General features: G+C 37.2%; 3 protein-coding genes, 1 non-coding gene and 1 pseudogene across 5 annotated transcripts in view; 2 read left to right on the top strand and 3 right to left on the bottom strand.

Annotated features, from left to right (window-relative positions):
- Positions 1–47,519: 47,519 nt before the first annotated feature.
- Positions 47,520–53,499, top strand: LOC107772028 (polyadenylate-binding protein-interacting protein 11). The gene is made up of 11 exons (XM_016591513.2): positions 47,520–47,802; positions 47,959–48,486; positions 48,805–48,915; positions 49,001–49,045; positions 49,158–49,230; positions 49,317–49,429; positions 49,545–49,604; positions 49,694–49,741; positions 49,833–49,901; positions 52,989–53,050; positions 53,143–53,499. The coding sequence occupies exons 2-11, from the start codon at positions 48,055–48,057 to the stop codon at positions 53,195–53,197; spliced, it is 1,068 nt and encodes a 355-aa protein (XP_016446999.1). The 5' UTR covers positions 47,520–47,802; positions 47,959–48,054; the 3' UTR covers positions 53,198–53,499.
- A 1,532-nt stretch (positions 53,500–55,031) lies between these two features.
- On the top strand, positions 55,032–60,176 carry LOC107772016 (polyadenylate-binding protein-interacting protein 11). Of its 2 annotated transcripts, none has more exons than XR_001644962.2 (11): positions 55,032–55,210; positions 55,345–55,894; positions 56,180–56,290; positions 56,385–56,429; positions 56,536–56,608; positions 56,697–56,809; positions 56,927–56,986; positions 57,077–57,124; positions 57,209–57,277; positions 59,672–59,755; positions 59,847–60,176. XR_001644962.2 is itself a non-coding variant. In XM_016591503.2 (11 exons), exons 2-11 carry the CDS (start codon positions 55,433–55,435, stop codon positions 59,902–59,904), a joined length of 1,101 nt encoding a protein of 366 aa, XP_016446989.1. In that variant the 5' UTR covers positions 55,032–55,210; positions 55,345–55,432; the 3' UTR covers positions 59,905–60,176. The 2 variants fall into 2 exon arrangements, 1 of the variants encoding a protein (XP_016446989.1); XM_016591503.2 differs by having other exon boundaries at positions 59,694–59,755.
- Positions 60,177–60,647: 471 nt separating this feature from the next.
- On the bottom strand, positions 60,648–62,116 carry LOC107772046 (small heat shock protein, chloroplastic-like; annotated as a pseudogene).
- A 360-nt stretch (positions 62,117–62,476) lies between these two features.
- Positions 62,477–62,557, bottom strand: TRNAL-AAG (transfer RNA leucine (anticodon AAG)). The gene has a single exon. It is a non-coding gene; the product is annotated as a tRNA-Leu (tRNA).
- Positions 62,558–71,335: 8,778 nt separating this feature from the next.
- The window catches only part of LOC107772002 (growth-regulating factor 8-like), a 2,899-nt gene continuing 2,145 nt past the window's right edge, over positions 71,336–72,089 (bottom strand). Inside the window, exon 4 of the mRNA XM_075255601.1 lies at positions 71,336–72,089. This exon is cut by the window's right edge and continues 159 nt beyond it. Within this exon, the coding sequence (XP_075111702.1) occupies positions 71,516–72,089 (574 nt within the window). The 3' untranslated portion in view covers positions 71,336–71,515.

Raw genomic sequence — 72,089 nt, 5'->3', positions numbered from 1 at the left:
TAACACACACAAAAAACTATCTGAATATACTGGCTTACTTGTTTTCTTCTGATTATATCATTGCTAGTAAAATTACTTTCTTCTATACTTTCTTTGATTATCAGTAACCCGAGTTCTTCTAAATTATCGCTTTGACCGAAATCCCACTTTTTGGTTAAACAAATTGGTTCCATTACCGGGAATCTGATAATCTAACCTCTTTTAGCTTAACTTTCCTTATTGCATCAACCATGTCGAACAACAATGACAACATTCAAGGAAACCAACAACTTCAGGGAAATCCACATGGTAATCAAACCCCGCCCCCTTCTCCACGAGGCTCTCCTCGGCGGTCTCGTGAAGGCTCTTTTGATGGATCTCATACAAATGGAAACTCTCAATTTGAAAATGTTGAAGCTATCGATGAAGCTTTGCATAAATTAATTGTTGTACAGGTCAATAAAGCTCTTGAGGCTTTTGCTAGCCAGTTACCTGCAAATAACAACACTTTGGAGAACCCTCGTTCCAAGCTTGTTAATTCTGGTACCGGTGGAACCCCCAACGAATCACAGGAGGGAGAACCAAGTAACTTAGTCAATTCTGATTTACAAAATTTAGTACTAACATTGCAGAAACAGCTCAAGGAGCAAAGTGACCGCATAGAGCAAATACCCGGGGTGCCGCCCGTAATCAAAGAGATAGATACGGATAAATATTCGCAACAACCCTGGAAGCCAAGTTCTGCTCCCCTCCTAATTCCAAAGAAATTCAAAATGCCTGATATTCCTAAATATGATGGAACAACAGACCCACGAGACCACGTGACTGCTTTCACAACAGGCGTCAAAGGCAACGACTTGACCAAGCAGGAGATTGAATCAGTATTAGTCAAAAAATTTGGTGAAACACTCACCAAGGGTGCATTGACATGGTATTCTCTTTTGCCCGAAAATTCTATAAATTCTTTTGCTGAGCTTGCAGATTCTTTCATCAAAGCACACTCGGGAGCTCAAAAAGTCGAAAAAAGGAAGATATTTTCAAGATCAAGCAAGGGGACTCAGAATTGCTTAGGGAGTTCGTTGACATATTCCAATGTGAAAGAATGACATTACCATGTGTACATGATAATTGGGCAGCTTTAGCTTTCACAAGTAACTTGAATGAAAAGAGCTCAGAAGCTACGAGGCGACTCAAGGAAAGTCTTCGTGAATTCCCAGCTACAACATGGAATGACGTTTACAACAGGTATAGCACGAAGCTAAGGAGAGAAGAAGATATTGTTCCACGATTCCAAAAAGAAGAAAAAGTAAGTTCGAGACGGGCGAAAACCGAAAAAAGGTTCGGTAAAAATAGGTACGAGCCATACATGGGACATGCGGGAAAAGATTCACGGTCAACACAAGATAATCAAAGGTATGATCACATATCAAGAAATAGAGAGTCACGCTCTTCATCAAGATTTAGGAATGATCGAAACACCCATAAGTCACGAGATGATGATAGAAATTTGAAGGCGAGATTTGGCGGTTACAATTTCAATGTGAGCACTTCCGAGCTCGTAGCTGTTTTGAGAAGCATGGGTGACAAGGTACGGTGGCCAAAAGAGATGAGATCGAATCCAAACAGGTGCAACCCTGATCATTGGTGTGAGTTTCATAATGATCACGGGCATAAAACAGCAGACTGTAGATTTTTACAAAGTGAAGTTGATCATTTATTAAAACAAGGGTATCTCACCGAGTTATTCAGTGAGAAAGGTAAGCAAGCTTACATGAAGAATAGGTAGGAACCCCTTAAACCACCTTCTCCCAAAAGGACCGTCAACATTATAAGCGGAGGTGAAGACATCAATGGCGTAACGTACATTGCAGCTAATAAAATTTCCAAAGTCACAATTACCTAAGGGAAACGGGTGCGACATGTATTAGAGGAAGACAATATTACATTTGATGATGTTGATGCGGATAGCGTATTATCTCCTCATAACGATGCCCTGGTAATATCTTTGATTGTACATGATACTAATGTGAGACGAGTTTTGATTGATCCAGGCAGTTCCGTGAACATTATTTTGCTAAGAGTATTATGAGAGATGCAAGCTGAGGATAAATTAATACTGAAAGCGCATACTTTATCTGGAATTGACAATTCTAGTGTTGTGACGAAAGGAGAGGTAACACTCACCACATTCGCAGAAGGAGTTGTCAAAGATACAAAGTTTCAAGTAGTAGAGATGGAGATGGCTTACAATATGATCCTTGGGAGACCATGGATCCATGAAATGGATGTCGTTCCTTCAACCTTACACCAAGTTATTAAATTTCCATCACCATGGGGAACATGTCAAATCCGTGGAGATCAACATACATCCAGGAGCATCAACTCTGTAGCAAATTCAAGTACGAAAAAAGAAGAAAAATAGCAATCACAGAAGACAGTTGAGGGCACCACTGCACAAACCTCAACTGAACAAGGGCAGACAGATGTGGATTCAAGGCCTGATACCATTCAAGAACCAGAAGAAAACGAAAATATCAAAACAACAATTGAAGAACTGGAGTCTGTGATATTATTTGCACAATGGCCTGATAAGAAAGTCTATGTAGGGGCCAATCTAAGCCAAAGCATGAGAGGTAAGTTAATTGAATTTTTAAAAACCAACGTGGACTGTTTTGCTTGGTCCCACTCTGACATGACAGGAATACCCCCAGAGGTAATGACTCACAAATTGAATGAAGACCCAACGTACCTTCTTATCAAACAGAAGAAAAGAAAGCAAGGAACTTTCAAGTAGGGGTGGGCAAAAAATCCGAAAAACCGAATTCCGAACCGAACCAAATTAATTTGGTATTTCGGTTTCGGTTTTTTCGGTTTTTCGGTCTAATTCGGTAATGAAATTTCGGTATTTCGGTTCGGTTTTCGGTTTTATAATTTTACAAATTTGGTAAACCGAAATACCGAAATAATCTAAACGACTAAGCCCAATTACCTATTTTATAGGCCCATGCGGCCAGGCCATGCCCCATCCCAGCGTCCCACTCCCACCCAGGCCCAGCTCCCCCAACTCCCAACCCAAGCCCAATCCCAATCAATAACCAAGTACCCAACCGGCCAACCCAAGACCCAAGTCTTGAATCAAATTAGGCATTTCATTAGGACTTGCTTACTGCTTCAGAGTCTTCGCTCTTCAGTGCTTAGCCATTTCATCGAGAAGGAGACGAGAATCGACTGCGAGTCTAGGATATCACTTATCAGTCTGCGATTCTAGACGAGAATTGACTACTTAGGATATCAGTCTACGTCTCTACGAGTTACGACCAGTCGACATTCGAGCTCGAGTCTCATCTCATCTTCACCGGTTAACTTCACTACTTTTGTAAGTTTTATAAGTCTCATCTCATTCTCATGATCTCATCCTAGTACTCGACTACTCTCTGAGGTTTTGTTTGAGTTTTTACATTTTTAAGTTTTGAACTTTTTGAGTTCAGAGTTCAGACGCATAAATTTTTTAATTTCTGATTTTCTGCATCAAACTAATTTAGGGTTATAGGAGACGATTTCCAGCTTGATTCGATTCCTCACTCCTCAATTTCAGAGGTTTGTTGTTTCGCTTTCTTTTGGTTGTACTGCTGATTGAATGAACTGCTGTTCCGAGCTTTTCCCTTTAGTAGGAAAATATCATCTATATTCTGTAATCTGTATCACGTTCATGGCTTCATGCTGTTTAATTCATTTGCTTGTATAATAATAGTTGTGAGTACACGACTATGTGTTAGGCTTACCATATGATTACTTTGTTTATGTCTGATTTTTAGATCTTTACCATATGAGCAGAGCAACTAACAATAGCAGAATGCTCTCTTTAGTTGAACACTCTATTCTTTTAGTCGCCCCGGTTGAAATTTGCCTAACAACAGACACTTGGACTCTATTCTTTTGGTTGAAATCATATTTCAGGACATGATTTATATGCTGTAAACCTGTCTTTTTTTTTATTATCGTTATGTGCTTATAAAATTGAATGTGGAAAAACACACCTCAATATGGACATCAATGGCTTAGGATTGGATGCATTGTTGCTGATTGATGTTCTTACACATTGGCTTCAAAAAAAAACAAATGCTACAAATTTCATTTGACAAGTCTTAGTGTTGTTGTTGTTGTTTCAGGCCATTGAATGATGATGAGCAAAGGATTAATGTTCCAAAGGCCATGACATGTAATGAAAGTAAAAGAGAAGTTTCTGTTTTACAAAATGTAGCTAACAAGCAAGTAGACAAAATATTCACTTTTGACAAGGTATAATTCTTTGTTTTATAGCAGCATTTTGTTCATTAAATGGATGGATGACATGTTAAGAATGTTAGCATTAGGAGCTGTCTTAAAGATATGCTATTTACCAGGTTTTTGGCCCAAAAGCACAACATAGATTAACCCTGGAATGGTTTATATGCGTCTTCTGGAATGGTGGTAACAAGTCTTGTATGGATTAACCCTGATAAAGCGAATCCAACTTACAACAACTATATCTGTTTGAATTCAGGCTCGTGCAAGAGAAGCGGCAGAAATCAATAAGAGTTTGCTTACTCTTGGTCGTGTTATAACAGATTTGGTTGAACACTCTATTCACATAGCTTAGGTTCAAGTGCAATCATGCCCCGTGCTACTGCTCAACGCCCTGTGAGGCCGTGCTACTGCTCAAGACTGTTTGTTGAGGGATGCCCTCTCTGTTTTTTGTTGCACTATGTTTAACTGTTTAAGTGTTAAGACTGTGCAGACTTGCAGTTGGCCAGTTGCAGTGTTGCACTATGTTTAAGTGTTAATACTTAAGGGTTAAGACTGTTTTTGTTGGACTGTGTTTAACTTGTTTAACTGTGTTTAAGTTGTTGGACTTGTTGGACTGTGTTAAGTGTTTAACTGTGTTTAAGACTTTAAGTTGTTTAATATAGTTGTGTAATCAGTAATGTGCATTGTGCAGTTGGCCAGCTTTTGCCAACTACAGTATACGCCAGATTCATTGCAAATTTGCAAGTTTGTATGACATACAATATTGACATTGAGTTCAGTATACTGGCGTGCAAGGTTGCCTTTGCAAGTTGCAACTGCAGATGTTATTCTTGTTTCAGGCTTTCAGCCATGTGCACATTGTGGTTGTGCAGTTGTGCACTGTTAGTGTTAATATGTTATAGTGTTATATATCAAAAAACATATTCTTTTAGAGTGAAAATTTCAATTGTCCATGTGCACTGTTAGCACTTAGCATTGATTGTTAAACCGAAACCGTACCAAACCAAAATAAGAAATACCGAACTGTACCAAAATAGTTTGGTACGGTATTTGGTATACACAATCGATAAACCGAATACCGAAATACCGAACCGAAATTCTTAAATACCAAACCGAAATACCGAACGCCCACCCCTACTTTCAAGAATCAGGTGATTCAAGAAGAGGTTCAAAAATTGCTAAAGATTGGATCCATCCGCGAGGTAAAATATCCTAATTGGTTAGCCAATACTGTTGTAGTTCCAAAGAAGAATGGTAAGTGGCGAGTTTGTGTGGATTACACAGACCTTAATAAAGCTTGTCCTAAAGATTCTTTTCCGCTACCACATATAGATCAGCTAATTGATGCTACTGCAGGGCATGAACTACAAAGTTTTTTAGATGCATATTCAGGGTACAATCAGATCAAAATGGATCCGGTAGATGAAGAAAAAACTTCATTCATAACAGACAGGGGGACTTACTATTATAAAGTAATACCTTTTGGTCTAAAAAATGTTGGTGCAACATATCAAAGGCTGGTTACTAAAATATTTCAAGAACATCTGGGAAAAACCATGGAGGTTTATATAGACGATATGCTCGTTAAAACTCAGCATTCGAGAGATCATATATCACACTTGTCTAATACATTTCAGATTTTACGCAAATTTAATATGAAATTAAATCTAGAGAAATGTGCTTCGGTGTCGCGTCAGGTAAGTTTTGGGGTTTTCTTATTTCTAACCGTGGTAATGAAGTGAATCTCGCATAGATTAAGACCATTGAGGAAATTCCTGATATGCTTTCAAGCAAAAAAGAAGTGCAGAGGTTGACATGAAGAATTGCAGCCTTGGGAAGATTCATTTCTAAATCATTAGAAAAGTGCCTTAAATTCTTTTCAGCTCTTAAAAAGCAAGATCACTTTGAATGGAACGAGGAATGTCAGCAGGCACTCAAAAATTTGAAGTTATATTTATCAAATCCATCGTTGCTCGCAAAACCTAAGGTTGGGGAAAGACTGCTCATCTACCTTACTGTTTCAGAAGTAGCGGTAAGTGTTGTTTTAGTCCGTGAGGACCAAGGTAAACAATCTCCGATCTATTATGTTAGCAAATCTTTGTTAGATGCAGAGACACGGTACCCTCAGTTGGAAAAGCTTGCACTTGCATTAATCATGCCATCTAGAAAATTAAGGCCTTATTTTCAATGTCATCCTATTGCTGTAGTAACTGCTTATCCATTACGCAATATATTACATAAGCATGAATTGTCAGGTAGGTTAGCTAAATGGGCTATAGAATTAAGTGAATATGATATCACCTACCAACCTAGAACTGCTATAAAATCTCAAGTGTTAGCTGATTTTGTCGCTAATTTTAGCCAAGGGATGCAACTAGAAATAGAAAAAGAGTTGCAGTGTTCAATGGAGCTAACCCGGGAAGTTGGAACTTATTTACTGATGGTTCATCTAACGTAAAGAGTGTTGGTTTAGGGATTGTTTTGGTACCACCTACGGGTGAAACCATTCGACAAGCCATAAAATGTCATTCTATAATTAACAATGAGGCAGAGTATGAAGCTGTGATTGCAGGTTTAGAACTGGCACGAGAACTTGGCATAAATCAGATTATAATCAAAAGCGATTCACAGCTCGTAGTTAATCAAATGCTGGGAACTTATACGGCCAGGGAAGCAAGGATGCAGCAATACTTAGCGAAGGTACGAGATTTGATAAAGCAATTCAAACTTGGAAAATAACACTAATACCAAGGGATGAAAATGTTGAAGCCGGCGCCTTAGCTAATCTTGCATCTGCGGCAGATGTGGCAAGCAATGAAAATGCTTCAGTTATTCATTTATTTCATTCAGTTCTCGACCCCTATAAGAATGAGGTAATGTTTAATAACTTAACTTGGGATTGGAGGAACGAGATTGTTGCTTTTTTGCAGTATGGTACCGTCCCTAAAGATAAGAAAAAAGTTCATGTGCTTCGAAAAAGGCTGCTTGGTATTGCTTAAAGCAATGCAATCTTTACCGAAAAATGTTCGGTGGTCCCTTAGCAAGATGCCTCGGACCTTCTCAGACAGAATACGTAATGAGAGAAATACACGAGGGGCATTGTGGAAATCACACAGGAAGAAGATCATTGGTAAGAACCTTAATTAGGGCAGGTTATTATTGGCCCAAAATTGAAGAAGAAGCGAAAAGTTTCGTGGCTAAATGTGATAAATGCCAAAGGTACGGTAATAATATGCATAGGCCTGCGGAGTTACTACATCCGGTCATTGCATCATGGCCATTTATGAAGTGGGGGATAGATATCATGGGTCCATTACCACAAGCAAAAGGTCAGGTAAAATTTTTGCTCGTACTCACTAATTATTTTACTAAATGGGTGGAGGCGGGAGCATTCAAACAGGTGCGAGAAAAGGAAGTTAGAGATTTCATTTGGCGGAATATCATATGCCGATTTGGTGTGCCAAAGAAAATCGTGTGTGATAATGGCCCTCAGTTTATAGGCACTCAAATCATAGAGTTCTTTCAAAGTTGGCAAATCAAAAGGATTACATCCACATCTTATCATCTGGTGGGTAATGGGCAAGCTGAGTCAACAAACAAAGTCATTATCAACAATTTATAGAAACTGTCACACCTCCTTTTTCCGCGCCCGAGGGGCGCAGGGGGAGTTTTTTCCAATTAAAGGACAATCGAAATGGGATTGGTTTAATTATTTCAGAGTCGCCACTTGGGAGATTTAGGGTGTCCCAAGTCACCAATTTTAATCCCGAATCGAGGAAAATAATGACTCTATATTATAGTCTGCGTACCAGAAATCCGGATAAGGAATTCTGTTAACCCGGGAGAAGGTGTTAGGCATTCCCGAGTTCCGTGGTTCTAGCACGGTCGCTCAATTGTTATATTCGGCTTGATTATCTGATTTTATACAAGTATGAACTTATGTGCAAATTTTATCTTTTAACCGCTTTATTATTATTATTTTTAAAAGAAATGTGAACATCGCTTAAAACATGTCTTTGGACTGCGTCACATGAAATGCACCCACAATCCGGAACACGTTTTATTTGATGTTTTGGGATTTGGATTCGGGTCGCATGAAATGCACACCCAGGCTTAAGAAAGTAAAATATTAAACACGCGCCTAAAGAGACTATCGTGTTATTATTTTGGGAAGACCGTGAAATTCGCTAAAACGGTCCTTCCGAATTCTAATTAGACCATACATTTTGTGAGGGCCCCGCAATCTGTATGTTTTATTTGGCGAGGCTCGTCTCATTTTTTTTATTTTTAAGGATAAACCTACCATGACTATATTTTCTATTAAGTTCGTCTCTAAAATAAAAGAAAATCTCTTAATTATTTACATGCTGAAAAACGTAAACTTATTATTAGTTATTAGTTTACGGCTAATGCGAATGGAAAATTGCGATCGAGCTTGTACAAAGAAAAACTGCTTTCATTTTATATTCTGTTATTCGATAATACTAAAGCATGAGATTGACCATAATAATATCAAAACAGATTAACTATTCTTTGATTAGTTTAAACTAACACTATTAGATGAAGAAGTTATACATATGCGACATCATTGCTCATTTAATCAATCAACTACATTTTTACACCAAGAGAGGGAAATTAATATTCAAACACAAATCCAAACAAAAGAATTCAACAGAAATAGGAGCCTGATTAATATTTCATTTTTTGCTTCGAACCAAAAGTGTACAAATGTGTACCTGGAAACAGCAATACAAGAACAAAAGAAGTAGGAGTCAGCAACAGTAATAACACAGCAACAACAGGTTCAACAACACCGCGAAACCAGTAACAACCAGTAGAAAGACCCAGTAACAGATTGAAAACTCAGCAGTGCAAAAGTACAATCGCAGTCAAAGCAGAAGAGAGAAAAGATACGAGATGCAGCAGCTTCGGATTTTTGAATAACACTCGAAGAAAAGCAAACAGAATTGTTTGAGTGAAAGTTCAAATTGTCTTTCTCTTTTACTATCACAAACTCTCTCCCGTATAAAAGTATGCCAACTCTCAAGTGTAAAAGTCTCTCAACAATAATCTCTCAATAATGTTCAACCTTTTTTCTTCTCTCTAAAAATCCTCTCAATCTCCAAGTCCTTCCTCAATGTCAAGAATAGTCCTCTATATATAGCAAGACAAGTCTTCCATTCCCAACCCCAAAATTATTCCCCCAATGGCATGCTTTGGCCTACTATTAAATGTCTTCTTTATTTTAAATTTTGTCCCCCATGCCTACATTAAACAACTAACACATTCCCAACCCATTACAATTTGTCCCCCATGCCTATATTAAAAAAGTACAAGATTCCTCCCCATTATGTTTTGTCTTGTCCCCCATTATATTAAACAAGTACATCAAAAAACCCACCCCATTATATTTGTCCCCCATGCTTAACATAAAGAATCAAAATAATGTTCAATTACCAAACTACCCCTCCGACCTTATTGCAATTACAAATCTACCCCCGAATGCAATGCAATTTACCAAATTAACCCTCTGCTCTAAACAATCAATTAATCATAACTCAACCAAAATATAGTCAAGATGACCAATTTCTCAACAATCTTCAACAACAATTATATGAACACGAAGAACAACACAACTCAAAATTAATGGAATGAATTAACCATATCGGGAACCAATCCTGGTTAATTTAGACCATGAATGTATGAGCAAGAACACAACAATACAAACAACAATATACATGATTCAAATTAAATCAAGCGAATCACAAACAAACATAAACTCACATTAAATCACTGAATTTACACATTAACTTCAAACAAAGATGAACATGAATTAAATCTATTTTTAGCAACAAACATGACGGATTCTAACGATTCAAACAACATTAATATTTTCTGAAAAATGCATAACACATGAAACAAATTGAAGAAATAATTAATTAAATTTCAATTTGAATCTAACAAACATCAAACCAACAAATATTCACTTAAACAACAATACAAACATGACATAAACATGAAAAATAACTAATTAACTTCCATTTGAAATCTGAAAATTAATTCAACAAAAAACACATGAACATGAACAAAACAAAACAATCAAATATCTAAACATAGACATGAACAAAACACACATTTGCCGATTTTAGATTCGAAAATATCAAAACAAAATGCGGACAAAAAATAAAACTCAAAAAAACTACTAACCGGATTCGATTGTATGAACTGTTTCGACGAACCTTAGATGGGAATAAATCTCCCCGGACTCAACGACGAACTCAACGACGAACTCGACTTCCTTGTAAACTTGGCGAACTCAAAACTACGCTCGACGACCTCGACTAAAACTCAACTGAACGAAATGGTGGCAGCAACTCAACTGAACGAAATGGTGGACGATGAAGCAGCATCGCGAGCTTGAAGCGGACGACGAAGATGGTGGAAGTGAGGCAGCAACAACGCAGCCAAAATGACTGGTTGACGATCTTGGCCATGGAAACGACTGGGCGTAACGGTGGTGACGACAGGGAGGCATTCGACGCAGCAACAATGGTCGACGAGGTCTGTTTGGAGGTGAAGAAGCAGCAGCTGGGGGGGGACTGGACGTCGGGCAGTGACGACGAAGGCTAAGCAGCAGCGTTCGACGGATTTAATGGAGGATCGTTTGGGCAGTGACGACGGGACGACGAGGCTGATGGCTGGGACAGAGGGACGATGAAGCAGAAAGCAGCGCAGTAGCAATGGCGTATGTTTGGACGTGAAACAGAAAAGGCTATTCCGACGAAAGCAAAGCACGGAACGGGCAGCCATGGTCGCCGGAGGTGAAGGATGTCGCGAAGAAGATGGGGCAGTAGCGACGGGGCTGGACGATGGTGGTGGTTGTGAGCCGGAGGAGACGGAAGTGCTGCCATGGATGCTTGGTGTGTTTGGTATCTTGGAGAAGAAGAAGAGAGGGTGGGGGCGGATAGTTTAGTTTAGGTTTTTAGGGTTTTTTGTTTGTGTTTTGTTTTGTTTTGTGTTAGGACAAAAATGAAAAGTGGGTCTTGGATTAATGGGTTAATGGGGCGGACCGGGTCGACCCGGTCTGAAGTGGACTGGGTCATGGAGAAGATTGTGCAAATTTTTGGGCCTTTGGCTTATAATTGAAGAAGTGGCCCAATCCGATTTTTCTTTGTATTTTTGTTCTCTTTTCTTCTTTTATTTTCTAAAACTAAATTATAAAAGTACTTAAATTATTATTAAGAACTAAACTAAGTTATAAGAGTGCAAATTAACTCCAATAACAATTAACGCACAATTAAGTAATAATTAAGCATAAAATTGTTCATTTGGACATTAAATGCTAAAAATGCAAAAGATGCCTATTTTTTGTAATTTTTAATTTTTTGTAAAAACTAATTTAATTACTAACAATTATAGAATTAAATCCTACATGCAAATGCGACATATTTTTGTATTTTTTATTAATTTAACAAATAAGCAAACACAGACAAATACAAATAATTATCCAAAAATATCACAAAAATACACAAAATTGCACACCAAGGAGAATCATTTTATTTTGCATTTTTTGGGAGTATTTCTCATATAGGGCAAAAATCACGTGCTTACAGCTACCCCTCTTTGCCCGGAGACACGAAGGGTTTTCGTGCAAAGATAAAGCGAGCGATTTTTGCCCATCCGAGTACTCCGTGTGAAGCATTTTTTGAAAAAGATTTAACCGAACCTTTGCTTCAAAGGTTTCCTACATACCCCTGGCTAAAGGGGAATCATGTTAATGTAGTTCGGGAAATTTTGGTAGCTGGGACTACCGTGGGATTGCAATGTTACTGCTGTTGCATGTTGTTATCACTGCTTACCGATCTCCTTATTACACCGTACTTAAAATAAAAACAAGAAGCTAGGCTAGACTGAAATTTGTTCTTGTTGCCTGGCTTTCTCGTCAGCTTGTGTTTCCTCCGGTGCTTTTCTTCCGATGCTTTTCTTCCTTTTGACCCATGCTCTTGAGTATGTGCTGGGACCTCTTGTTGCAACCTTTTGCTTCCCGGTGCTGGGATTTTTTATTTTTTCCTGTTGGGGATTCCTGCTGTAACCCTCTGTTTTATTGTCCTCTGACTTGATCTTGAAACCTATGCCTTTGTTGTATGGGCGGGCTCCCAACTTCAATACTTGAAAATTAATGCTGAATGTATTCCTCTATTATCTGGGCGGGCTCCCAACTTCAACGCTCGAAATGTAAAGAGTGAAATGTATGCCTCTATTATCTGGGCGGGCTCCCAACTTCAACGCTTGAAATGAAAAGGCTGAAATGTATGCCTCTGTTATCTGGGCGGGCTCCCAACTTCAACTATGGAGATATAAAGACTGAATGTATTCCTCTGTTATTATGGGCGGGCTCCCAACTTCAACTCTTGAAAATAAAGACTGAATGTATTCCTCTGTTATTATGGGCGGGCTCCCAACTTCAACGCTTGAAAAGTAAAGACTGAATGTATTCCTCTGTTATTATGGGCGGGCTCCCAACTTCAACTCTTGAAAATAAAGACTGAATGTATTCCTCTGTTATTATGGGCGGGCTCCCAACTTCAACGCTTGAAAAGTAAAGACTGAATGTATTCCTCTGTTATTATGGGCGGGCTCCCAACTTCACCTCTGGAAATATAAAGACTGAATTGTATGCCTCTGTTATCTGGGCGGGCTCCCAATTTCAATACCTCTGGAAATATAAAGACTGAATTGTATGCCTCTGTTATCTGGGCGGGCTCCCAATTTCAACACCTGAAATGAAAAGACTGAATGTATGCCTCTGTTATCTAGGCGGGCTCCCAATTTCAACTCTGGAAATATAAAGACTGAACGCCATTCCTCTCTTCAGGCGGGCTCCTGATTTCAACAACAACTTAGGATTGGGTAAAACTAAACTTAGGAGGAAATGCGTCTCCTATGGGTAAAACTAAACTTAGGAGGAAATGCGTCTCCTATGGGTAAAAGTAAACTTAGGAGGAAATGCGTCTCCTATGGGTAAAAGTAAACTTAGGAGGAAATGCATCTCCTATGGGTAAAACTAGACTTAGGAGGAAATGCGTCTCCTATGGGTAAAAGTAAACCTAGGAAGTGTGTCTCCTATTGGTAAAGGCATGGAATGTATTCCCTTGTTATATAGGTGGGCGCCTGATGGTAAATACATGATATGTATTCCCTTGTTATACAGGTGGGTGCCTGAAATATGCAATGGACAGACAAGAAAAGTATTCCTCTCGTTATTCAGGTGGGCGCCTGTTTTTTTTTTTTTGAGAAAATTTTCGCGATGAGAAAATTTTCTGCCCCGGTTTGATGATCTTCTTTATGGCATGTTCTTCCGCCATCTGTAACATTTCTTTTCCCTGCTTCAAATCAAAGAAAGATTTTGTTAGTTTTAAAAGAAAAAAAACATGGTTGCTTTCCCTTTTTTTCTTTTTTTTTTTTTTTTTTCGGCGTTCCGTTACACTATCAGAACTTGCTGGGGATGATACTATTTATTGGGGATGATATTACTGTTGGGGATGATATTACTGTTGGGGATCATGTCCCTGCTGGTGAACACATTCCCGTTGGGGTGGTTTTTCCTCTTCTTTCCTTGCTCCACATTGTCCGACCTTTTTTGGAATTTGGTCGATGATCGGCCAAGGATGCTCTTGCATCTCGACCCCTTTTTCACTATACCCCCTTGACATTTAGGCCAACTCATCATTCGGTCTTGCAACGAATGTCTTTTCCGTTTCATTGTATTATCTTTGGCATGTCCTGTTCGCCTTTTGCTTCGCAGCATTTTGGCAATTAGTAGTAAGCTCTGAAAAACAAAATCCTTCTAAAAACAAACTACTGGAGAAAAACACTATAAACCCAAAATAAAAAGTGATGACTTTAAAAAGATGAAAGAAAAAGTCTTTCTGAACAAATGTTGGAGAAAGAAAAAAATAAAGAACTTATCCGAATGGTACAATCAATCCCAATGATCATGTCATGCATTTCTGGATTAACCAACTCAATCTATTCATATCGATCAATTTTTCTGACGGCCTTACTTTGCTGGGGATGTGCAGAAGCCCAACTTTCGCCGGATGCGGATCTTATCTTGCTAGCCCCCTTTATATCCTTGTCGCCTTATAGTGCCCTTCGAGGGGTTTTCACTGATGAGGCTCTCTCATTTCTCTCAATTCTCGTCGCCTTATGGTACCTGTGAAGGTTTTCACCGATAAGACTCTTCTCATTTTATTTTCTAAGCTGGAGATTGGGGTGTTACCGACATGACTCTTTGCTGGGGATGTGCAAAAGCCCAACTTTCGCCGGATGCGGCCCATTTTTTGCCAATCTTATCTTGCTAGCCCCCTTTATATCCTTGTCGCCTCATAGTGCCCTTCGAGGGGTTTTCACTGATGAGACTCTCTCATTTCTCTCAATTCTCGTCGCCTTATGGTGCCGATATGACTCTTTGCTGGGGATTCTTTAGGTTATCAATTCGTTGCCGACTTTCTCTGCTTTTATTTGCTTAACTTGGCTTTCCTCGGATTCTGATCGGGAGGTCTTTTTTGGACATCAACATGGGTTTTTTTTTGTTTATGGCTAAAAGAAAAAGAGGGCATCAAAAAGGGTTCAAAATAATTCTGATGGGTAAAAACCATTACAACTCTTGGAATCGAACTTCTTTCCCAACATTACAAACATAACTTCTGCCCCAGTTTCTTGCTTGGGGATTCTTATTTTTTGGTTATACTATGACCGAGCCGTGAGGCGCCTACGTATCCTTCTTTGAGGAATCAGGTCAAACGTAGTTCACAACTCCCTTTTTTTTTTTTTTTTGACTTTTCTTTTGTTTTTATTATCATTATATTTTCTTCTCTTTTTTTCTTATTTTCATTACTGATTCCAAAAGAGGGGTATGAAAGAATAAATAAGGCTCAAAAGGGGAAGCAAAGGTTAAAATGTTTGGATAGAAGAAAAAATTGCCTCCGTCATTTCATTCTCCGATGAATGCCAAGTATAAACAAACAAACAACAATTAATGGTAATGTTGATGCATCTTCCCTCGACATCTGTCTGACATAAAGCGCAACTGGATAACATCTTGGTCACAATAGATGGCCACTGCCAATTCGGGACAAATTTGCCATTTTTGCTTTGGCCTGATGTGGGAGGATCCGTTTCAACACTTGCTGTCCCTCTTCAAATTTCCTGATATCGTCCGCATCCCCTAAATTGATGTCTTATGCGTCATTTAAGTTGGGCTTGGATTTCTCTTCCAACTAGCTTAACTCTCTGTTTGTCTCTTTGAAGGCTTTATTATCATCGTATCCCGATTAGTCATCGTGATTGACCTTTTGTATAATCAGTTCGGAATCAGATTGATTTTTAGACTAAGTTGAAGATCTGTTATGCATGCCACGTCATTGGAATCAGTATAAAGAGCTTTGTTTAGAAAGAGAAAAGGAAGAAAACAGACTTAAAACAAAATAAGAAGAGAAAAGCTTTCGCTTTATAGAGATACGAGATAACAGAGTTTCACACTAAAACAAAACTGGATTACAACTCTGCAATAATCCAAAACAAGAAAGAAAAATCAGAGCCCAATACCAAGACTCCCTTCGGATAGGAAAAGGAGTAGCCGTCCAATTGTTGATTTTTTTTTATTATTATTTTTTTTTTTTGGAACTATTTTCACTGGCACGGATCGTCATTAATGTTTGGCGGCTCTGGAACCTGAACCTCGATCCTATTTGTATTGATGAGCTCTTGCACGGCATTCTTCAACTTCCAACATCTCTCAGTATCGTGTCTGGGAGCCCCCGAACAATATTCGCAACTTGCTAAAGGGTCAAGATTTTCAGGAAGGGGATTTGGTAATTTGGGCTCAATAGGATTCAATAGGCCTAACTGCCTCAATTTGTGGAACAGGGTAGTATAGGACTCTCCCAGCGGAGTATATTTCTGCTCCCTCTCATTCTTAAAAGCTTGATTCCCCCGGAAACCTGACCCTGGAGGATTTCTATAGGCCCTCGGAAATGGATATATGTTCGGTGGAGGTGGGTATGTATTTTGGGGAGCCGACGCACGCCATTGTACGTGTGCTGGAGAGTGGGTATAGGTTTGTGCATGATGAACGGAAAAATGGGGATCTGACAGTGGGTAATAATGTTGTGGAGGGCTATATAGAGTGCGGGGGTAATTTTGGTGGTAGGGTCGTGGGTGGCTATAGTAGGGTGACGGGCCTCTAGATCCGAACCAGGCTCCAGACTCAACAGTCGTGACATCTTCTTTCTTCTCCTTCCCCAGTACACCCTCAGTGCCGCTCTGGATGGCCTGAGTGGTTGCTTTAATTGCCGAATAGCTCAGGATTTTGTTGGACCTGAGTCCCTCTTCGATCATACCGCCCATTTTTACTACTTCATTGAAAGATTTACCAACTGTCGTCACTAGATGACCAAAGTAAGTTGGCTCCAAGGTTTGTAAGAAGTAGTCCACCATCTCTCCCTCTCTCATGGGAGGATCGACTCTAGCTGCTTGCTCTCTCCAGCGGAACCCGAACTCGCGAAAACTTTCCCCGGGCTTCTTCCCGATCCTCAACAACGTGAGACGGTCAGGGACTATCTCGAGATTGTATTGGAAATGACCTGCGAAAGCCTGCGCCAGATCATCCCAAGTGTACCATCTGCTGGAATCCTGCCTGGTATACCATTCTAATGCCGATCCGCTCAGACTTTGGCCAAAATACGCTATCAGCAGTTCATCTTTACCGCCTGCCCCTCTCATTTTACTACAGAATCCCCGCAAATGTGCCATGGGATCACTGTGCCCTTCATATAAATCAAACTTAGGCATCTTGAACCCAGCCGGGAGTAAAGGGCATAGATCTTTGTAGGCCACGCTGACCTGGTTGCCCAATCCATGCAGGTTCCTGAAGGACTGCTCCAGGCTTTTGAATTTCCTCAATACCTCATCTTGTTCTGGGGCTTTAATCGACTTTTCAATTTCTGCCGGTGCCTCCAAATGTAGATTGTAGGCATGTGGTTCGGGGGCATGGAATGTAGGCTCAGGGGGATAATATTGCGTATCGGGAGCCTGAAGCAATGGCTCGCTGTTTGATCTTTGCAGGGTGGCTGATATGGGTCCCATAAAAGTGGGAACATTTGGTATTGGGAGAGGTTGATGGGGTGGTGGAGCTTGGGAATCATGGGGGCTTCTCTCCTGATGATAACGGTGATTCGGGAGGCTTGTTGAAGGGCCGGAGTGAGGGTATTCCGGCATGTGCCCCAACGGCTCAGGGCTCTTTTGTGATTTGGCTAGAGCTAGCTGCATTGCATTCATCTCTAATCCCATCCTTTCTATCTTTTCCATTGCTTCCTTTAACAACTGGCTCACCGGCCTTTCTTCCTCGGTACTATTCTCTGAAGTAGTCATGCTTGTTGTTATCGGTCCTTTGGATATAGTTTGGTAAGGGTGTGTTGCCAGAATTCTTTAACAACTAACTGTTTGAGATTCGGAAAACAACAAACTTGTTAGCGTTTAGAGTTTAACAGATTTGACAACAACACATTGAGGATGCAATGCCCCTAGGCCGTTAACCGTTTCTAACATGCTTTGCTTTAAACAAAATGCGTCCCCCGACTTGCTTATTCGTCCCCTTTTAAAGCACTTTGGGAAACCCTGTATTTTATTTTATTTGTATTTTCTTTTCTTTCGATTTTTTTTTTCTCTTTTTCGATTTTTTCATTTTTCCCTTTTTGATTTTTCCATTTTTTTTTGTTGTGGTCGAATCTTATGGAGATTGCCTACGTATCATGACCCTGCGTGAATCAGACCTTGCGTAGTTCGGACCAATAAAAGATAAACAATAATAAACACACACATTTTTTTTTGGAATTTCCAATTTTCAAATTAAAACAAACTTGATTGCAAAAACAGACTTTTGACAAGAGACAACAAACGGACCCGAAAATCAAAATAATTCGCATACTCTAATCAACAATTACAAACTCAAAAACGAACGGATAGTTCCTTTCCCCGTTTGCCAAATGCAACCGGACGGTTATTTTTTGCAAATGTGGCCCCTTCCAAATTTCATATAAATTTTGAGGCCGGGGAGGATTATTTTATGACACTTTACAAATTTGTCCATTCTTTTACGAAAATAACCTTTCGACAACTGAAGATACTCTAAGGTTGTTTCGGCAAGAACGGTTTAAGACGTGGCCGAAGCTGGCTCGGCTTATTACGACAAAATTTGAACGGTATTCGCCTGACCGTTGACTAGTTGTTTTTTTTTCTTTTTTTTTGTTTTTCTTTTCAAATTATAATAAAACCCTGGTATTGCAAACACGGCCCTTCAGCGCCTCGGGGACGAAGATTTATAAGGCTGTGTGGGTCCATATCTCAAAATGACCCAAAGGTGGCTGTTTATGCCAAGTCAGCCTTCCGGCGTCCCTTTCGGGAACATTCGGCTATTTATGACAAAACAGCATCACCTGACTTATTTATGACTCTTTTTATCGATTTTCAAATTAGAAAACTCTATACTGCAAACACGGCCTTTCAACGTCTCGGGGACGAAGATTTTAAGGCTGTGTGGGTCAACTGAACCAAATCTTAAATATGACCCAAAAGTGGCTGTTTATGCAAAGTCAGCCTTCCGGCGTCCCTTTCGGGAACATTCGGCTATTTCTGACAAAACAGCATCACCCGACTTCTTTATGACAAAATTAAAATTTGACATATTATTCTTTTATTATTATTTATTTGTTTTTGGCTTTTTAGCAAAAGGTGGGGTTGGACCCGATGAGGGTTGCCTACGTATCTCACATCCGGTGAGAATCAAACCCGCGTAGTTCGGGTAATCAAGGATAAGTAGATGAACTAACTTTTTTTGAATTTGAAAGAACTACTTTAAAAGAAGAAAGGAAGTATATTTTTTTATTTTTGATTGATTTTCTTTTTAAAAGAAACACTTCTAAGATATATTCTTGAATTTCATTTGCTTTTTTTTCTGTTTTTTTTTATTTTATTCTAAAGAAGAAGAAGAAAATATTTTTTGAAATTTTACCTTTAATAAAAGAAATGCTTCTAAAATGTTTTTTTTTCTGAATTTTCTAAAGAAGAATCAAAATATTTTCGGATTTTTATTTATCTATTTTATCTTTTTTGAATTTTGAACTTTCTTTTGAATTTTTTTTTTGGATTATATATATACTTATTTTTGGAACAAATAATAAAACTCTTTTTATTTTTATTTCTGGCATTTTCATAGACAAACAAAATAAAATAAAATAAAACATTTTTTTTAAAAAAAAAACAAACTCTTTTTCATTTTCATTTAATGGCAAAACAAACTATTTTCTTTAATATTTTTTAAAAAAACAGACAGAACAATGGTGATTTTTTTTTCCTTTGCTTTTAATATAACAAACTAACAAGACATTTTTTCATTTTTAAAATTTCGGCAGAGTTTCGACTCTACTCGGACTTCTATGCTGTTATTTTCTACTCTTTTTCACGATTTATTTTTAATCTGTGGAAAATAATGAAAACATACAAAATCTTTTTGAATTTTCATGCTTTCTTTTATTTGTAATTTTTCTTTTATTATTTATTTATTATTTCTTTCAAAAATGTGGCATGGGAGACCTAACGATTTCCAAGACTTCTTGGATTCCGCAAATGCTCCCCATGCGCTTTTCCCAACATATGAAGCGTGGGGGACATATGGGAATTCCAAGACTTCTTGGATTCCACAAATGTTCCCCATGTGTTTTCCCAAAAAGCAAGCGTGGGGGACATAGGGAATTCCAAGGCTTCTTGGATTCCACAAATGTTCCCCATGCTTTGATTAAAATAACATCATGCTGGAAATGACCCAATGACCCATACGCCCTTGACTAAATACAACATGTAGCACATAGGATGCCGAAAGATTGTCTATTATTTTCAGGTTGCTTGTCCTAGACGGACCCAACCCCTGTGTTGAGTCCCCTAAGTCAAATGCACATGATGCAAATAAACGTTCCTACTAGGGATCCGGCATGTGGCTTTGTTATACTAGGTTCAGACCTGGGTGTTTGTTCTAGACCTGGCTTACCCGAGCGGACAGCTCGAGCCGAGGGGGGCAGCGTACCGGGAATACAGAAGCTTCGCCGGCTTAGCAACTTGTCCGAACCTCGTTCTAAATTGGGATTTGACACTATACAGAAAAGAAGTCGTACGAAGTACACCCTTCTTCATGATTTAGAAGACTCAGAAAGGATATGGGTTTCGGCACAGTTTATATACAGTTCACATAATATCAAAGCGGTAAAAGCAACATTTAGCACATTAGGCTCAGAACATGTAAAAAAATTAGATAAAGCCAAATATAACAATTTATCTAAGCTCGAATTTCTAACCCTGAACCAGAAGCTTAATGTATTATCATGAACTGTACACTGTCACACCTCCTTTTTCCGCGCCCGAGGGGCGCAGGGGAGTTTTTTCCAATTAAAGGACAATCGAAACGGGATTGGTTTAATTATTTCAGAGTCGCCACTTGGGAGATTTAGGGTGTCCCAAGTCACCAATTTTAATCCCGAATCGAGGAAAATAATGACTCTATATTATAGTATGCGTACCAGAAATCCGGATAAGGAATTCTGTTAACCCGGGAGAAGGTGTTAGGCATTCCCGAGTTCCGTGGTTCTAGCACGGTCGCTCAATTGTTATATTCGGCTTGATTATCTGATTTTATACAAGTATGAACTTATGTGCAAATTTTATCTTTTAACCGCTTTATTATTATTGTTTTTAAAAGAAATGTGAACATCGCTTAAAACATGTCTTTGGACTGCGTCACATGAAATGCACCCACAATCCGGAACACGTTTTATTTGATGTTTTGGGATTTGGATTCGGGTCGCATGAAATGCACACCCAGGCTTAAGAAAGTAAAATATTAAACACGCGCCTAAAGAGACTATCGTGTTATTATTTTGGGAAGACCGTGAAATTCGCTAAAACGGTTCTTCCGAATTCTAATTAGACCATACATTTTGTGAGGGCCCCGCAATCTGTATGTTTTATTTGGCGAGGCTCGTCTCATTTTTTTTATTTTTAAGGATAAACCTACCATGACTATATTTTCTATTAAGTTCGTCTCTAAAATAAAAGAAAATCTCTTAATTATTTACATGCTGAAAAACGTAAACTTATTATTAGTTATTAGTTTACGGCTAATGCGAATGGAAAATTGCGATCGAGCTTGTACAAAGAAAAACTGCTTTCATTTTATATTCTGTTATTCGATAATACTAAAGCATGAGATTGACCATAATAATATCAAAACAGATTAACTATTCTTTGATTAGTTTAAACTAACACTATTAGATGAAGAAGTTATACATATGCGACATCATTGCTCATTTAATCAATCAACTACATTTTTACACCAAGAGAGGGAAATTAATATTCAAACACAAATCCAAACAAAAGAATTCAACAGAAATAGGAGCCTGATTAATATTTCATTTTTTGCTTCGAACCAAGAGTGTACAAATGTGTACCTAGAAACAGCAATACAAGAACAAAAGAAGTAGGAGTCAGCAGCAGTAATAACACAGCAACAACAGGTTCAACAACACCGCGAAACCAGTAACAACCAGTAGAAAGACCCAGTAACAGATTGAAAACTCAGCAGTGCAAAAGTACAATCGCAGTCAAAGCAGAAGAGAGAAAAGATACGAGATGCAGCAGCTTCGGATTTTTGAATAACACTCGAAGAAAAGCAAACAGAATTGTTTGAGTGAAAGTTCAAATTGTCTTTCTCTTTTACTATCACAAACTCTCTCCCGTATAAAAGTATGCCAACTCTCAAGTGTAAAAGTCTCTCAACAATAATCTCTCAATAATGTTCAACCTTTTTTCTTCTCTCTAAAAATCCTCTCAATCTCCAAGTCCTTCCTCAATGTCAAGAATAGTCCTCTATATATAGCAAGACAAGTCTTCCATTCCCAACCCCAAAATTATTCCCCCAATGGCATGCTTTGGCCTACTATTAAATGTCTTCTTTATTTTAAATTTTGTCCCCCATGCCTACATTAAACAACTAACACATTCCCAACCCATTACAATTTGTCCCCCATGCCTATATTAAAAAAGTACAAGATTCCTCCCCATTATGTTTTGTCTTGTCCCCCATTATATTAAACAAGTACATCAAAAACCCCACCCCATTATATTTGTCCCCCATGCTTAACATAAAGAATCAAAATAATGTTCAATTACCAAACTACCCTTCCGACCTTATTGCAATTTACAAATCTACCCCCGAATGCAATGCAATTTACCAAATTAACCCTTTGCTCTAAACAATCAATTAATCATAACTCAACCAAAATATAGTCAAGATGACCAATTTCTCAACAATCTTCAACAACAATTATATGAACACGAAGAACAACACAACTCAAAATTAATGGAATGAATTAACCATATCGGGAACCAATCCTGGTTAATTTAGACCATGAATGTATGAGCAAGAACACAACAATACAAACAACAATATACATGATTCAAATTAAATCAAGCGAATCACAAACAAACATAAACTCACATTAAATCACTGAATTTACACATGAACTTCAAACAAAGATGAACATGAATTAAATCTATTTTTAGCAACAAACATGACGGATTCTAACGATTCAAACAACATTAATATTTTCTGAAAAATGCATAACACATGAAACAAATTGAAGAAATAATTAATTAAATTTCAATTTGAATCTAACAAACATCAAACCAACAAATATTCACTTAAACAACAATACAAACATGACATAAACATGAAAAATAACTAATTAACTTCCATTTGAAATCTGAAAATTAATTCAACAAAAAACACATGAACATGAACAAAACAAAAAATCAAATATCTAAACATAGACATGAACAAAACACACATTTGCCGATTTTAGATTCGAAAATATCAAAACAAAATGCGGACAAAAAATAAAACTCAAAAAAACTACTAACCGGAGATGAAAAACGATGGATTCGATTGTATGAACTGTTTCGACGAACCTTAGATGAGAATAAATCTGCCCGGACTCAACGACGAACTCAACGACGAACTCGACTTCCTTGTAAACTTGGCGAACTCAAAACTACGCTCGACGACCTCGACTAAAACTCAACTGAACGAAAAGGTGGCAGCAACTCAACTGAACGAAATGGTGGACGATGAAGCAGCATCGCGAGCTTGAAGCGGACGACGAAGATGGTGGAAGTGAGGCAGCAACAACGCAGCCAAAATGACTGGTTGACGATCTTGGCCATGGAAACGACTGGGCGTAACGGTGGTGACGACAGGGAGGCATTCGACGCAGCAACAATGGTCGACGAGGTCTGTTTGGAGGTGAAGAAGCAGCAGCTGGGGGGGGACTGGACGTCGGGCAGTGACGACGAAGGCTAAGCAGCAGCGTTCGACGGATTTAATGGAGGATCGTTTGGGCAGTGACGACGGGACGACGAGGCTGATGGCTGGGACAGAGGGACGATGAAGCAGAAAGCAGCGCAGTAGCAATGGCGTATGTTTGGACGTGAAACAGAAAAGGCTATTCCGACGAAAGCAAAGCACGGAACGGGCAGCCATGGTCGCCGGAGGTGAAGGATGTCGCGAAGAAGATGGGGCAGTAGCGACGGGGCTGGACGATGGTGGTGGTTGTGAGCCGGAGGAGACGGAAGTGCTGCCATGGATGCTTGGTGTGTTTGGTATCTTGGAGAAGAAGAAGAGAGGGTGGGGGCGGATAGTTTAGTTTAGGTTTTTAGGGTTTTTTGTTTGTGTTTTGTTTTGTTTTGTGTTAGGACAAAAATGAAAAGTGGGTCTTGGGTTAATGGGTTAATGGGGCGGACCGGGTCGACCCGGTCTGAAGTGGACTGGGTCATGGAGAAGATTGTGCAAATTTTTGGGCCTTTGGCTTATAATTGAAGAAGTGGCCCAATCCGATTTTTCTTTGTATTTTTGTTCTCTTTTCTTCTTTTATTTTCTAAAACTAAATTATAAAAGTACTTAAATTAATATTAAGAACTAAACTAAGTTATAAGAGTGCAAATTAACTCCAATAACAATTAACGCACAATTAAGTAATAATTAAGCATAAAATTGTTCATTTGGACATTAAATGCTAAAAATGCAAAAGATGCCTATTTTTTGTAATTTTTATTTTTTTGTAAAAACTAATTTAATTACTAACAATTATAGAATTAAATCCTACATGCAAATGCGACATATTTTTGTATTTTTTATTAATTTAACAAATAAGCAAACACAGACAAATACAAATAATTATCCAAAAATATCACAAAAATACACAAAATTGCACACCAAGGAGAATCATTTTATTTTGCATTTTTTGGGAGTATTTCTCATATAGGTCAAAAACACGTGCTTACAGAAACGTTTAGAGGAATCCAAAGGTAATTGGCCAGAAGTGTTACCTGATGTTTTATGGGCATACCGCACAACATCGAAGACAAGTACAAGAGAAACACCATTTTCATTAGTTTATGGAGCTGAAGCTTTAATTCCAGTTGAGATAGGAGAGCCGAGTACAAGGTTCACACATACGTCAAAAGAATCTAATGACGAGAAAATGCGTGTAAATCTTGGTTTACTTGAAGGAAGAAGAGAAGCCGCTCTAATAAGAATGGCAGCACAGAAGCAGGTCATAAAACGATACTATAATCGAAAAGCACACCTCAGATTCTTCAAAATTGGGGTCTTCGTGCTCAAAAGGGTTTTTCAATCTACAAAGGCAGCTAATGCGGGAAAATTAAGTCCAACATGGGAAAGACCCTATAGAATTCATGATATTGCAGGAAAAGAAGCATACGAGCTGGAAACAATGGATGTCAAGATACTACCTTCACATTGGAATGTTGTTCATCTGAAGAGATACTATTTCTAAGGAATATCCGCGGTCAGGTATCCATATTTCTTTAATTTAATTTTTGAATTGTTAAAATTTTACTAACGATTTTAGATGATAGGCAAAAAACTAACCCGTACTAAATGATGAGTCACGACCTGCAAGGCACGTGGAATAAATTAAACTTCCTGGCCTAGGGTTACAATAATTCTCATAGAAATTCAAACGGGTTAAGTAGTCTTCATCTATAATCGTACCTCCGAGTCCCGTTTATTTTTCCTTTATAGGGAAAGGACCAAATGAGAGGAACAATCAAGTGCTCGAGGCTTCATACTTCAACGCTCAAATACTTGGGGGACTACATAATATATACGAGTATGTGTATAAGGAAAGGCAAAGAAGATCAAGCCCTGAAAAGTTCACTCATTGAATAAGTCAAGTGCAGAGCTAAAGCCAAAGAAAAACCTTACCATAGTTAGAGTAAAGGCTATGTACTGAAACGAGTTATAGATAAAAACTTCCTGTTTATTTTTCTTTTTTAAATATGTTACAAGAAAAACAGTTACGAAAAAGTTATAAATGTAATTCAAATACGTGTAAAGTGTTATTCAAAACTAGACAAAGTTCAAATAAAAACTTATCAAAGTTATTTCAAAGAAACATGTGTATTCTTATTTCTTTTATCGTATGATAACACCATTATGAAGTTGAGACGTCTTCTTCATTAAGTGTCGATTATAAAAGGGCTCTCTTTTGTAAAATTCATGATTAATGTAAATATTCAAGAAGTTAATAGAAGCATATTTTAAAGAATAAAAATGCAAATTATTCTATAAGTCTTTAGAAATAAAAGCAAGAATAAACTAAACGGAAGTTCAAGAAAACTTCTTAATATTAAAAAGCTTAAGACTAAGTACAAACTTAGTCATAAACTGCGAATTGTTTATACAAATTGCCCCATGAAAGGCTCGGGGACTTGAATTTCCAAAACAAACCCTCAAATAAGACAAAGAATTTTACCACAATTTTCCCCAAAAAACAAAACAACACAAAGAAATTCAAATGACTTAAACTTATCACTAAGAAGATGTGGGAACTGAAGTAGGTGCATCAACAGCAGCGGGCTCAACTGGGCTTGAAGGAGTTGGGATACCCGTATCAACTTCAATATTCACGGAAGCCGCGGCCACGGGAAAAGGAAAATCTTGAGTTTGCTGAGCCTTCTCAATAGTTTCATTGATTTTAACTAACTCAGATTCTAAGTTAAAAGTCTCTTGGCTAGCCTCAACTAGGGTATCACGACGAGAATTCAAAAATGCCCAACTCACTTCAATGGCAGACTTATCCTCAAGGATTTCGTAATCTCTTTCCTAGTCAGCAATTTCATTCTTTACCTTTTCATTTTTAGCCAAGGCAGTCGTGTAAGAAGCTTGAAGAGAGGTATGAGAACTTTCTAAGGCACAAACCTTATTAGAAGAAGCTCGGAGGTCTTCTTGTGCCTGAGTCAAATTCTGCACGAGCTCACCAGCATAAGCTTCTTTCTCACCCAAGAGAGCCTTTAACTCTTTAATCTCTTCGCTAACTTTTGACAACTGCTCTGAGAAAGAAGTTTCAAGACGAGCTTTTTCTTTATCTGCTTGACTTGAGGAAGCCTTTTCAACTGCCAACTCCGTAGTCAAGGCCCGAACCTGCTGCTCCAAGGTACTCTTACTTTCTTCTAAATATTCCACATCAATCTGAAGGCTTTCATACTGTTCCTTCCAATTGTATGCCTCTAATTAAGAATCACGCACTAACTGCTCTGAGAGGGAGACCCTTTTAATCATCTTTGTGCCGATAAGATTGGCCTAAAAAGGGAGAAATAAAGGGAAATAAGAACCCCAAAAATAGAAAAATTACAAAGCAAAAGTTTTAAAAAAAAGAGAGAGAAGGGGAATGCCTTTAAAGAAGCGTGCACAATGTCATTCATCAAGGTCAAGGAACTATGACTCTCTAGTTTGGCTTTCTTAATTGGTCCAATTAAGGGCTTTAGCCATACATCTGCTTGACCCGATTTCCTTAAAAGATTGCCCTCAGTGGGGACTTCAATGATTACTTGCCTTATAGCACCACTCATGCTTGTGGAGCCAACTTCAACACGGGGGGTGATTGGAGGAGGAATTATTGAAGGAGGGACAATAGAAGTAGTAAAGACAGTCTGGGGAGGAACGGAAACAACCGAGATCGGCAAAGAAGGAGTCACAGACATGGGTGTAGAAAAAGAAGCCAGGGGTGCTTCATCAAGAACTGGGCCTAAGCCTTCACCACCAAACCCGCTGATGAAAAGCTACTCAACAGAATCATGAGTAGCAACGGGAGCAATGTCATCATCAGAAATTACAACCAGGGCCTCAACAAACTCGGTAAGGAGAATAGAACGGCGAGGGGATGCTTCTTCTTCATCATCAGAAATGATGCGTCTTCGAGCCCATGGCCTTGTTACCAAAGAGCCCTCATCTTCCTCTTCTTCAGAGCCTTGGTCATCAACGACTTTTCTTTTCGATGAAGAACCCAAGATTATTTCTTGGGCCCTTTCCAAAGAGATACGAGAAGCCGCGACCGCCTCAGCAGTGACTCCTCGAATAGCAAATCCTTATAGAAAGAAGGATTGAAATAGGTTCAGGAGTAAATATTATGTAAAGTAAAATATAAAAAAACTCTTACCATGAGTTTTTACTTTCCAACCAAAACGTTGAGAAAAGGTCTTCAAAGATCTACTATCCATTGGTGCAATCTTCAACAGCTTGTCTACCCAATCACAGAAATTGAAAACATCTTCCACAACTCCCATGGTTGCTGAAAAGAAAGGCAAAATTAGAAAAATCAACAAAGTTGAAGAAAAAGGTACGAGAAAGTTAGAAGACTCACGTGCAAAATTCCACTTCTTAGGGAAGGGAACGTTCTTATAACCCACTAAACCAACAGTGGGGGCAGCGACAACCCGGACATACCAGCCACGGTCTTTGTCATCTTCAGGGCTAACTAGAACTCTTTTGCTCCTGGCTATTAGTGTAAAAACACCATTGCGAAAGAGTTTAGGGGAGTAAAGGTGAATCAGATGCGGGAAAGTAAAAGGCACACTAGTTGTGTTGGCCAAATGCCTCAAACAGGCGACAACCCTCCATATTATTGGGCCAATTTGACCTAAGCAAACATCAAAGAAATGACAGAACTCGAGAATAACAGGATCAATAGCAGGTTTGAATCCTAAAGTGAAAGGGTATGTATAGACAAATGAAAATCCGGTTAAGTAGGAGGTAATTCTTTGATTCAGATTGGGAATAATGATAGGAAAGTCATGATCCCAATGGCAGTCTCTACGAACTAAAGAAATCAAACCTTCAGAGATTTGAGTGGGATAGATATCGGCGCGATCTAAAGAAGATACTTGATTTCTAAGAGATTCTATGTCGTTATCGAAAGATAGTTCCACGGGAACTATCTCTTCTACTAGAGGTTCAGAAGATTCCTTACCTCTAGAAGAAGATCTGTGTGAAAGGGAACCTCTAGTTCTAACAGAAGGGTCAGAACTAGGCGAAGGAAGGGAAGAACCACACAAGGATGAAGATCCTAAATTACGAAGCCTACCTCCTCTTCTGCTCCTACTGGGGACATCAGGGATGTTATCAACTATGGGGACTCTTCTAGGGTTAGGGTTTGATGAAGACATGATGATACGATGAAGAAGCAAATAGATATTTGAGAAAATTGGATGTTCAAAAAACTTTATGTGGTAAAGACAAAGAAGGAAGTTATATTTATACTGATAAGCAAGCGCCAAAGGAAAATGTACAATGATGGAAGGACCATAATAATGATAACTGACGCTTCGTGAATATGAAGCCGTGAAAAAGCCTTAAAAGTGCTGCAAAACTGTAAAACTAATGAAAAAATGACACGTGTGAAGAGTATTAAATGGAAGTGACAATTAAAGCATCGATTCTGTCATAGCATTAATGGTGACAAAAATCCTCATTTTTAATGAAATCCACTTCCCAAATATTCAATCGATGATTAAATGGCAAGTGGAGGGACTATCTGTATTGGGAAAAATTGAGTTTACATATTAAAGTGGTGTAAAGATGACGTGTCATGACACATAGACTGGTCAAAGAGTTACAACTGGCAAAGAGGCACGAGTTACAACAGATACGAGCAGAGGCAAAGGAAGAGGCACGAGCAGTTATGTAAAAGACTCAGCGCTCGTACTTATTTAAGTCCAAGAATTAAGGGGAATAAATCTGACGCTACATGGGAGTATAGATACAATATTTGTTGAGCCTTAAATACTAAAAACGTTAGAGAATCTGTATTAAATGCAATGATTATGTAACGTAGCATTTAATATCTTTAATTGTCCATAATGACCTTATTATGACAAAGGCAAAACGCATATCCCCAAAATAGCTATAAAAGGGGGTGAGTGGGTCAATTGTAACACACACGAAAAACTATCTGAATATACTAGTTTACTTGTTTTCTTATGATTATATCATTGCTAGTAAAATTACTTTCTTCTATACTTTCTTTGATTATCAGTAACCCGAGTTCTTCTAAATTATCCCTTTGACCGAAATCCCACTTTTTGGTTAAACAACGCTATTATGCATGTAATAAATGTCGAGAGGTTACTATTTAATTGATATATGTAGAGGCGGATGCAGTGTGAGAGTTACGAGTTCAATTGAACCCATAACTTTCAACGCGGAGTAGAAATTTATCGGTAAAAATTCACTAAAATTGCAAAAATAATAGATTTGAACCCATAGCTTTAAATATATAATGGGTTCAATGTTAAAAATCTTAAAAATTGAACCCATAGAATTTAAATCCTGGATTTGCCTCTGGATATATGAACCAAATTATAAATATCTTGTCATTATTGTTCTATTGAATTTTAATTTCGTTCCTTCGGGGACATTCATTAAAAAAACTCATTGATTTTTGTAAACTAGATAGAGGAAAACTACTATTAATTGGAAATGTATAAAAATGTCTGATCGTGCCTAACTCTAGTCCTAAAAAGGATAAGTGGTCGCTGCAAATATAACATGGCTTATGAGTTTAGGTCGAATGTCACATAGAACTAAGGCTTAGCTATAGCTATTTAATATCACAAAGGAAACAAGTTCAAATAATTTTCAAGTTATAAAGATTAAGATTTTTGTTTTAAACTACTTAACTAAAAAAATACTAAAGTAATAAGATTATCAACTAAAGAGAAATATGTGAATTGAAGAGGGAAAAAAAGCCTAGGATTATGATTTTCTCAATTATCAGGATGAATGCTTAACATATTCAATATAATCACGCCGATTTTATTCTTCATTGATTGTGAGATCTCCTGTTACCACAATTATCTCTCGATCAAAAGCAGTAATTTTCTAGAATTATTCTTTCGAACTAACCCTAGTTAGCAATTCAAGCGATTCACAAAGACCGTGCCAAAGTTTTGTTATCTCTAATCCCACTTTTAAATCCAAGTAATTAATCTCTTAACTTACTCAGAAGTGATGTTGTTCAATAACAACCTTATCAAATATTCTTTTTCAAGCAACACATGATAAATAGGCACAGTTAACCGATGGTCAGTCAATTAACAACAAGCAAAATATAGTTGAACAAATAGATCATAAAAATGGCTCAATTATAAATAAGCATGGTCAATAATTCACCCAATAATTGATTCCATCAAAACCCTAGAAGAAAGACTTAGCTACTCATACTAATACTAAAAAAAAATATAAACTATTGTCAGACAAATATCCATAGAAATAAAGATAGAAAAGTAGAGAAAAACTCTTCAATTCGTCTTGTGGAATGGACTTGAGGATCTTTCGGGCTCAATTTTACTCCAACAATGGTGTTCCTTGCCTTCTCAGGCCAAGAATACGGCTGAAATAAGTGTTAGAAGCTTTTATATCACGTCCTTAAGCAAAATGACTAAGTTGCCCCTCAAGATAAAACGCAGGCAAATTTGCCCTTGTGCTATAGCTGTGCTTCACATAGGGTCTAGTTGAGTTTTTTAGATTTTCCTGTGCTTTTTGAAGTTACATCACTGCCTGGGTCTGATTTTCCTTTTCTTCAGAAATTGCCAATAACTTCATTAATGCTCAAATCTTCATTCTTGGCCTCCCAAATAACAAACTTCAACAATTAAGCTCAATTGGTCTTCTTTCAACTTTCAAAACACCTAAAAACACATCAAAGTAGGGGTAAAATATATTCAATTACATGTAAATCTCGCATATTATCATCACCCCATACTTAGACTCCTGCTCGTACTCGAGCAATTTTCAAAATTAAGTACAATAGTAAGAAACACATTTCATTAAACTCAAATATCACACTAATGACAATAGTTTATACCAACACTTAGAACCTAACATATGCACTCTTCATACATTTTCTCCAGTTTTAAACTCATGCCAAAATCATTTAAACTATTTATATGAATCTTTCTAACATCCTCACCTCAAAACTTGACTCCAATGCGTTCCCACTATGACTCGCTCCTTGTGCCAGCTCAAAATTCAAGGTCTATATCAATCCTTTGTATATCCCCTCACCAACAAACCACAGAGAAAGTAGTCTACACAACAACAACAACCCAGTGTAATCCCACAAGTGGGGTCTGGGGAGGGTAATATGTACGCAGACCTTACCTCTACCCCGAGGGGCAGAGAGGCTGTTTCCAGGAGACCCTCGGCTCAAAGAGGCAACAAGAGACACTATATTAGTACTATCAATAGACTCATAATAAAACAACATAAAGTACCATAAAATCCATAACATAACATAAATACCATAAAAACAAAGTAACAACAATATAAGAGATATAGGAAATACGAGAAAGATGTAAGGTATTAATACACAGGAGATAAAGCCCATCATCAGTAGTTGATCAATAGCATCCTAAGACTACTTCCTAACTGGCTAGTCTCACTCTAGTGCGCTGTAACAAAGACATCACAATTTCCCTAACCTACCACCTTAATGCTCGATCTCCACAATTCCCTGTTTAGGGCCGTGTCCTCAGTAACCCTAAGTCGCGTCATATCCTGCCTGATCACCTCTCCCCAATACTTCTTAGGTCTCCCCCTACCTCTCCTCGTACCCACCACTGCCAGTCGTTCACACCTTCTCACCGGTGCATCAGTGTTCCTCCTCTGAATGTGCCCGAACCATCTGAGTCTTGCTTCCCGCATCTTGTCCTCCATGGGGGCCACACCCACCTTCTCTCGAATATCTTCATTTCTAATCTTATCCTTCCTTGTATGCCCGCACATCCACCTCAACATCCTCATCTCTGCAACTTTCATCCTCTGGATGTGTGAGATCTTCACCGGCCAACACTCGGTCCCATACAACATAGCAGGCCTAACCACTGCCCTATAAAATTTACCTTTCAGTAACAGTGGCACTTTCTTGTCACACAGGACTCCCGTCGCTAACCTCCATTTCATCCACCCCACCCCTATACGGTGTGTGACATCCTCGTCGATCTCCCCGGACCCCTGAATAAACGACCCCAGGTACTTGAAACTACCCCTCTTAGGGATGACTTGAGAATCAAGCCTCACTTCCACTCCCGCTTCCGTCGGCTCTGCCCCAAATTTGCACTCAAGGTATTCCGTCTTCGTCCTGCTCAACCTGAAACCTTTGGACTCAAGGGTGTGTCTCCAAACCTCTAACCTCTCGCTGACGTCGCGTCGTGTCTCGTCGATTAGAACTATGTCATCAGCAAATAGCATGCACCATGGCACCTCCCCCTGAATATGATGTGTTATAGCATCCATCACCAGGGCAAATAGGAAAGGGCTGAACGCAGACCCTTGATGCAATCCTGTAATAATCGGAAAATAATCTGAATCGCCTCCTGCTGTCCTAACCCGAGTCTTAGCTCCATCATACATGTCCTTAATCGCCCTAATGTAGGCAATCGGGACCCCTTTAGCCTCTAAGCATCTCCATAAGACCTCCCTAGGAACCTTGTCGTACGCTTTCTCTAGATCGATAAACACCATGTGGAGATCCTTCTTCTTATCCCTGTATTGTTCCATCGTCCTCCTAATAAGGTGGATAGCTTCTGTGGTAGATCGCCCCGGCATGAACCCGAACTGGTTGTCTGAAATAGACACCGTCCTTCGCACTCTCATTTCTACCACTCTCTCCCAGACTTTCATGGTATGACTTAGTAATTTAATACCCCTATAGTTGTTACAGATCTGGATATCGCCTTTGTTCTTATACAACGGGACCATAGTACTCCACCTCCACTCTTCGGGCATCCTATTAGTCTTGGATATCACATTAAGCAACTTAATAAGCCATTCCACGCCTGCTCTACCCACACACCTCCAAAGCTCAACCGGAATTTCATCTGGTCCGGTAGCTCTGCCCCTTCTCATCTTACGCATTGCCTCCATGACCTCATCGACCTCAATGTCCCGATAATCACTTAGTTCATGGGGGCTGTCGGCGTTCCTCAATTCACCTAGTACAATATCCTGATCCCCTTCCTCATTTAGAAGCTTATGAAAGTAGGTCTGCCATCTCCTCTTTATCTGGTCATCCCCCAACAAAACTTTGCCGTCCTCATCTTTTATGCACCTCACTTGGTCCAAATCCCGAGCCGTCCTCTCTCTCACCTTAGCGAGTCGGAGTAACTTCTTCTCCCCGCCTTTGTTCCCTAGTTCCTCATACAAACGAGCAAAAGCTGCCGTCTTTGCCTCCGTCACTGCCATCTTTGCCTCCTTCCTAGCTACCTTATATCTTGCAATGTTCGCTCTCTTCTCCTCCTCTCCAGTGCTCCCCACTAACCGCAGGTAAGCCACCTTCTTCGCTTCCACTTTACCTTGTACAACTGCATTCCACCACCAGTCTCCTTTGTGACCACAAGTGCGGCCTGAAGATACCCCTAACACCTCTCTTGCCGCCTTCCTTATATAGTCCGCCGTCGTCGACCACATAGTGTTTGCGTCCCCACTACTTCTCCAAGCTCCCATTGCCGACAACCTTCCTTCCAACTCCTGGGCTTTAACCTTAGTCAAGGCGCCCCACCTAATCCTCGGGCAGCCTCGTACTGACCTCTGTTTCCTTCTTATCATAATACTAACGTCCATCACCAAGAGCCTATGTTGCGTTGCAAGGGTCTCACCTGGGATAACTTTGCAATCCTCGCACAACCTTCTGTCGCATCTCCTTAGGAGGAGATAGTCAATTTGAGTCTTCGCCACCGAACTTTGGTAAGTAACCAAATGCTCCTCTCGCTTCGGAAAACTCGAGTTTGCAATCACTAGATCGAATGCCTTGGCAAAATCCAGCAGTGATATGCCCCCTCCGTTTCGTTCCCCGAAACCAAAGCCGCCATGCACCTCAGTATAACCACCTGCCGACGACCCAATATGACCATTGAAATCCCCTCCTATGAATAACCTCTCGGAAGGCGGAATACTACGAACAATGTCATCTAACCCTTCCCAAAAACGCCTTTTAATCTCCTCATCACAACCTACTTGCGGTGCGTACGCGCTAACGACGTTTAAAGGACACTCACCCACCACCAATTTAATAGTCATTAGTCTATCATTCACACGCCTGACCTCTACCACCGACTCCCTAAGATGGCTATCTACTAGGATACCCACTCCATTCTTACCCCTCACGACTCCGGAGTACCACAACTTATACCCATCCGCGTTTCTCGCCCTCGATCCGACCCACCTAGTCTCCTGGACACACGCTATATTAATCTTCCTCTTCTGAAGGATCTTCGCCAACTCTATAGACTTACTCGTTAGCGAACCTATGTTCCATGACCCGATTCTCAACCTATAGGCTCCCTTGCCCACTCTACCTCCCCTACCTCCCGACCCACCCCCTGACCCCGAGCCCACTCTTTGCCCCTCCCTCTGCCCCACCTGAGGACATGCCTTTAATCTATCATCCCAGACTGCCGCCACTACACCTACGACAACTCTACAAAAGACTCGCTAGTGCACCACGGACAACGAATCAAACTAGAAGGAAAGAAGTGACTACCTGTACACCTATTGAATGATTCAACTATTGTGAACTAAAGTAACATCAATTTAGCTAACACCAAAAGGAAAACAGTAGAACGGGAGGTACCAATTCCCGAGAACTAAACCTGTGTTGATTTGCAGCCCTCGATATACTTGCAAGCTCACGCAATGCTTCCCACCGCCCTTTGCTGATGCTCGTCCAGGTTGCTCTCCTTTGCTAGTGCTCGTGTGCCCAACTTGTCTCCAACCACTTTGAGAATTTCCCTGAAAACACAGAAAATACCACGACCCAAAGACCAACAAGGGCTATCACCGCTACCACTGGTGTAGCACCGAAAGTAACTAGCAGCCGAAATTAACTGAAGAAAAACAACAAGCAAGCTTCTGAAATAGGTGAGGAGATTCGGCTATTTCAGAAGTTCTCATATAAAAAATCGGATAGGAGTGGAATTGACCAAATGCTCAGTTCTGAAACTTATGCAATATTAAAAGAAGACGGTTTATGCAAACTTATGGTTTGAACTTAATTAACAAACAAAAATTCCAAAAAAAAAACCCAAAATCAGTAATGAACGAGTACCCAAGTAATAAAACCTTCAAAATGAGCAAGAAAACTCGATCCTACTAAACATCCCAGAAAGCTACACGATCTCGATGTGGAAAAACAACTTACACACCCCTAATTTTTGGAATTAAAAAGCAATTGCAGCATCAGATTCTACTCAAATTATGAATATATAAAGCACAAAAAGCAGAATAAAATGGAAATGGGTGTTACCCGGGGGGTTAATACCTGCTAGCGGTTCGTGGGTGGAGAAGAAAATTCGGGGGGTCTAAGAAAAGCAGTGAATTCGGGGATCTAAGAAAAGCGCCGATTTCAATTTGAGCTACTGTAACGAAAACGAAAATAAACCAAAATCAAGGAAAACGAAAAAGCTTTTAATGTTTGTTTTGCTGAAAAAGAATGTTTTGTTTTGCCGGAAAGTTCCTGGAAAGTTTCGAAGGAATTTGCTGTATTTTTTAGTGTGCACGGCGTATTTTAGCACTGTAATGCTCGAAAGTAGTCTACACACTCAAATATAAATTCAAGTATAGTCTAAGGACTCAAATATTGAAAGAATTCGCTCACTCTCACAAAGAAACTCTTATGTCACCCAAGTTCATACCATAGGCTTGCCCGTAGTGTAAGACTTGACTAATCTAAGCTTGTAAAGTCTAGGATCAAGTAGGACTTTATAGGTTGTAATGTAGGCTAAGGGACGGGTAGGATATATTTGAGAAAGTAGTGACTAACTCTCCTAAGCACATTAATACACTACACTTCACTTCTAAGTACCTTCTTTCTCATGACCACTTTAATGTCTTGCCACGAAACCATACACATTTAATCCCTTCTTCATTAAGCACATCAATATATAGATACTCACTAGCCCAGACAAAGATATGAGAGGTATTATTCATTTTTTACTCTCCTTAAGATGGTATTTTCGACTAGTATCTTTTTTTGTTTTGTTTATACACAAGTGCACATTTTCGGCCTTTCTATGGTTCCACTCAAAAGCTACTCACTCTCTTTCTTTATTCTTCTAGCTACTTAAGTGGTATCGGAGGTAAATGTTCAACAAGATTTGATTAAGCACAAAGGGATTGGGCTTGTAATGTGCTTGCCAAAGAAAATGTCCACATGCTCAAAATGGTTGACTACGGATAATATTAACACTAGTAGGCAAATAGGCTAAATAGTCAATCAAAGAAAACCTATATCACTTCCCAAACGTACAAGACTTAATCATTTCGCTTCGACTCATACACGGGGCAAGTTCTAGACTAGCAGAGATATCACAGAGTACACCAAAATATCACCTCACACAATGCACGTGACTCACTCAGGACGGCTCGAACCCGATCCTCAAGTTAAAGCAACTAGCACAGTCATGTTAAAATTAAAACACACGAGAATTAATCACAAGAGTCGAAATATGAGCCTTGGTGTCAAAACAAAGTCACATATATTTTCAAGGCATATAATTACAAAGATCATGAAGAAAGTACTCAGTTCAAATGCTCCAGTTCTAAGTCCCGATATAAAATATGTCAAAAAGCATAGATACTCAAGTTCTCTCCATTCCATTATCAGTTCAAAAAGAAAAAAAATGAAAATCTTTTTTTTGTGTGTGTTTTTCTTTGGACTTTAAACCCTCAAGAAAATTATCTAAGAAATCCATCATCGGGAAAAGTTTAAAACTTCTTGAAAATTCTACCTACAAAAAAAACTACAAACCGGTTCAACAGTCATCCCTTGAAAAAGAACCGTGTCTTTAAGGAAACCAAGAGAAATTATTTCTACCTATTTATTTTTTCAACTCATATAAAATAATACAACTAAACTAGCATAAGAATCCACCTATACAGTCACTTCACCCCACACTTAAAATTATGCATTATTCATGATACATACCCATAAATATAAGAGGGTAAAAGAAACTCCTAGGTAGGCCACATGCCGACGCATTAGCAACTCATGGGTTACTCAGACTTCTCCCAGACTTGGTTCTTTGTGTGGGCACCTCACACTTAGTTCCAACCATCTGATTTGCTTTTGCTTCCTTCCACTAGCTTTATTTTTTATGCTCCTACAAAATAAAATTAAAAACTACAGTACAAAAATAACACAATTTAAAAAAAGGTAAACAAAAAAAATAGTAAAATTGAGTTGCCTCCCAACAAGCGCTTAATTTAACGTCGCAGCACGACGTGAATCACTTTTTGCCTCCATCTCGAGCTTAGGAATTGAACCCCAAGTTTTGATACAAGTTTTCTACTATGCTCTAGGGGTGGTGGAACAAATTTAAATGGCTCAAGAAAATAATATAGTATTCTGCACTTCTTGGCATCTAGATGAAGTGTGTACTCCTGACTGTCTGACAAGAAGAATTCCAAAATGTAGACACCTTGTTCCTCACTCCTTGACCCCTCAATTGGCTCGGATGACTCTATTTTCTTATCCTCATCCAAACACAATGCGAAAAAATGCTTGGAGCGAGGACCAATGCACTCAAATACATGAACTTCAGGACTGTCAACATCCTCAACATCATTGACACTAGAGTCAACTAGATAATTGTCGCACCTCCTTTTTCCGCCCCCGCGGGGGGTGAAGGGAGTTTTTCCAATTAAAGGACAATCGAAACGGGATTTGTTTATTTATTTCAGAGTCGCCACTTGGGATATTTAGGGTGTCCCAAGTCACCAATTTAATCCTGAATCGAGGAAAATATTCGACTTTCCAAATGAAGTCCGCGAACCAGAAATTCTAAGTAAGGAATTCCGTTGACCCGAGGGAAGGTGTTAGGCACCCCCGAATCCCGTGGTTCTAGCACGGTCACTTAAACTGTTGTAATGGCTAAAATATCTGATTTTAATACATGTTCAAAAACTATAGTGCAATTTTAACTTTTAACCGCTTTTATTGTTATTATTATATTTTTAAAGAATGTGAACATCGTTTAAAAATATGTCTTTGGATTGCGTTACATAAAATGCATCCACGATCCGGAACATATTTTTATTCAATGTTTTGGGATTTGGATTTGGGTCGCATAAATGCGTACCCGTATTTAAGAATGTATTATTATTATATCGCGCCTAAAGCGATTAGCGCTTTATTACTTTGGGGAAGGCCGTGAAATTTGCTAAACGGCCCATCCCGAAGTTTAAGTAATCAATTAAATTTTTATCGAGGGCCCCGCAATTTGTGTGTTTTATTTGGCGAGGCTCGTCTCATTTATTTTAAATGGACAAATCTTAAAGCGACTACATTTTGCTATTTAAAATTAGTCTCTAAAATGAATAAAGAAACTCCTAATTAATTACGTTATTTATTTATTTATTTATTATTATTATTAAGAAAACATGACATGCTAATTGCTTGATTAATACAATTATTGATGAAAAATGAATTTTATTCTTAATTTCGAAATTATAAATAAAATATAAGTTCAACAACTAATATCAAATATAGCTAGATTAAAACTCAGCATTGTTATAAAAAAAATTATAGAGATTAATTATTCACAACCATTTGAAACTTGATTTAACCATAATTACTAAAGCTTATTAGAAAGTTTATTAAACTTAAACGTTCTTCTAGTCTTGCTTGAACTCAAGTCATGCCTTAATGCCTAATTTACGAAGTTTTAATTTAAATTCATGTCTTAGCTAAATTTAGCTAGTTATTCATGATTAACCTACTGTTGATAATCTTGAAACCTTCATAACTAGTGAATTAACCTGTTTTGCCGAACTGATTCATTAAAGACTAACTTATGTTATTTTTTCTTATTCCAATTATTATTTAATAATACATGAAATAGCTTAAATACAATCAACAAAAGAAATAAAGAAAAACGAAATTAAAACTTCAAAATTTCATTCTTCATATGTATTCATGCTTCATATTTCCGATTACAATAACCAACGTGTCAGTTGTGTACCTGATATTGGAAGCAAAAGAAAATGAAGATGAGAATCAGCAACAGTAATAACAATACAGCAACAACAACTGCCCAACAACAGTAACAACCCAGTAACAGACCGGTGGAGTAGTAATCCCAAAAACAAAAGCTTCAAGCTTTGATGAAACAACAATTAATTCTGATTTCAAACAATGAAAGAAAGCAGAATATTTTTTTTAGTTTTTATTTTTAAAGTTTAAATATTTTTCGGAATTTTCTCCCTCTTAAATGTTCAGCCTTTTTTCTCTCTCTTATTTTTTCTTTCAGATTCGTTTCTATTATCTGTGTTTTTTTTCTCTCGTATCTGTCTCTGTGTGTTTTTCTCTATCTGTCTCTTTCTATTCTGATTTCAAGACTTCTTATAACCCATCCCATAAATCTTTCCATTAATTAAAATCAATACTTTTTCTCTACCCAACCCATTATCTTCCCACTCATTCCCATTACATTAAATAAACATATCACACCACCCCATTATATTTTGTCCCCCATGCCTAACATAAAATAATACAAGATTCCCCCCACTAAATTTTCTTGTCCCCCATTTATATTAAATAACCATATCACAACCCACCCCATTTCATTTTGTCCCCCATGCTTCAAATAAACAATTACAAAATGTACAATTCCTAAACTACCCCTCCGACCCTATTGCAAATTACTATTTTACCCCCGAAAGTACTATAAATTACCAAACTACCCATCAGCTATAACACATCATTTAATCAAACTTAACCAAAATATAGACAATATGATTAATTTCTAACAATGTTCAAACAACAAATTTCATGAACATGATTTCTTCAACATTTCAACAACAAAGCACATGAACATGAATTGAACAACAAAGAACAACTAAAATTTGATTGAACAATATTTTAGCAACAAACAATCCTATTTTCGGATTCAACAACAACAACAAACAAGTATATTTAGATTTCTAAATTCAATAATATTGAACTTAAAATCAACTATTCTAACAACATTACAACAAACAATTCTTATATTAAATTTTAAACAAGATTATGAGACCAATTCAAGAAATAATCATAAATGATAAACAAGAAATCAAACTATACAAAATTCGGATTCAAGATCATCCAAACAAAGTATGAACATGAATGAAATCTATATTAAACAACAAACATGACGGATTAAAACGATTAAATCAATATATTTCCTTTAACACAACTAAATTCTTTTAAGACAAATAACAAGACGACGAATAAACAATTATGAACTTAAGCTTGAACTTAACAATATTAACAATTTCTAACAATACATAAACACATGAAACAAATTGAAGAAATAATTAATTAAATTTCAATTTGAATCTAACAAACATCAAACTAACAAATATTCACTTAAACAATAATACAAACATGAAATGAATATGAAAACAACTAATTAAACTTCTATTTTGAAATCTGAAAATTAATTTTAACAAAGCACATGAACATGAACAAACTAGAAAAATGATTTCAACGATGAACAACGAACAAAACAAGAATTGAATTCTTTAACGATTTTGGATCCGGAAAATATCAAACAAAAATATGGACAAAAATAAAACTCAAAAACAACTAACCGGAGATGAATCAACGACGAACTTTGATTGTAAACAAATCTGTTCGAGAACGAATCTCGCACCAAGATAACTTGACGTCGAAGACGACTACGAACGGACGACCAAAGAAGGTGGTCATTTGGCATCGTTTAAAACGAACAATGGCAGCCCGCCACAAGCAGAAGGCAGCAGCAACAACACTGCTGGAGCAGCAGCACGGAATAGTAGCAGCAGCAGTGTCGGAGAAGATGCAACGGCAGCCATGGGAGCTCGAGTTCGAGCTCGATGAAGCTCGTCCATGGCTGGACGCGGCGGGCAGCAGTTGTGGTGGTTTGTTTGGACGACACAACAACAACATGAAGGATGAAAAACGCAGCAGCAGCAGTGTTGGAGAAGAAGAAAACACAACAGCAGGAGGAGAAGCAACTACGGGCAACAATGGTGGCGTAGAAGTTGCTCGACGAACTTGAAAAACGCAGCCATGGCAGCGAGGGGATGTCGTGGGGGTGAGAGGTGGTTGTGTTGTGTGTGTGTTGACGTGAGGGGGGCAGGGGTGTGAGGGGGGAAGGTCTGCCATGGGAGGAGCTTGGGGAAGCTTGAGGAAGAAGAAGAAGATAGGAGGGGGCGGATGGATTTCTTAGGGTTTTCTTCTTCTTCTTTTCTTTTTGGTTTTGTTTTTGTTTTGTGTTTTGAAAAATGAAGAAGGGTGTTGGGTATTTGGGTTAATGGACAGGGTCGACCCAGTTCGAAATGGACTGGGTCGTAGGGAAGATTGGGCCATTTTTTGGGCCTATGACTTGAAATCGAAGAAGAGGCCCAATTCCGACTTTCTTTATATTTTCGCTCTCTTTTCTTCTTTTATTTCTCTAAAACTAAATTATAAAAATACTTAAACTATTATTAAGAATTAAATTAAGTTATAAAAGCGCAAATTAACTCCCAATAACAATTAACGCACAATTAAGCAATAATTAAGCATAAAATTGTATATTTGGACATTAAATGCTAAAAATGCAAACGGTGCCTATTTTTGTAATTTTTAATTTTTGTAAAACAAATTTAATTACTAACAATTGTAGAATTAAATCCTACATGCAAAATGCGACATATTTTTGTATTTTTTATTAATTTAGCAAATAAACACGCACAGACAAATACAAATAATTATTCAAAATATCACAAAATATCACAAAATTGCACACCAAAGAAAAATCATTTTATTTTTGAATTTTTTGGGAGTAATTCTCATATAGGGCAAAAATCACGTGCTTACAATAATTACTTACCCCAACGTTTTCCTTGAAATTCCTCGGATCACTTCTACAACATCGATATCCTCAAATTCTAATTGGATAGATTGTTGGGGTTCTGCTCTAACCTCCTCCATTTGCACCTCAATTTCAGCATCTACTTTACGCTCTTTTTGGCTACTATCCATAATATTAGCTTGTTGAGCATTAAATGCTTCAACTAGTTGACTCACTTGAGCCTCCAAATTGCGAATAATGGCCTCTTGACTTTGTATGTGCATTTGTTTGTCATTGTTTTGTTCCATAATGCACCTTAGCATATCATTGATCTCTTTCAAGTCATCATCGTTGGGTTCTTTCTTCCTATTAACTTCACAAGAAAAAGTAGAACCATCATAACAAAGGGTTGGGGGAGGATAAGAAATATAAGTACAACCATGAAAGTGACCATCTTGATCACCATACATATCACACACATTCCACACATATGATTGAGTTGGTGCACATAACTCACTTTCGAGATATTTTGAAAATTTTGCAATGAGTAGCATCCTTCACAATATGCAGAAGGAAGATCAAAAATAGAATTACCAACATCAAAACTCTCATAATTCCAAGATGCCATGTTTCTAAAATATAAGAAAAAAATAAAATAAAAATCAAATATAAGAAAATAAAAATAAAAGTTCAAACTTGCAACCTAGCAATATGTACACATACTATTTAACAAGGATAAGCGGTCACTAGAAATATAACATCGCTTATGAGTCCAGGGTCGAATCCCACAGAGAACTAAGGTTTAGCTATAACTATTTAATATCACTAAGAAAACAAGTTCAAACAATTTTCAAGTTATAAAGATTAAGATTTCTATTTTAAACTACTTAACTAAAAAAAAATACTAAAGTAATAAGATTATCAACTAAAGAGAAATATGTGAATTGAAGAGGGAAAAAAAGCCTAGGATTATGATTTCCTCAATTATCAGGATGAATGTTTAACGTGTTCAATATAATCACGTCGATTTATTCTTCATTGATCGTGAGTTCTCCTGTTACCACAATTATCTCTCGATCAAGAGTAGTAATTTTCTAGAATTATTCTCTCGAACTAACCCTAGTTAGCAATTCAGGCGACTCACAAAGATCGCGCCAAATTTTTGTTACCTTTAATCCCACTTTTAAATCCAAGTAATTAATCTCTTAACTTACTCAGAAGTGACGTTGTTCAATAACAACCTTATCAAGTATTCTTTTTCAAGCAATACATGATAAATATGCACAGTTAATCTATGTCTAGTCAATTAACAACAAGCAAAACATAGTTGAACAAATAGATTGTAAAAACGCCTCAATTATAAATAAGCATGGTCAATAATTCACCCAGAAACCTTAGAAGAAAGATTTAGCTACTCATACTAATACTAAAAAAAATATAAACCATTGTCAGACCAATATCCATAGAGATAAAGAAAGAAAAATAGATAAAAACTCTTCAATTCGTCTTGTGGAATGGACTTGAGGATCTTTCGGGATCAATTTTACTTCAACAATGATGTTCCTTGCCTTATCAGGCCAAGAATACGACTGAAATAAGGGTTAGAAGCTTTTATATCACGTCCCTAAACCAAATGACTAAGTTGTCCCTCAAGATAAAACACAGGCAAATTTGCCCTTGTGCTATAGTTGTGCTTCACATATGGTCTAGTTGAGTTTTTTAGATTTTCCTGTGCTTTTTCTGTGCTTTTTGAAGTTACATCATTGCTTGGGTTCAATTTTCCTTTTATTCAGAAATTGTCTTTTAGCTTCATTAATGCTTAAATCACCTCAAATCTTCATTCTTTGCTTCCTACATAATAAACTTCAACAATTAAGCTCAATTGGTCTTCTTTCAACCTTCAAAACACATCAAAATAGGGGTAAAATATATTCGATTACATGTAAATCTCGTATATTATCAACTCCTATATGTATATTTAGTGGAGATTTCTGCTGCTACAAATGTATGTTAGAAACTAGGAGTTTCACGAGTTACTTCAAATGGGCACAACAATTCATAAACAAGATCTAACTCATATTTATTGTTTATCTTATTTAATGTAATCACAATAAAGATTCACGTTATCCTCGTTAATTTAACGTGGGCATTTTATTTTTTCTTAAATTGATCAGTATAGTATTTATGCTAATAAGCATTCTAAGGGCTCGTAGTGGTACAAGGGATAATTAATTTCGAGATGAATGTATTCTACTTTGGGTAAGATAAAATAACAATATAACTAATTCCCATATTAGTTACCCGGAATTATAAATATCATTTTATTCCTATAGGAGAATGATAACAATCTCAGAATAACTAATCCAAGAATAATTTATTTCCAACCACCAAACGACCATATTACAAAATGTTTAGTAGAGCACAAAAAAAAGGTACAGTTAGAACGGCGATGATGTATAATCTTTCTGGTTTATAAGTTAAATAATGTTTTCATGAGTAATATTGTGTATAAATTGCTTTACCTTGGTAAATTATTTATTAATTAATTGGGTATAAAAGTAAGTAACACGTGGTAATGTAAAAGGCAGAGCATGATATATTAGGATATTGTTTTTGGTAGTGTTTCTTGAGTACCTAAAGTTGACAAGAATATTTAAATATTTTGTTTGAAACAAGTGTTGTGATGATATTTTTAATGTAAAATGACTTGTTCTCATAAGAAAAATAAGTCATTTTCTCCTTTGGTGAGAGCATAATATAATATTGTCAGCAGACATAACATTTTAAAACAAAAAATCGAACAGCTAAATATGGTTTCAATTTCAAAAATATTTTTCGCGTGCCAAATATACGCATAAACTCTTTTTAGTAGTTGTTCAGTTTGAGTGTATCATCTTTTTTTTTTTCATGGGTTTTTTTCTCTTTAAAGTTCTAAGCTTTGTTTGCAACTTGATATTTTCTCGTAATGTGTTGCTTAATTTCAATTTATTAACATTTTACTTTTAACTAGTTATTTTTTGAGTAAAAGAGTTTTGTTTTTTTTTTTTTTTTGTTTACACCTCTCTCACTTATTAATTTGTTAATTTTGTATTATTAGATATTTTAAGTAAAAAAACAGTTCTTAAAAATTTAATCGTGATTTTTATGTGAAACAAGTATAATTTTGAAGCGTTATGAAATTTTGAAATTACTGGAAAGTTTAGGGTGTGTTTGGTATAACGAAAAATATTTTTCGTGGAAAATGTTTTCCAAGAAAACAAGTAGAAATCTTACTCATAATTTTTCAGCGTTTGGTACGCAAATTAAGGAAAATAAGAATATTTATAAATAATTTAGATACAATAAACATGAAGCCTTAAATTTTCAAACCAACAATCTTCCGTACCCACAAATTTCATAAACTTCCGAATCGCTAAACTTTTGAAACAACAAACTTTCGAACCCGTAAACTTCCAAACACATAAACCTCCGAACTCATAACTTTGGAACTTGTAAAATTTCGAACCTGTAAACCGAAAGATGAAAAAACTAAAACTGAAAATATATATAAAAAATATTTTTTTCCCAGGGGAGGGGGAGGAGGAGGAGGAGGAGGAGGAGGGTGTGTGTGTGCGCACAAAAACGAATTATGTTAAAGATACCTTTAGTTGGTTAGTTTTACTTCATTCATTACAACCAACTGGTGTATATAAATAGTGGCTTGTGCAGCTTATTCGAGAAGTTGAAGAAATGAGACTCTTCTTTAACTAGAAAAACGAAAAAAATAAAGATTTAAAATTACAAAAAAAAGTAAAAAAAAAATTGTGCGGGGTGGGTGGGGGGAGGGGGGATGGGGGTGGGTGGTGCAGAAAAACGAAAAACAGAAATTTGAAATTACAAAAAAGAAAGTAAAAAAATAAAATCTGCGAGGGGGTGGCAGGGTAGGAGGGGTGAGTGGTGCAGAAAAACAAAAAAACAGAAATTTAAAATTACAAAAAAAAAAAAAAAAAAAAAAAAAAAAAAGGGGGAGGGGTGTAGAAAAACGAAAAAAACAGAAATATGAAATTACAAAAAAAAAATGTAAAAATAATAAAATTTGTGCGGGAGAGGTGGGGGAGGGGGTTGGCGGGATTGGTGGTGCAGAAAAACGAAAAAATAGAAATTTAAAATTACAAAAAAAATAAATTATGTGGGGGAGGGGGTAGTGGTTGGGTGGTGGGTGGTACAGAAAATGAAAAAACAAAAATTCGAAATTACAAAAAAAAAGTAAAAAAGGCGAGGTGGGGATGAGTGATGCAGAAAAACGAAAAAACAGAAATTTAAAATTATAAAAAGAAATTAAAAATTTGAACAGGATGGGTGGTGACGGAAAAAAAACTGAAATTTGAAAAAGAAAAAACTTTTTGGAAAGGAATAAGGAAAATATTTTTCAAAATATTTTAAGCCAACTAAACATGAAAAAATTGAAAAATATTTTTCTTTATACCAAACACACCCTTAAACTCAACATATCATCCATCACATTCAGAAGACGAAGTAATTGTTTCTCAAACTCGAAGAGTTAAGGGGATTAATTGAAAATTATTCTTTCTTTAGTAGTCCAAATTGATTTATGAATCGTGGTATTACACATTTCGTAACCCTTTTATTTTTTCAGTTTTCTTTTTATCACTGTCTATATGTTACTTATGTGGAAATTTTAAAATCTGTAAAATTGTTTCACATCGATCTTTACTTCAAACACTCCTTTATCTGTAGTACCTTTTTTGGAAAATTTTGCAGTGAACTTGTGCTAATTTAAAGATTTAGAAAATTTTGTCAAATCTGTTTTAGTCTAAAAAAAAAAAATCAATTTTTGAAATGGCAATGCGTACGTATCTCGCTTGTTTACGTCAGAGAAAACTTGTAAATTACATATTTTATTTAAGGTTGAAGTGTAACTAGCTTTAAAAATTAACATCATCTTTTTCACTACGTATTTATTTATGTTAATTGGTAATATAGTCTAGCGAAAAAGTCCAAAAAAAGAGCTGTGGCAAAACGGACCGTCCGAAGAAGTAATACTCCCTCCCTACTGTACTACAGTATTCTCCCTCTTTCTCTCTCGTCATTTCTTCTGTTTCTGCAGACTCAGTAAAGTAAACGAAAAAAAAGGAAAGTCTTACCCTGTTTTTGCTCACAATCTTTGAGTTTGGGTTTTGTGTTCTTTGATTAGTGGACACCCTTTAGACTCATCAGGTATGAATTACAGATTTCCAATTTATTCCTTCTTTTTTTTCTGAAAAATCTTTTGGCTCATATAGTGGACAAAAAACTGTAACATTAAAACCCCAGCTTGATAAAATTGGAAATGAAAGGACTGATCTTTTTTTTTTTCGATTTACTTTTTCACAGAACCCAAATTGGGAAAAAAGAGTTAAAGAAGAAGGAGAAAAAGGAACAGTCTTTGGGCACCGTGACACACATAGTGTGCTGAAAGAAGGAATAATCATGGCCGTTGATGAGAATGGCTCGTTGAATCGGACAGACGTCAATGATTCTGCTGTCGTCGATCATCAGTCAAATCAGAACGGCGTGCCACGGTCAACGTTACCGAGTGATCAGAGTCTTCAGATGAAAACCACAGTGCAGCATAAGCCTCAAATGGGCATCAACGGGAATGGAGTACTGAGTCAGCATAATTTTCATCATCAGCAAATGAACGGTGTTGATGAGGAAGGGTTTAACAGCAGGGAGATGAGGGATTTGGAGGAAATGCTCTCCAAATTGAACCCCATGGCTGAAGAGTTTGTGCCTCCCTCACTCTCTACCAACCACGGTGGAGTAGTGCAATTCCTTCCCGGTGGAGAGCAGTTTGGGTTTGATGCTTTCAATTTTTTTATGCAAGCTGGACTCGCTGGCGATGGAAATTTCAACAGAAGGGTAACTAATTTATCATGTTTTTATTTAGTAGGTACTGGAAAAAAAAACTGTGCATATTCAAGTGTTAGCTTGTCCAGTTTATGTATGTTACATATAACTTATAGTACTAGGATATTTCATACAGTTGGTATCATGCAAGAACATAAAAATGAGGATGGTGTAGTCATTAAGGTCTAAAAAGGAGGAATTGTGTGTTTCTCTCTGTCCCGGTTATGTAGAAGAAAGATAAGTCTATTGTGGTTAGCTTTTGTAACCTTGTTTGTAAGGGATCATGTCTTGGAGTGATGGCTAACTATTCGGGTTGAAATGGACTGGCAGAAGAGAAATGGCTATGGTCTTGGTAGGAGAAAGATGAATGTCCGGACAAGCATGGCTCAACGCGAAGAGGTTATAAGGAGGACTGTTTATGTGTCTGACATTGATCATCAGGTACTTCTTCGTTATTTTATTTGGTTATTTCAATTTTCACCTTCATCTTTTTTCCATAGAGACTAATTTTTCTTATTTTGTGCAGGTGACTGAAGAGCAACTTGCTACACTCTTTCTTACTTGTGGGCAGGTGAATATGTTTCTTGTTTGGTCATGCTTCCTCATTCAGTTATTTTTTGTGGAACTTAATATGTTGATGAAATCTATTGTTTCTATAATCTGACTAACTTAATGTGCTGAAGGTGGTCGACTGTCGCATCTGTGGAGACCCCAATTCTGTACTCCGTTTCGCCTTTATTGAATTTACTGATGAAGGTATCTTGAACTATAATCTTTGATTTGATATTTTCGGTTAAAGTTTTGTTGTCTAACAGTGGCATTGCCCCACGTATGGTCTGCAGAAGGAGCAAGGAATGCTTTGAGTCTTGCAGGAACTATGCTAGGGTTTTACCCTGTGCGAGTGCTTCCCTCTAAAACTGCAATTGCACCCGTTAATCCAACATTTCTTCCAAGGGTGAGAAAATGTGTATAGTTTTGGTATTTCCCTTTTGCAAAATTCCTATTGAGGGCGATGAATGGATACCCGTGTTGCTAATACTGAAACTTTTACCTTTGGCCATGGTATGTAGTCCGAAGATGAAAGGGAGATGTGTGCAAGAACTATATACTGTACAAACATTGATAAAAAGGTAATTTGGGTTTGTAATCCCTGCTTTATATTGTTGGAGAGCATCTATGGAGACAAATGCTGTATGACCTGTTCATTTATATGAAGTAGGTTACTCAAGGAGATGTCAAGCTCTTCTTTGAATCCTTTTGTGGCGAGGTTTGTACTTTGTAGCTTCTCACCTGACTTGTCTGAAAGTGCTTGTCCTAGTTAAGGTCCTAATTTTATGCTGTTTTTTTCTCTAACGCAGGTTAAGCGTTTGAGGTTGCTTGGTGACTATCATCATTCCACTCGTATAGCTTTTGTCGAGTTTGTTATGGTAACTTCCATGAGCTTTTCTTGGTAACTTCCACTTGTATATCATAGTGCTCTGGACTTGTGCTTCTTTCTACTCTTAAGAACTAGTAGGACCTCCAATCAGATGCTTTCAATGTGATGATGGGGATTTTGCAGTGCTTCCATTTACTGTTTCATATTAGCTCAGAATGCGTGTTTGTCTTTCGCTGTCCATGCATGTAGTTTAGCATTAGTTTGATGTTATTTGACTTTTTTACATTCTAAGTGGAAAAAATATCAGTTTTTGGTCCTTTTTGGGTAAGTTCATGCGGACAATGTAAGTTCTTGGTAGTAATGTAGCCACTCCTGTGAATTTGAGATAATGCTGACATAAGCTGAATTTCGATTCAAAGTTTTTCTCCCCTTGCTTGCTAGAATGCCAGTCTAAGCTTGTATTGATATCTATCTTTGTCATCCGAAATTTATCCTAATCTTTTTAACTATATAACTTGACCCATGTGAGCATTACTTTCTCTCTGGTAATAATCTTTACTGCAGTTGAAACTCTTTGGTGTGAAAAGGTCCATATCATCTGCAGGTCAGTTCTAGACGTGGATGCTAATGTCCTTGTGCTTCTTTTCAGTATAGCAGATGTGCTTGATTTTTATTGGTTGCTTATTTGTTAGAGTAGTAGAGTGGATGACGAATATAGAGATATGGCACCACCTTGCTGTTCAATATAAATGGTTGATGTATTTAGTTGTATAGATTGAGTTACAGCTGGAAGGAGGGGGGGGGGGTCAAACTAAGACACATAAATTAAGACGGAGTAAGTATTAAGCACTACATTACTAATACTGGCATAACATCGCTGGTAATCTATGCATTACTTTATCTGGAATGGAATGTGGAATAAAATATGTTTATTAGCAATATCTCTATAAGAGTATCTACAAAATGCCTTTGAAGTAGACAACCCTATGTATTATCATTTACCATATAATAATTTTTACTTTATTATGATATTATTATTGGCCGGATAGTAATTTTTAAGATGTTATTGGCGGGATAGCAATCTTTACATAATTGATAATTATCCGCTGCATAACATCATTTCATTGTAATTCTTGCATAAGTAATCTGTGATCAAAGGACCCCTTAATTCCTTAACTGGGATGAGTATGGGGTCCTTTTGCCTTTCTATCTTTTAGTTACCGGGAAACAAATGGACAGTCTCAGAATCACTACATTTCGAAAAACTGGATGTTTGTTTTAAAAAGTTAAGGGGTCGTTTAGTAGGATGCATTAGATAAAATAATGCATGCATTAGCTTTGTGTATTGATAATACATTATTTGGTAGACATTTTGAACCTATGCATTAGTTATGCAAGCATTAGTTATACATTCTATTTGTTATTATCCTATGCATAACTAATGCATAGAAAACCATGGTATTAGCAATGTAATGGGTTTTAATACATGCATTAGCTTAGTTAAAGACAAAAATTGTTCTTCAAAATTTATGCTTGATTAAAATATGCTAATTATTATTATATTAATGCAAGTTTAAAATAATCCAAATAGTGAGAAATAAAATTATATCTCTAGTAAATAAATAAATACTTAGCATATTTCCTTTTTTATAAATAAATATTTAGTTCTATATTACAATATAGGTAGACAAATCAAATAATTTTTTTTTAAACCTTTTCATATAAAAACATTTCTCAACATACTTTTAAAAAATTAGAGTGATGGACTGGTTTTGAGGGCATTTTTGTAAACAAACAATTTTTTTAAAAATTGTGCAATGCTTTAATACATCAAACCAAACAATGAATAAGAAATATGTCAGCATAACTAATACTAGCATAACTGATGCAAGCATAACTAATACCAGCATTACTAATACACCCTATTCAGCATTATTCTTATGCACCCTACCAAACGACCCCTAAGTGCTTACTTGTTCAAACTTGCCTGAAGACACTATAAGAAAAAATAATCACTTATAAAATGGTTCCTTGACAGCAGGAAAAAAGTTACCTATGTTGTCAGTTTGATCAGTTCAACAGGCATGTGGTATATTTGGCAGCTAATGAGTACACGCCAGTAGATTATTAGGAATTCACAGTAATGTGGGGCAGATAGAATTGCGATCTCGGTGTTTTTGAGGCTGCCCAGCTCGGGCTTTTCTTTCATCTCTCAGTGGCCAGCTTTTGAGCTATTACTTCGAGTGGGGGTCTTGGATATATTATATGTTTATGGCTGTTGCTTTGATGGGAGCCCTTACAACTTTTACTCTTATCACTTAAATGAAGCTGGAAGGGAAGTTCTTTATACTTAATATTCCTCCGTGAGATACTATTATAAAAAGTAGATCAGCTTTACCATCCAAGTAATCTTCACATTGGAGCAAAGTACTACTACTTTAGTACCTATTATGTCGTTAAGTCTGGTTTCCACGACAAAGATTCTTCAATATGCTTGTATCAGGATATCTGAGAATTTCTCTGTACCTCTGTTACTTTCAACTAGCATGCTATTTCTTCATCCACCAGCATTCATTGAGAATGGATATAAGGAATTATAAAAAGAGATCCTATTAGTCTTTGGTGGAGGTTCTAGATTTGAACTTCCTCATGGTACACTCTCTAGATTGTGGATGCAATCTGCAACATATGTGGAATTTATGTTTAAAGGTGCCAGCTTTGTAAGTCAGACAGGGATTCATAGAGTATCACACTTTCTGTTTTTGGGTAAGAGAATGCCACACTTCTGTTTACCTCCTCCTTGTGATTAGTTGTAGGTGCAATTTTTACAGAGGACACTTCTAGCTGTGGCAATGACAAACTTTGTCGATGTCAGACTTAATATTGTCTTCACCAGAAGTATTTCCAGACTCTATTGCTTACTTTCATGGAACATGCATGGTGTGAATTTTTCTCGCTTGGCGTTTTACTTGAGATTAGTTTGCTTGGTCTTCCATTTATGATCTCAATAATTGGTAATGTTATGTATATTTGAGGAAATTCAAAGTAGAAAATTTTGAATTCCTCAACTTAGCACTGGGCATTTCATGGTTATGTTGTTTGTGTAGTTTCATGATGATTTTTCTGGTTGTTGCAGGCTGAGAGTGCCATTGCTGCTCTGAACTGCAGTGGTGCAATCCTGGGGTCACTCCCTATAAGGTTGATCTCTGATTCCAGCGCAAATCCTGCTGATGCTTCTTCTCTAGTTTACTGTCATATCCATTAATCTTAAACTTTTTTGCATACTGCAGAGTAAGCCCATCAAAGACTCCTGTTCGACCACGTGCTCCTCGCCCTGCAGTGTAGTGACAAATCACTTTGCATCCCTCAGCTGATCTTATATCTAAATACATACGTAGATACAGATACCACCGAGTTCCTTGTGGCATTTGTCTTTTAGTTTATTCGCATTACTCAGCAGGGCATCTCTCATCCACAGGATACTTTTTTTGAGCTTGTACCTTTGGCTGGTTCATATGAGTGCTTATGTTGATGTAAATTAAGTCTGGTATATTTATGTTTCTCTAGGCAGTGCCTCGAGTACTGATGTGACTGATGTTCTAACAGTGACTTTGATCAACGAGTTCTGCGATATTCCTCTACCCCAATCGATCTGTGTTTTGCTCCTCTTACATATATATCTGAGGTTGATAGCTGGGGCTGTGTATTTTGTTTTTCATGCCTTCCTTTAATAAATGTGACCAGTGACTGGTTGTATAATTTAACCTCTGCTATATATAAGGAGATTGAACTAAACTGACCGCTAACGGCTGCTGTGTTAATGTGATCCTGAACTGCATGCGGCAGGTTTGTTTGTTTTACTCTACTCCTGAAGTTTATTAGGTTAAGTACCTTTACATGCGACAGAAACAGTGTATTTGACTTGACAATCTCAGTCTAAATTCGTATTTTATCTAGAGAAAAATGGTGACGCCCTTTCGGAATTTTGTTTTGGTTAGGGTGATATTTGGTCAGACAACTACTAGCTAAAAAAGGAAAACAAGAAGAAAAGAGAAGAGTGACAGACATTTATTTATCTCTTAATTTTTTTCTTATCAGATATTTTAAGCAATAAAAATTGCAATTAATTTTATAGTAACTTTTATGTGATACAAATATAATTTTGAAACCATTGGAAAATTTGAACACGGATTATCTATCACATTAAGAAGATGAAAGAGTTAATGTTTCTCAAAATCAAAGGGTTATTTATGGGGATTATTGAAAATTATTCATTCTTTAGTCCAGATTGATTTATCAACTGTGACATGTACATTTCAGGACCCTTTCATTTTCGCTTTCCTTTTTTTTTTTTTTTTTAAAGTCAAAAGGACTAACCTATAATTGATTATGAAAGAGTTGCAGGGAGCTGGTGCCCTAATTTGTTTGGATTGTTATTACATGTTGTTTCATAATGTATTATATTATATTGTATTATATTATATTGTATTGTTTGTTGAATATAACATTTAAATAAATTGTATTGTTTCCCATCGTTTCATAATGTCACGCACCAACAGTATAAAGAAAAAAATTTACAATATTACTAAAAAATAAAAAGAGGTCGTTGTACAAAAAAAGTAATATTGCTTCCCATATGTTCCGTTCCAAAATGAGCCAGTTTATCTGCGACCATATTTATTTTTTCCCCCCCACTTTCCTTATCACTGGCTATATGTTTATTAATATGGAAATTTCAAAATCTGTAAATACGTAGTAATTTGTTCACATGGATATTTTCTTTAAATCACGTTTTTCTTGTGAAAAACTATTATAATCATGTGGTGATAAGTAGGACTGCCTGGTACTTACATATATCTTCTAGTATCATTTTAATAGTGGTAGAATCCAAAATTTATATAAAGGGATTAAAAAATCTTGAGGATTGTAATTTGAACCTATGACCTAAAATATTTTGAACCTCCTTTACTATTGTACTTGTGATTCAACAACTCATATAACCAAATAAAATTATTTTTATGCTATTTACATTATGTAATTTTTCAACAAAGGGTTCCATATCTACCTAGTACCACCAATGTATTTTATTAATCCTACTTTAAACATATTATTTTGTACATGGTGTTTGGGAGTGCTTCGTCATTTGGAAAAGTTTATACCTTTTTTGGAAGATTTGCACGAATTTGTGCTATTCTTAAATTTCTTCTTTCTTTTTTACTCCCTACTTCTCTTAGATTCAGTAAAATAACACATCACTCTTATTAAAAGTTTTGCTCTTGTTCTTAATTTCCCCCAGCTCACCAATCTTGAGTTTGGGTTTTTTTCTTTTGATTAATGGACACCCTCTAGACCCATCAGGTACGAAATATCGATTTCCATTTTTTTTTTCTGATAATTCTGTTTGGTGGAAATTATGATATTAAAACTCCAGCTTGATAAAATTAGGAATGAAAGGACTGATCTTTTTTCTTTTCCGTGTTGCTTTTTCACAGAACCCAAATTGGGAAAGAAAGGTTTCAAGAAAGAAGGAGAAAAAAGGACCAGTCTTTGGGCACATAGTTGCTGAAAGAAGGAACAATCATGGCCGTGGGTGAGAACGGGTCGTTGAATCGGACGGACGGCAATGATTCTGCTGCCGTCGATCATCAGTCAAATCAGAACGGCGGGCCACGGTCAACGTTACCGATTGATCAGAATCTTCAGATGAAAACCACTGTCCGTAAGCCTCAAATGGATGTGTTTCAACAGCAACAACAAAGAATCAACGACAATGGAGTGCTGAGTCATCACCATAATCTTCAGCATAAGAAAATGAACGGTGTTGATGAGGAAGGGTTTAACAGCAGCAGGGAGATGAGGGAGTTGGAGGAAATGTTCTCCAAACTGAACCCCATGGCTGCAGAGTTTGTTCCCCCCTCCCTCTCTTCAGACAACTACGGTGGGGTAGTGCCATTCCTTCCCGGTGGAGAACAATTTGGGTTTGATGCTTTCAATCTTGCTGTGCAAGCTGGACTCAGTGGCAATGGAATTTCCAACATAAGGGTAACTAATTTATTTATTGTGTAGCTACTAGAAAAAACTGTGCCTATGCAAGTGTTAGGTTCTCCAGTTTATGTATATTATATATAACTTATAGTACTAGGAAATATCATAGTAGTTGGTATATATCATGCAATAACATAAAAATGAGAGGATGGTGTAGTCATTAAGGTCTAGAAAGGAGGATGTTACAAGTCTAATTCTCAGTCACCTTTTCAAACCTTGTTTTGTAATGGATCACTGTCTCGAGGGTCATGGCTGACAATTCGGGTTGAAATGGACTGGCAGAAGAGAAATGGCTATGGTCATGGTAGGAGAAGGATGAACGGCCGGACAACCATGGCCCAGCGCGAAGAGGTTATAAGGAGGACTGTTTATGTGTCTGACATTGATCACCAGGTACTTAAAAAAATGGGTACTTGTTCATTATTTTATTTTGTTATTTCACTTTCATCTGTTTTCCGTGGAGAATAATTTTTCTTATTTTGTGTAGGTGACTGAAGAGCAACTTGCTACACTCTTTCTTACTTGTGGGCAGGTGAATATGTTTCTCATTTGGTCACATTTTGCTGGGGTTATTAATATGTTATTGAAATTTTTTGTTGCCATAACCTGAGGTCCTGACAAATCTTAATGTGCTGAAGGTGGTTGACTGTCGCATATGCGGAGATCCCAATTCTTTACTCCGTTTTGCCTTTATTGAATTTATTGATGAAGGTATCTTGAACCATAATCTTTAGGTTGACTTTTTTTGCTTAAAGTTCTTGTTGTCTAACAGTGGCATTGTCCCACGTATGGTCTGCAGAAGGAGCAAGGAATGCCTTGAGTCTTGCAGGGACTATGCTAGGGTTTTACCCTGTGAGAGTGCTTCCGTCTAAAACTGCAATTGCACCAGTTAATCCAAAATTTCTTCCAAGGGTGAGAAAATGTGTAATACTTTTGGTACTTCCCTTTTTGCAAAATTGCTGTTGAGGTGATAAATGGATACTCAGTGTTGCTAATACTGTGTTATTTACCTTTGGCGCTGATATGTAGTCCGAAGATGAAAGGGAGATGTGTGCAAGAACTATATACTGTACAAACATTGATACAAAGGTAATTTTGAGTTTGTAATACCTGCTTCACATGGTTGAAGAGCTTCTATGGGGTTAAATGCTTTATGACTTGTTCATTTGTATGAAGTAGGTTACTCAAGGAGATGTCAAGCTCTTCTTTGAATCCTTTTGTGGAGAGGTTTGTAGCTTCTCACCTGACCTGTCTCAAAGTGCCTGTCCTACTTAAGGTCCTAAATCTACGCCGTTTCCTTCTCTAACACAGGTTAAGTGCTTGAGGTTGCTTGGTGACTATCGTTATTCCACTCGTATAGCTTTTGTCGAGTTTGTTATGGTAACTTCCATGAGCTTTTGTCTTTCACTATAAATGCTTGTAGTTTAGCATTCATATGATTTTATTTGATTCTTTTACATTCAAAGTGTAAAAACATCAGTTTTTCATCCATTTTGGATAAGTTCATGTGGGTGAAGAAAGTTCTTGGTAGTAATGTGGCCACTCCTGTGAATTTGAGATAATATTGACATAAACTGAAGTTTGAAAGTTTTTCTCCTCATGCTTGCTGAAATGCTAAGCTTATGTTGATATCTATTTTTGCCATGAGAAAGTAATGCTAATCTTTGTAACTGCATAACATGGTTCAAGGTGAGCATTACTTTCTCTGGTAATAATATGATAAAGGTCCATCTGCAGGTCAGTGACTCAGTTCTAATGTGCTTGTGTTTCTTTGTGAATATAGCTAATGTGTTTCTTTTTTATTGGTTGTTGCATTGTTAGAGTAGTAGAGTGATGAAACATACAGGATATGGTACCTACTTGTGTTCAGTGTAAATGTCTGTGGTATTTAGTTGTGTCGATTGAGTTACTGCTGGAAGGAGAGGGTTCCTTTGGTCGGCCACAGAAAAACAATTCCAATATAAAGTTCTGCATAACTAATACATATAAAGTATAAATAAAACTATGCATTACTAATGTAACCGTGCATAACTAATACAATATTTGTTTTCTTGTTAAAATTTATAATTGAGTCAATGTTTGATTTCAGGTATTAAATTATGCACTACTAATACTGACATAACTTTTGTGGGAATCAGTGTATTATTTATCTTCTGTGGGATAAAATGTGGAATACGAATACGTTTATTAGTAATATCTCTGCAAGAATATCGAAAAAATGCCCTTAAAGTAGACACCCCTACGTACCATCATTTACCATATAATACTTCTTACATTATTATTGACCGCAAAATAATTTTTGTAACAATCTACACATTTTTATCCACTGCCATAACAATCCTTGTATTATAATTCTTGCATAACTAATATGTTAGCAAAGGACCCTTAATTCCTTAACTAGGATGGGTATGAGGTCTTTTTGCCTTTCTATGTTTTAGTTATATGGGAAACAAATCGAAGGTCTCAGAATCACCAGATTTAGAGAAGGTGGATGTTTGTTTTGTAAGTTAAGATATCATTACTTTATGAAAGAAACCCGAAGACACTGTGTGTAATATTAATCACTTATAAAGTGGTTCTAGACAGCAGGAAAAAAGAAGTTGCCTGTGTTCTTATTTTGATCAGTTCAACAGGCATGTGGTATATTTGGCAGCTAATGAGTACATGCCAGTAGATTATTAGGATTTCACAGTAATGTTGGGTAAATAAAATTGTGATCTCGGTGATTTTGAGGCTGCTCAGCTCGGGCTGTTCTTGCATCTCTCAGTGACCAACTTTTAGCTGTTGCTTTGAGTGGGGGTCATGTGTATGATATACGTTTATGGCTATTGCTTTGACGGGAGCCCTTACGACTTTTACTATGCGGATTCTGTATGTCCTGATCACTTAAATGAAGCTGGAAGGGAAATGCTTTATACGTGGTACTCCTATGTGAGATACTTCTGTAAAAAGTAGACCAGCTTTATCATCCAAGCAATCTTCAAATTGGAGAAAGTACAAGATAAAATGTTAATCTTACCATAAAAAGAATTTTTTTTTTGGAGAAAGTACAACTAATTTAGCACCCAAACTGTCGTGTGAAGTCTGGTTCCCATGATAAAGTATCTTCAATGTACTTGCATGAGGATATCTTATAATTTTTCTGTTCCTTGGTTGCTCTCAACTAGCATGCTACCGCTTCATTCACAGCATTCGTTGACAATGGATATAGGGCACTATAAAAGAGCTTCTATTAGTCTTTTTGGTGGAGGTTCTAGATTTGAACTTCCTCATGCACTCTCTAGATTTCTGGTGCAATCTGCATTCAGTTCTCGTTGATTCATTTCAAAGCTGTTTCTGTTGCCTTAACTCGTGGAATTTATGTTTTAAGGTGCCTGTGCCGCAAGTCAAAAATGGGATTTCTAGAGTATCACACTTTCTGTTCTTGTTAGGAGGGTGCCACACTTCTATTTACCTCCTCCTAGTGATTAGTTGCAGGTGCAATTTGTTTTGAGGACACTTCTGCTGTGGAAATGGCAGACTTTGAGGGTGTCAACAATCTGTCTTGACCTGTTCTTCTTTCCTATTCTTTGTTGTCTTCAGCCGGATGAATTTCTAGACTTGTTGTTTACCTTCGGGGCAGACACTGCATACATGTTTTCTAGAATAGTATGCAGTTGCTTTGAATTTAATGATCTCAATAATTGGTCCCAAAACTTAGTGGACTCCCCTTGATGAAATGTAATATATTTTAGCACGTGACATTTCATGGCTATGATGTTTACATAGTTTCAGATGAATTTTCTGGTTGTTGCAGGCTGAGAGTGCCATTGCTGCACTGAACTGCAGTGGTGCAATCTTGGGATCACTCCCTATAAGGTTGCTCTCTGTTTCCAGTACAAATCCTGCTGATGCTTCTGCTATATTTTACTGACATATCCATTAATCTTAAACTTTTTGCATACTGCAGGGTAAGCCCATCAAAGACTCCTGTTCGACCACGTGCTCCTCGTCCTGCAGTGCAGTGATAAATCACTTTGCATTCCTCAGCTGATCTTATATCTAAATACATACGTAGATGCAGATACCACTAAGTACCTCGTGGCTTTTTTCCTTTAGTTTATTCTCATTAATCAGCTGGGCATCTCTCACCCACAGGATACTTGTTCTTAAGCTTGTACTGTTGGCAGGTTTATGAGTGCTTATATTGATGTAATTTAAGTCTGCTATACTGTTTCTCTATGCAATGCCTCAAGTACCAGTACTGACTGATGTTCTAACGGTGACTTTCTTCGTGATATTCCTCTATCCCATTGGTTTGTGATCCTATGTTTTGCTCCTGTAAATTTCTGAGCTAGTTTCTTGGGATGTGTATTAGTTAGACCACTGGGTGATGGAGCAAAATGACCTCTTCTTCCTCTTCTCTAAATCTTTCTCATTCCTTTCTTTCATAAAAAATGTGACCACTGGCTTCTTGTAGAATCTAAGGTTTGCTAAGTATGGGAGTATACTGAAGTGATTGCTACCTGTGTGTAATGTGTTTCTGAAGTAGGGTAGTAGTTGTTTGTTAATGTTATCCTGAAGTACTTATTAGGGAGATCTAATAAATATTATGTGCGACAGAAACGGAGTATTTGACTTTAGAATCTACAAAATTTCTAGACTGAGTTCGTATTTTGTTTTGGTTAGTAGGAATACTTCGAGGGCTTAACGTTGGCAAAACTACTAGTACTAGCTAGAAAAGAGAACGAGAAAAGAATGACAAACACCGTAGCTCAAACTATGCTCGCATTTATATTTGCGCGAAGTTACATTTACAGAATGCTACAAAAAAAAACCCAACAAGTAAAACTTAGCTGAGACCCACGAACATTTTAGTTGATATGCACGTCAATCACCTTCTTCTCCACTTTGGTCTTGGGAATTGAGATGAAAAGAACTCCATTCTTCAGTTCAGCTTTAATTTTATCTTTCTCAACATTATCTGGGAGACTTAAACGAGTATCGTAGGAGCTGTAATTCCTGCCCCAAGAGTTGTCATCTCCACTTTCTTCCTTTTTGTGTTCGCCTTTGATAACAAGCACATCATTTTCCACAGATACCTTTACATCTTCCTTGGAGAGCCCCGGCATGTCAAAACGCATCTTGATTTCATTTTCGTCGTCTTTGATGTCCCAAGGAGCACGTATTTCCCCTGTTGATGCCCTGTTGCTTCCTGGGAATGTCATGGTATCCTCGAACAATCTGTCCATAGTATCCATCATCTGCCGCATTGTTCTCATCGGAGACATTGGGTCCAACAGTCCTGTTTCACACATGAAACAGATATCTCAATGTCAACTAAAGGAGCAGCGCTTAATCAAATGCCATTATCACTTCTTAGTTGGGCCTACTCTTATTGCAATCAACCAATACCAACTATTTTAGTTCACGAGCAACAATCTACTAGAATTAAAGTTAACTGGTAACTATATAGTTGCAAGAAGATTTTACACTTTCATATCATCTAAGAATATTTTAATGGGTTCAACCTTTTAAATTTTAGGATTAATGACATTAGAAATTTTGAAACATTAGTGATTTTTCAAATATATATCCTACGTTAGGAGTTGAAAATAATAAGTTTAGTTGAATCGATTAATAACCTAAAAAAATAAGATAAATGACTTATGACAATGAAACTAAATGCATTGATATTATCGTGTCAAATTCTTTAAGTCAGTTAGTGTATATATATAAGTTAAATGCAATAGAAATACATACAGTGCAACTAGGCAGTATAGTTGCGAGACAAAGTGGAATTTGGAGATGTAAATAGTAGACCAGTAGTACTTCAAAATGGTAACATACCAAAAGTGGAGACATCGAGAGCCATCTTCCTAGGACGGCGTTGGACAGAAGTACTGCCTTGGTTGTTGTTTCCTCCTTGACCGCTGCTGACAATGCACGTCCACTGAAGTATCTTTGTTATCTCCAGTTGCCTGAGCTACCAGCCTAGACGCTGGCCTTTTCACGTTGCATGCAGATGGAAAGAAAACAGAGCAAGGTGCAGTTACCCTGTTGTTACTCCTAGAGGACGCTGCACTAACATTAACAACATTTGATAAAGGAGAAGCTGCTGAACATGTAAGAGTATTGCAAGCCATTATAAAACTAAAAACAAATTAATCCAAAAAGAAAGCTCGATCACAGGACAGTTTTTATGGATTGGTCTTGTTTTCTGTTGCTTACTTTGTGCAATAGAAGGGGGTATTTATAAGGAGAAGAGGGAAGGGTGTGGAGAAATCGTGAAAGTTTTAGATAATACTAGTACTAGGAATAAGGTGTTGAGTGTGACTGGAGTCTCGACCCATTTTGGATCGCGAAGGCACGGATTGCTCGATCGTTCTGGAATAATCGCTTATTCTCTAAAATTTACAAAGTAGGGTCTCTTTTTCAACTTTATTATGTTTTCAGCCCCCCCTTATTTTTATTTTTATTAATGAAAGGAAAAAAGAAGGGAACGTAATTTGCAACAGTTTCCCTTCATTATCACCTGCAGAAATTGGAAAAGAGTAAAGGTGTGCGCCCATTCAAATTCCCTAAATAGGTAAAACGTAATGTTGAGAGTGGGATTTGAACCCACGCCCTTTCGGACCAGAACCTTAATCTGGCGCCTTAGACCAACTCGGCCATCTCAACTTGATGCTGTAAACTCTCCAGTACTAAATATAATTGATTTGGTTTTCTTTTTCCCTTCTCAACGCGTAAAGTTGAACTGTATTCCATATTTTCCAGAGCTAATGAACCGATTTTTGAAAATTGATAATGGATTAGTTTAACTTTGAAAAGAAAATCATTAAAAAAGTTACCTATATGACATACCATTAGTACTATAAATTGCATTGTATTATCAAAAAAGTCATAAAATATCATCTAGAAATTTAAGTCACATATTACTTTATTTTAGCTTAGGAAAAGCACAAAAAGCAAATTTATGGGAGCAGAGGGAGTAAAGAATTAGTACTCCTACTAGCTTTTATTGTTGGCTTCCGCATATATCCTGTAAGATTAATAATTGTGGGGCGAGAACAACATTTGTGTATCTGTCAATGCAGTGGAAGAATTGTTGAACTCACCACCAAAACAATTGCCCCAAGTCGAACTTTGAATCTCTTGGAAAACAAAGTTTAGTTTCACAAACTAAATGTCTTTGTTCTTGTGTGTTTTTGCGAAAGAAGAATAGAAATCTTCACTGTTATGGAAGAAGAAAATAGATGGAAAGAGAAGAGCAAGAACTCACTTTCTGTTTGTTCATTCCACTTTCAATAGGATGACCAAATGAGTTATTATAGAGAAAGAATTAACTGCTATGGGAAACTGCTCAACTACACCCAAACGTGTAGTAACTTCTCCAAAGAAGTTACTTTGTTCTCAAACTCTATCTCTTCCCAAATGGGTTGGGTCAGCCCATATAGAGCGACCCGATATCCAAATTTTAATACCCAACATCTCCCACTTCACTCATGATAACTCAAACCAGTATCATAAATAAATAACACACTTAATTCATACAGACAAGTAGTTCGTGCGACGTGCAAGCATCAAGAGCTATATATAGTTAAACCCTTTAAGGATATTTAACTGCTCTAAGTAGAAATCCAATCACATGCAGAAGGGATTTACTACTAACATGAGGATCTTATTACTCGTAATACCCCAGACATCATTTGCTATTCCAGTAGCTATATATCTGATCCCTCATCCTCGAAAGAGGTGAACTCGAGTTCATGTTTAACTTTGTATCCACAATTACACCCAATACCCTCATGGTAAGTGTAATGATCGACCTATGAATACAGGTTAAATTACTAAATTTTAGTCGTCTTCCCTTTCTACTCGAATCTTTTCATTCCAAATCAACTGTTTTCCTAGACATGCACTGCATTGCCTAATCACTCATGGCTATTAGTAACATGCTAAAGTAGCAACACCGATTGACACTTCAAGAAACAGTAAAAGGTCAAAGGGTATTCCAATAAAAGTTAATGTAACTTCTTTGGGATCTCACACAATGAAGAAGTAGGGATTCATTCTTCCATTATCTCATTGGTCGATAGCACACGTGGTATGAAACACATGTCATGGTGTTCTCACCTTATATTGGCGCGTGTGTCTTATTATTTTAATCATCCAACACAGTACAGATCTTGGTCTAGACACCTTCAAGTGTCTAACTCGATTTTCTCACTTCAATAATCCTCAAACCATCTTCTTAGAGAAACTCGTATCTGGCTTACAAAATAAGTCATAATCAAATAGTGAAATTCGTAAGCTATCAAGAATGACCTCTACAAGTAAATATAACCCCGCATTATCCAAGGTTCTATAAGGTCTCATCTCTTTACGATTCTTAACGCAAGAGGCGATTGCTCGTGTGAGAGAGTCAATCTCGCGACTTGTTCGACACATTTTATCAACAAAATATTCATCACATGCATACGAGATATAGCAAAATTCAAGAGTCAAATATTGATGAACATATTATAATACTAAAGTCATTTTACAATACATAAATATGTTCATATCCTTCACAAACCTAGAGCCATAACATGTTTCTCAAACAGGTCTCTAGATATCGACTTTGTAAAAGGATTAGCTATTATGCTTCGCGTTGGAATGTACTGTAAATTTATCTCTCCATTTGCTACCAGTCTCTTACAAAGTTATACTTGATGTCAATGTGTTTGGTCTTGCTGTGATACTTGGATCTTTTGTATATGCAATAGCCACTTGACTATCACAATATAGAGTCATGGGACCCTGAGAGTTCTTTGTAATATCCAAATGCTCAAAGAATCTCTTCAACCAAACAACTTCTTGTACTGCAGACGCACAAGCCACGAACTCAGCTTCCATCGTTGAAAGGGTTATACAAGTTTGTTTCTTATTTTTCCATGATATAGCAACACCATTAAGTAAGAAAGCATAACCGGACGTTGATTTTCTATCATTCCGATCACCAGCCCAATCAGCATATGTATATCCTCTCAAGTATAAATTATTTCCACTATAACATAGTGAATAATCTACAGTTCCCTTCAGGTATCTGAAAATTCTCTTCACAACTTTCAATGATCTCTTCCAGGATTGGATTGATACTTGCTAACCAGACCTACGACATAACAAATGTCTGGGCGAGTACACATCATAGCGTACATCAAGCTCCCGACAACACTTGAATATGGAACTCGAGACATGTCTTCCTTTTCATTTTCAGTCTTGGGCCACATTAAAAGGCTTAAAGTTTCACCTCTTGCTATAGGAGTATCCATGGATTTGTAACCATTCATGCGAAAACGCTCCAAAATTTTCTTTATATAAGTTTCTTGGGATAGACTCAATAACTTTTTGGAACGGTCTCTTTGGATCTTAACTCCAAGGATATAGTTTGTCTCGCCCATATCTTTTATGTCAAATGACTTTGAAAGCCATCACTTGATTGTTTTCAAATACTCCAAATTATTTTCGGCCAATAAAATATAGTCCACGTAAAGAGAAAGAGTTACAAATATCTTATTGGACTTCTTCACATAAATGCAATGGTCTTCATCGATCATGATGAAATCATATGAGATCACTTCCTTGTGAAATCTCAAATACCATTGCCTTGAAGATTGCTTCAGGCCATAAATAAATCTTTTCAATGTACAGACCTTCTTTTCTTGGCCTTTAACGATGAAGCCTACAGGTTGTTCCATTCTCCATTGAGAAAAGTTGTCTTCACTTCCATTTGATGCAATTCCAAATCCAAACGTGCAACAATAGCCAAAAGTAAGCGAATTGAGGTAAACTTCACAACTGGTGAAAATGTTTCCTCATAATCTATTCCAGCATCTTGAGTAAAGCCTTTTGCCACCAATCGTGCCTTGTATCTTTCTATTGACCCATCCGCTTTGCGTTTAACTTTGAGAACCCATTTGTTCCCAATGGCTCTACGCGCAGGCGGAAGATCAACTAGATCCTAGACTTTGTTGGTTTTCATGGGCTCTAATTCTTCTTTCATTGCTTTCATCCACTCATCTTTTCTAGGACTCGATAAAGCCTCAGTCATAAACTTTGGATCATCTATTTCTGTAGGAGATACCAAGAAAATATAATCTTCAATGACATAAGTACGTTTTGGTATATTTTTTCTGGCACTCTTTCGTAGTTGAAATTCAGGTTCGTCAGAAGGATTTTGGGATTGAGAGTTCCCACTCGCACTCGGATCAAGAATAAGATCTTGATCAATTCGATTATTAATTATGTTAGAAGACATTTGCTGACTGTCTGAGTTCAACATTTCATAAAAAGGCTCCACATTCTTTACCTCACCCTTCTTTGGAAAATCATTTTCCAAAAAATGTGACATCTCGCGATTCAATCTCTGTAACACTTCCATCCTCTAATTCACCAATGAACACATACCCTTTGGAGTATTCTGAATATCTTATAAAGATACATTTCTTGCCTTTGGGACCTAATTTACCAACCTTGCTAAAAGAATCTTTTACGTATGCAGCAAAACCCCAAGGTCGTAAATCTTTTAAGTTTGGTTTATGGCCAGTCCATAGCTCATAAGGAGTGGAAGAAACTGATTTAGAAGGCACTTTGTTCAATATGTAAGTTGCAGTCAATAACGCATCTCCCCAAAAGGAGATAGGTAAATTTGTCTGCGCCATCATGGACCTTATCATGTCCTGTAGTGTTCTATTCCTTCTCTCTTCTATACCATTTTGTTGAGGTGTGTATGGAATAGTTAACTGTTTGGTGATTCCCTTTTCATTGCACAATCCTTCAAATTCTTTTGAAAGATATTCACGCCCTTTATTGGTTCTTAAGGTCTTAATCCTTTTGTCTAATTGATTCTCAACTTCATTCACATATTTCTTAAAGCATTCAAGTGCTTCAAATTTATGAGAGATCAGATAGACATAACCAAAACGTGTGAAATCATCAATGAACGTAATGAAATATAAAGCACCAGACCTAGCCCTCACATTCATTGGACCACAGATATCAGAGTGGATTAATTGCAATGGAAAATCAACTCTCTTATCCTTTCCAAATGGTTTACGTGTAATCTTTCTGGCAAGACAATTTTCACAAGTTGGCTTTCAATTTTAGAGAAAGGACCTAGATGTCCTTCCTTAGCCAATCTACTCATTCGATCCTGCCCTATGTGACCTAATCTTGCATGCCATTTAATAACATCAACATCATTGTTGCTAGAATAACATGCCATAACACAACGGTCAACATAATAGTTATACGTATAAGGATTACAATCTAACACAATGAAATCATCATAATGATGTCCAAAACCATAAAAAGCATTGTCTTGAGTAATTCTAAGACCACTGTGACTAACGTTCAAATTGAAATCTAAATCTAAGAAGAACAGACACAGATACTAAGTTTCGTCGAATCTCTGGAACATATAGGACGTCATGCAATATCAAAGATCGGCCACCAAACATGTTCATTCTACAAGTGCTTATCCCTTTGACTTCAAGCTTTGCATTGTTTCCCATATATACATGCTTTGATCCAAGTGGAACTCGATGAAACTCTATAAACGCTTCTCTATCATGGCTCACATGGTCGGTGGCCCCTAAGTCTACAATCCACACAGGATAAGATTCAGTTAGCAATGCTAGAAACATATATAGCACTAAGAGATGCGCTTTGAAATGCTACCTTTTTTGGCTCAATGCACTCACGAGCAAAATGCCCTTGGACTTGGCAATTGTAACACTTCATCTTGAATCTTGTCTTTCTTCTTGAAGAACCGTTTTCCTCTTGAAATTTGGCTTGTTTCTTTTCTTGGAGGGTCCTTATCCGGTCTCCTTACCCTTTTCGTCATTTTTCCATTTTCTCTTGTGCTTGAAGCTTAATCTCTTTGTACCACTTGATTCTGCCACAAAGGCATTAGGTACAGCTTTAGCAACACCAAGCCGCTCGTCTTCAAGCTCCACATAACGGGCAATATCAGCAAAAGTTTTGATGCTATCATTGTGGTCAAGTTAACCTTCAAATGTTCCCAATTATTGGGAAAAAACCGGACTATTGCCTGAACCTGCTGCTCATCAGAGAGAACATAGCCAACACTTTTGAGTTGAGCAATCATATTTGACATCACCCTTAGATGTTGCTTGACACCGTGATCATAACGCTTTTTGTACGTGTCAAACTTGATTGTCAGCTGTCGAAGGCGAGTCACAGTCGTACCCCCATATGCCTCTCTTAAATGTGCCCGCATGGCTTGAGCAGTAGGATATTGCTCACATTCGTGGATGAGATCATCAACAACTGAACTTACAATAATTCCACGTGTAGTGGAATCTTTCTTTTTTCAAACATTGTAAGTTTCTAGATCCCTTCTGTGTTGGGCAGTGTTACCCTCCTCTGGGTGACTCATAACATGGTTAATACTTTCAAGAGCATCTTGCTCTTCGAGTACATACCGCATCTTACGACTCCAGATATCGTAATTTTCACCGTTCAGTTTGTCACCCTTGTTCAAGTCAGCAATGATACTTTTTGATGCCATGACTGTTAATAGAGACAATATTACAAGTTTAACTCATCAATATATACTTCAGTTAATTTATGCATGTGACTACACACTCAAGTAAATTAATTATAATATTAATTCTACATTTAGTATAGAATTGAACGGTCACTACGTTTCCATTCATTATCTATATCTAAATATTTTTAATTAATATTAGAATCACTTCTTAGAGTGTACTTTATTTTAAGTCTCAATCCATTACAAAAAATATAACAAACAATGTATGTAACTGGTGAGACAAATAACATAATATAAATTTTATTAAGATAAAACACATAATAGCAATTTACATGTTTGCTAGGACATCCATATACCAATCGAACACTAACTCTTGCCCATATACGCTAAAAGGTGCACTAGGACAAACATCATAATAAATCTCAGTTAAATTTCACCCCAAGGCTCTCGAAGAAAGTCCGCTAAAATAGCTAATGTTTCCCAATCAGTAATTTCTGCGTAATTAGCCAATTCAACTTTTTTTTATCTTAAAAAGGTGTACATGTTCAGGAACGGAAACATCAAGGCCCATTTTAAATTCCTTAAACTCCTTAAATTTCTTTTCTATTTCCCTTCGTTCAGCCCTTTGATCCCTTAACTCATTTTGTCTCACCCTTGGGACATTCCTGATGAGTTCAAGCTCCGAGTCTGAATCATTATAGAAAAAAGTCCTGCGACGACGTACCCTTCTACGTTGTCCCCTTCCTTGACTTCGAGAACTCCCACTTGGAGTAATTCGAATTTATCCATGTTCAGCCATATCTGAAATTGGACCAAGAAAACAGTAAGAATGACTACAATCACTCAATGTGACAACATATGTCACAATAACTCGTAGAAGTATATCAATATAAGGGATAAGGGCTAAACTAATTTTCTATATTAAGTAGATAAAAAAAATCACGTTTCCAGTTTCAACAAGTGAAGGCATATTATGAGAACAGAATGCTTATGACCCAGAAACACAAATTTCACATGCCTAATTCAAAGTCAGAAAAGTCCCACAATTCACTAAGTTGGGTGATTTTTTTTTTTTTTTGCAAGAATCAGTAAACTTCAACTTGCATTCCCAACAGGTTTTGCCAATGTCAAAATTCATGTTGCATTAGCAATCTAACAAAGTTGGACCAGTCGTTCGCCACGAGAATCAAGACTTAATTTTCTCAACCAAATCCAATAGTGAATTATCAGGTACTACCATATGTTGGTAGTAACCCCACAATCAGAATAATCATCACTTCTGCCTCAATTTGATCAAAGTTTATAACTTTTCTCCTAAAAGTAAGTTACTTTATTTAGAATTCTTTATAAGAATTCTTTCTTATAAAAAGTTTACTTTCTTATAAAGAATTCTTTATAAGATTCATTCAGTTGTGAACTCACCACCAGTTGTCAAGAATTCTCAACTTTGTTGTTTAGATGGCGAGTACACATCATACTAATAGTATTTGTTTTGCTTTGGCTTAATACTAAATACATGAAGAGTAACAATTGAATTACCATTAAATAACAGTACTAGATGGTCGAAAAAATTAACGCCATTTTAGTACTCTTTTTTCAATTTTCTGAACCAAGCTTTTTCAACAGAGTTTTCTATTATTCCATGTTTAGAGAAACAAGAAACAACGCTGGCTATGATGTCATTGTAAGATTAATAATTGGCGGGCGAGAATAACATTTGTGTACTTGTCAACGCAGCGGAAGAATTGTTGAACTAACCACCAAAAGAATTGCCCCAAGTCGAGCTTTGAATCTCTTGGAAAACAAAGTTTAGTTTCACAAACTAAATGTCTTTGTTCTTGTGTGTTTTTGCGAAAGAAGAATAGAAATCTTCACTGTTATGGAAGAAGAAAATAGATGGAAAAGGAAGAGCAAGAACCCACTTTCTGTTAGTTCATTCCACTTTCAATAGGAAGATCAAATGAATTATTATAGAGAAAGAATTAACTGCTCTGCTCAACTACACCCAAGCGTGTAGTAACTTCTCCAAAGAAGTTACTTTGTTCTCAAACTCTATCTCTTCCCAAATGGGTTGGGTCAGCCCATATAGAGCTACCCGGTATCCGTATTTTAATACCCAACATATCCCAGCATTCGCCAAAATTCACAATAACTACTCAAAAACCACTAGATTTCTTGACTGCGTCATGCGATATTATCTTTGTCTTCCAAAAATCCGGGTTAATTGAATGAACACAGAACAAAAGGAACTGAAATAAAAAAAAACATGGAAATTGAATACAAGCTAAAAGCTGCTGGATGTGAAATCACTCTCCAATATCTCCAAAGGAGTAGATGAATCATGAAACTCGTCCACACTTTATCCCATCCGAACAGAGTCAAAGATCTTATACAGGTCATCAAATTTCAAAAAGCAATATTTAAAGGAGTATATCGCTGTATCTATCAAGTCAAACTGAGAATATTTTTCGCAGCCAAAAGAAGGGGCACAGTCCAAAACACTAGCCAGCTCAAGAAAACATAGACATCAAGACATCAGGGCTATGTTGCTCGGACTCTTCAAAAATGTTGTTTGGGGTGTGTCGGATCCTCCAAACTTAGTGCATTTTTGAAAGATTCGACACAAGTGCGGCAGTACTTTTTGAGAGTCCCAAGTAACATAGACCAAGGCCATTATCCCTGTTCTTTTTTATCCTTCATTTATGTTGTAAACAACTGGTACCATAATAGGATTATTATTTAAGAATCTTCAGTGCACATAACACCACATGTCATTCCCGTGATAAACCCGAACATTCTAATTCGTTTTTGTATGTCAAGACTTAAGACAGACACAGCGCAAACGAGGCAAAAAAACTGTACTCTTTTGACATACAAGTACAATTGCTGAAATTTAAGAAAGCTTTTCAAAACAACTTGTAGTAGGATAGTAGTATAACACTTTTTTGATCTAGTGTTGGAAACTGAGATTGCCTGAAAATGAACTTTAGACATTCACTTTTGAAACTTCTGGTATCATTGGCTAGAAAGGAACTGTAAAAAGGAAATAGAGAAAAAGGGAAGAGCCATTTTGGCATTCTCTTCTAACTTAGCCACTGGAATGGAACTGTCTCAGATGTGTTAGTTGGAGGTGCAAGAATTGGGCTGTTGCAAACACTGCCATCAGAGTGTGAAAACATTGTCCTCTGAAGAACCCCAGATGGCGACGAAACGGTTGTTGCTGCAGGGCTGATTGAATCACAATTGCTTGTATATGAAGAGGCTGGGTTTTCACCTTGATTAATAGAAGAACTAGGGTGTAAAACTTCAGCCAATGGTCCTCCAGATGCAAAAGGTACCCAAGCGAATTTCTCCCAAGACTTGTTCTGATGCGTGTTATTCATAACATTACTCTCCAATCCCATATCCTCATCAAGCACATTGCCCGCAGCCATAGCCATAGACAGAGTAAGTGATGACGGAGAGATGTTCCCTTCGGATGGCCATAACGAACCCTCCTCCATATTGTCGTTGTTACTATTGTTGTAGATGTTATCATTGGACCATGCATTAATCAAGTCCCTTGGAGCTTCCTTTACAGATTGCTTATCCAAAGAGAGTAATTCAGGATTTATCATGAAATTGAACTCACCATTGTGCCTCATACTCACACCTTCG

Source organism: Nicotiana tabacum, chromosome 6 (genome assembly GCF_000715075.1).
Source record: "Nicotiana tabacum cultivar K326 chromosome 6, ASM71507v2, whole genome shotgun sequence".
Lineage (NCBI taxonomy): Eukaryota > Viridiplantae > Streptophyta > Magnoliopsida > Solanales > Solanaceae > Nicotiana > Nicotiana tabacum.
The sequence above is the reverse complement of the archived record's forward strand: the minus strand, read 5'-3'. Positions and strand labels throughout refer to the sequence as shown.

Excerpts from the sequence above, each read along its gene's own strand:
- LOC107772028 (XM_016591513.2), top strand. The coding sequence starts at position 48,055 with ATGGCCGTTGATGAGAATGGCTCGTTGAATCGGACAGACGTCAATGAT. Across the intron at positions 49,231-49,316 it reads TATTGAATTTACTGATGAAG|AAGGAGCAAGGAATGCTTTG; the intron begins GTATCTTGAACT and ends TATGGTCTGCAG. Across the intron at positions 49,902-52,988 it reads CTTTTGTCGAGTTTGTTATG|GCTGAGAGTGCCATTGCTGC; the intron begins GTAACTTCCATG and ends TGGTTGTTGCAG.
- LOC107772016 (XM_016591503.2), top strand. The coding sequence starts at position 55,433 with ATGGCCGTGGGTGAGAACGGGTCGTTGAATCGGACGGACGGCAATGAT. Across the intron at positions 55,895-56,179 it reads ATGGAATTTCCAACATAAGG|AAGAGAAATGGCTATGGTCA; the intron begins GTAACTAATTTA and ends ATGGACTGGCAG. Across the intron at positions 56,810-56,926 it reads ATCCAAAATTTCTTCCAAGG|TCCGAAGATGAAAGGGAGAT; the intron begins GTGAGAAAATGT and ends GCTGATATGTAG.